The sequence below is a fragment of the Xyrauchen texanus genome, chromosome 6 (genome assembly GCF_025860055.1).
Source record: "Xyrauchen texanus isolate HMW12.3.18 chromosome 6, RBS_HiC_50CHRs, whole genome shotgun sequence".
Taxonomy (NCBI): Eukaryota; Metazoa; Chordata; class Actinopteri; order Cypriniformes; family Catostomidae; genus Xyrauchen; species Xyrauchen texanus.
In genome coordinates this window covers 16409906-16477453 of record NC_068281.1, presented here as the reverse complement: position 1 = coordinate 16477453, position 67548 = coordinate 16409906, and the positions used below count along the sequence as shown (strand labels likewise).

General features: G+C 34.1%; 1 protein-coding gene and 1 long non-coding RNA gene across 2 annotated transcripts; both read left to right on the top strand.

The window, feature by feature from the left end:
* The first annotated feature begins 10952 nt into the window (after positions 1 to 10952).
* Positions 10953 to 29885, top strand: LOC127645399 (M1-specific T cell receptor alpha chain-like). Its single transcript, XM_052129004.1, has 5 exons — positions 10953 to 11005; positions 28555 to 28734; positions 28823 to 28873; positions 29087 to 29194; positions 29314 to 29885. The coding sequence occupies exons 1-4, from the start codon at positions 10966 to 10968 to the stop codon at positions 29191 to 29193; spliced, it is 378 nt and encodes a 125-aa protein (XP_051984964.1). The 5' UTR covers positions 10953 to 10965; the 3' UTR covers position 29194; positions 29314 to 29885.
* Positions 29886 to 45493: 15608 nt separating this feature from the next.
* Positions 45494 to 48629, top strand: LOC127645355 (uncharacterized). The gene is made up of 3 exons (XR_007970773.1): positions 45494 to 45645; positions 45982 to 46138; positions 48386 to 48629. It is a non-coding gene; the product is annotated as an uncharacterized LOC127645355 (long non-coding RNA).
* Positions 48630 to 67548: the final 18919 nt, after the last annotated feature.

Here is a 67548-nt window from a genome sequence, read left to right as displayed (position 1 = left end):
AATTCTGTTAATTGATCTTAATTGAATCAATTAACATTATCTAGCAGTTACTGACTCTTGAGATAATAGTTGTGTATGACTCTATCATTTAGCAGTTTTGTATTTGTGCTAAGAGATTTAAATCTTTGTCAGATTATTATGGAATCATAGGCAGTGACAGGTAAGGCTTTTTGATGTATGTCCAAAGGCTGTGTGAATGCTGGGTTTAAGATTTTCTTTGGCAGTGGCACAAAGCTTGTCATACAATCAAGTAAGTTATTTTGTATTTTTGTATTTTCTGAAACTTTTGCTTTATATTGCAATAAATAACAACCGTTCAACATTCAAAAGTGACAACAAATATTTAATCAAAGAAAAAGTGATGTAGTTCATGGGAAGAATAAGGATACAAACGGCATTAACTTGTGATGATTTTAACATTCATACATTTGAAAAGCAAAACTTTGTGATGAATATCATGTTTCTGAGGGAAGGATGAATTTTCATGCTGACCATTTTTGGTCACATTGTGCAGGTCAATCTATAGAAATGACTAAAACAGAATTTTTTCTTCAATATGATTGCACTTTACTTATAGAAAAACTGATGTTCACAAGTTTTCTTAATGTAGACTAGTGTAAAGACATTTAAAGATATTTGAAATGTACAAAAGGAAACTTTCAAGTATACACATGTAATTGTGTCAACAAAGTTCCTTGGAACACAATCAATTAATTAGAGAATTATTTGCAAATTTCAAATATGTTTTTTTCTGAAGGAATTAAACTTGTACAAACAATTCAAAAGTCAGACAAGCACTTTAATAATGATGTCACATTACATTTATTGACTTATTTTTTCAGTAGCATAAAGTAATTCTATAACATGATATGAGTTATCAGCATATGTGCTGTCAATAATAGTCTATGGACTTGTTCAAATAGGAAATTAGTTTTTGGTGCGCGCTCAGTGGCTGTGTGAATAATGGCAATAAGATGTTCTTTAGCAAAGGGACAAAACTCATCATACAAGCAAGTAAGTTCATGTTTTTTGGTGGTTTTCCAAATGCAGATATTCATATTCATAGCTACAATGTTACAAAACAAAAAAGTACAAAAACATTTCATTAGAGTAAACTGCTATTTTTAGTTTGATGCCTATTAAAGATGAAACACTAGTTGTAGAATCTTAAATGATCAGTATTTTCTTAATATTCAAAATTAATATGTGATAAATACTGTTGCATGACAGGTGTAAATAGTTTTGTAATGTGCAAAAATGACAGAGTCTTTTGTAATTAAGCAGTTTTAACAAAGTCAGAGCTTGCATTTAACATTCAAACTCTATTTTAAAAGCCGTATTAAGTAAATATCTGACAAATGTCCATACACAATGGCTAAGTTACTGTAGTGAGTATATATGCTGTGTGAATCAAGGATTTGGCAAGTTCACATTTGGCTCTGGGACAAAACTAACAGTTAATTCAAGTGAGTTTTCAAATCATTAATTTACTTCAAGTATAATACCAACAAAGGGCCTTAATCAAGAACAGATTTGTTTGTAAATCGTTAATATAATCATTCTTAGTTTAATTTGCCTTTTGAATTCAATGGGACAGTTTATGCAAGAATGGATTCATGAACGATTTACACACACATTTGTTCTGCTCGTGTCTCAAGAAATCATAATTTCTTGTTAAAAAACTAATTAATTTGTAATATAATGTATTTCAATATGAAATATCGAATCACAACACTCCAAACCAGGTTAGATGGTATTTGCTATGGACTCAACACATGTGTGAGGAATGCTCAGAAGATAATCTTTGGGAAAGGGACAGTACTCACCATAGAAAGAAGTAAGCTTGCATTGCCAAACAAATCAAACTTCTTTAAAGTAATTAGATAAATATAGGATATTTTAATAGTTAAATAATATGCAGTCATATCTCGATTGTAAACTATTTAACAACCTCTTTAATAAACATTGCCATTATGTAATTCAACAGTCACTAATGGTTGTCCATCCTAAATGTACATATTCTAAAGGAAAATCTTCAGGTGTATTGTTGGTGTGTTTAAGTGTAAGTTTTGGGTGTTGTATCAGTTTGGGTAAACGCTTATCACTGGTAGCATTTAAATAGGAAGTTTTTAGTTCATGACAAATGACTGTGTGAATGTTGGACAAAAGTTTATCTTTGGGAAGGGGACCAAACTTATCATACAAACCAGTAAGTTATATTGTCTATCTTTTAAAACCGAATCATTATTGATTTATTGATTGATTAATTGTTTTTTTTAAAGACTGTGGACAAGAAACTGTTACATGGTCAAACCAGTAATTTCACAGAACCTTTCAGATCAGAAATTCTGTAAAGTGACGTAATATATCTTTATTTAATTGCCGTTTTACCAGAAATAATAAATCTGTGTGGCTAAGTCTATGCATGTGCGACGGTCAGATATAAAATGATCTTTGCGTTTTGGACAGAGCTTACAATAGAAATGAATATATTTCATTATATTTTGCTTTATCCTTTAAAGGTAGTATTGTGTTTAAATCTTACAAATGTACATCATTCGTCGCTAATATGTTTTTGTCCACACAACATTCATTGTGTGACATCAGGAGGCTTGAAAGTCATTTTTGGTCTTGGCACTAGAGTGACAGTAGAGACAAGTGAGTAATTGAAAACTTAATTAATTTGCAATACAGTATTTAAAACCAATGACGTACTTAAAGAATTACACCAAGGCAAGACCAGTCCCTCAACATAAAATACCATCCGTTAATGTTAACATGATTTTATTGTGATAAAATTGCTTACAAACATTATCTGTGTAAAGTTATAACAAATACCGGGATTACAGGGAAACTATTTTGGTTGGAAAATCAACATTATAGTGCAAATTTTGTTAATTGATCTTAATTGAATCAATTAACATTATCTAGCAGTTACTGACTCTTGAGATAATAGTTGTGTATGACTCTATCATTTAGGGGTTTTGTATTTGTGCTAAGAGATTTAAATCTTTGTCAGATTATTATGGAATATAGGCAGTGACAGGAAAGGCTTTTTGATGTATGTCCAAAGGCTGTGTGAATGCTGGGTATAAGATTTTCTTTGGCAGTGGCACAAAGCTTGTCATACAATCAAGTAAGTTATTTTGTATTTTTGTTTTTTCTGAAACTTTTGCTTTATATTGCAATAAATTAACAACCGTTCAACATTCAAAAGTGACAACAAATATTTAATCAAAGAAAAAGTGATGTAGTTCATGGGAAGAATAAGGATACAAACGGCATAAACTTGTGATGATTTTAACATTCATACATTTGAAAAGCAAAACTTTGTGATGAATATCATGTTTCTGAGGGAAGGATGAATTTTCATGCTGACCATTTTTGGTCACATTGTGCAGGTCAATCTATAGAAATGACTAAAACAGAATTTTTCTTCAATATGATTGCACTTTACTTATAGAAAAACAGATGTTCACAAGTTTTCTTAACGTAGACTAGTGTAAATACATTTAAAGATATTTGAAATGTACAAAAGGAAACTTTCAAGTATACACATGTAATTGTGTCAACAAAGTTCCTTGAAACACAATCAATTAATTAGAGAATTATTTGCAAATTTCAAATATGTTTTTTTGCGAAGGAATTAAACTTGTACAAACAATTCAAAAGTCAGACAAGCACTTTAATAATGATGTCACATTACATTTATTGACTTATGTTTTCAGTACCATAAAGTAATTCTATAACATGATATGAGTTATCAGCATATGTGCTGTCAATAATAGTCTATGGACTAGTTCAAATAGGAAATTAGTTTTTGGTGCGCGCTCAGTGGCTGTGTGAATAATGCCAATAAGATGTTCTTTAGCAAAGGGACAAAACTCATCATACAAGCAAGTAAGTTCATGTTTTATTTGTGGTTTTCCCAAATGCAGATATTCATATTCATAGCTACAAAGTTACAAAACAAAAAAGTACAAAAACATTTCATTAGAGTAAACTGATATTTTTAGTTTGATGCCTATTAAAGATGAAACACTGGTTGTAGAAGTCTCAAATGATCAGTATTTTCTTAATATTCAAAATTAATATGTGATAAATACTGTTGCATGACAGGTGTAAATAGTTTTGTAATGTGCAAAAATGACAGAGTCTTTTGTAATTAAGCAGTTTTAACAAAGTCAGAGCTTGCATTTAACATTCAAACTCTATTTTAAAAGCTGTATTAAGTAAATATCTGACAAATGTCCATACACAATGGCTAAGTTACTGTAGTGAGTATATATGCTGTGTGAATCAAGGATTTGGCAAGTTCACATTTGGCTCTGGGACAAAACTAACAGTTAATTCAAGTGAGTTTTCAAATCATTAATTTACTTCAAGTATAATACCAACAAAGGGCCTTAATCAAGAACAGATTTGTTTGTAAATCGTTAATATAATCATTCTTAGTTTAATTTGCCTTTTGAATTCAATGGGACAGTTTATGCAAGAATGGATTCATGAACGATTTACACACACATTTGTTCTGCTCGTGCTCAAGAAATCATAATTTCTTGTTAAAAAACTAATTAATTTGTAATATAATGTATTTCAATATGAAATATCGAATCACAACACTCCAAACCAGGTTAGATGGTATTTGCTATGGACTCAACACATGTGTGAGGAATGCTCAGAAGATAATCTTTGGGAAAGGGACAGTACTCACCATAGAAAGAAGTAAGCTTGCATTGCCAAACAAATCAAACTTCTTTAAAGTAATTAGATAAATATAGGATATTTTAATAGTTAAATAATATGCAGTCGTATCTCGATTGTAAACTATTTAACAACCTCTTTAATAAACATTGCCATTATGTAATTCAACAGTCACTAATGGTTGTCCATCCTAAATGTACATATTCTAAAGGAAAATCTTCAGGTGTATTGTTGGTGTGTTTAAGTGTAAGTTTTGGGTGTTGTATCTGTTTGGGTAAACGCTTATCACTGGTAGCATTTAAATAGGAAGTTTTTAGTTCATGACAAATGACTGTGTGAATGTTGGACAAAAGTTTATCTTTGGGAAGGGGACCAAACTTATCATACAAACCAGTAAGTTATATTGTCTATCTTTTAAAACCGAATCATTATTGATTTATTGATTGATTCATTGTTTTTTATAAAGACTGTGGACAAGAAACTGTTACATGGTCAAACCAGTAATTTCACAGAACCTTTCAGATCAGAAATTCTGTAAAGTGACGTAATATATCTTTATTTAATTGCTGTTTTACCAGAAAGAATAAATCTGTGTGGCTAAGTCTATGCATGTGCGACGGTCAGATATAAAATGATATTTGCGTTTTGAACAGAACTTACAATAGAAATGAATATATTTCATTATATTTGGCTTTATCCTTTAAAGGTAGTATTGTGTTTAAATCTTACAAATGTCTTCATACATCATCCGTCGCTAATATGTTTTTGTCCACACAACATTCATTGTGTGACATCAGGAGGCAGGAAAGTCATTTTTGGTCTTGGCACTAGAGTGACAGTAGAGACAAGTGAGTAATTGAAAACGTGAATTAATTTGCAATAGAGTTTAAAACCAATGACGTACTTAAAGAATAGAGAGGTAAAATGAGTCCTCTCTATCTCTCTGTACATTAAAAGCATAGAAATGCTGAAAAAATACTTTATGACAAATTAATTCAGACAAAAACATTACACAATGTGACTACAAAACAGTTTAAAGCTGGGTTTTTAGTTTTTAAGATGTCAAAATTAGTCAATTAGACAATGAGGTTTTTGTGATGGAGTCAGCACTTGTGTGAATACTGCAAACAAGATAATCTTCGGGACTGGGACAAGACTTATAATAGAAACAAGTAAGCTTACAAATCAATGTTACTGGTAACACATGTTCGTATGTTGAACTGAAATATATTTTCCAAATGTATTGCATTTAAAGCTTCAACTCAAATCACAACTAAAGATAGTTTATATAATTCTATCCAATCGTCACCAAAACTTCATCAACGGTACTACACTTTTAAGAAGTCTTGTCAACAAAAACTATATAAATATGTACATCATAACTAAATAACAAGTTGAGAGTAGCTTGTAGAAATAGACCTAACTGAACAGTCCAAACTAGTCTGTTTTAGACATGTCTGTTAGATTGATCATCATGGTATTTATTATATGTAGTATTTGTAAATGTTTATATTGATTTAGCTCCTATAACATTGTCAACATTTACAAATACTATGGAGATGATCATTTGAAAGATTTCACTTGCTATAAAATGTTCAGGCTGTGGAGAATGCGTAATGTCAGTAGTTTTTGGCACACTGTCGAAGGGTGTGTGGATGTGAATAAGATTATCTTCGGCAAAGGAACCAAACTTGTCGTGCAGATAAGTAAGTGATACATTTCTGAGAAAGTTGACATCAACAAAAACTCATCTCTTAAAGGATTGTTCATATTTACATTCAAAAAAGATAAAACCTATACTCCTTAAATGGCTTTCCACATAATAATTGTATTATTATTATTCATGTAGACATTTTGGAATAATTATAAAAACTAATTGTGCAGCATGTGTTTCCATAAGAATGTTCATCAGACTGTTTAATGGTGGGTTTACAGGCAACTTTATCTTTTATTAAATGATTGCAGTTGACCTCCCAGTTCTGGGCTGTGTTTCCCAAAAGCATCGTAAGTAGATCATAGAAATCATTGGCGGCAAAGGTCTCTACGATCAGCTTAAGTTTGCGATGCTTTTGGGAAATGCAGTCCTGGTCTTTGAAGTCTTTAGGGAGTTGGAAATCGGATGGAGGGTGGTTTGCACCAGAAAAGTTGTATCTCAGTGCTAATAGATATTTAGTTATAATGTGATCTTTTCCTCGTTCATTAAATTAGAATGGCCCGGAATGGTCAGGATAAGATGTTACATATAATTCTTTGATCAAATGTCCATTTGCACAGGTTGCATTTTTGCAAGGATACCATTTTGGCTGTAGTTTCTGTAGACTGTACACGTTTAAATGGTAGTTTAAAAGTTTCACAGTCATGGTAGCATTAAATTCTTCTTCAGATAAATCACTAATGAACTTGCTTGATTACTTTTCTTCCTTGTAAAACTCTGAGGGTTTCATTCATAACATGGAAAATGTGATATTGTAACTTGTCTTTGAGTGTCTCGCACTATCAAAACAAATCAACTAAAAATGTAATAAATATGAAAGACCCAAAACATTACATTACAGGTACCAATTTGTTTTTTAGTTTTTTTTTTTACTAAAATTGTACAAACTTGAAAGCGATTAAAACAAAATAGCATATTCTTTTTGCAGCTTAAAACAACAAATCTCCAACATTAGTTCAATAAATTATGTATAAAATGGAATTAAATATGAAATGACCCCTTTAAGACGAGACTTTACTGGCCAAATGTGTCCTTTGGATAAATGTACCATGCTATACTGCTGTGTGAATACTGGATACAAGATCATATTTGGAACGGGCACTCGTCTCATTGTTACTTCAAGTAAGCCATTTTCCTTCATCAGATATAAAAACAAACAAACAAATAAAAAGCGTATTTCTTTGACAACAAAAAAAAATACGAGTGGAGTAATTATATAAAACACTAAAATACGCTATCAATATTTGCCTAATGAAAATGCTTCACAAATAAACAACCATTAATATAAACAGACAGTATAATAGTGGGCCTATTAGAAAAGTTAAACTTTTTCTTTTTTAATGAACATACTTGACCTTAGTTCTGGTCTTTGGAGTTGGCAGGTTGGTTACAGGGTGATTTGTACTAGTGATTTTTACTTTTATCTGAAAAGTGTATTTCAGTGCTAATAAATAAATAGTTATAATGTGGCCTTTTCCTCATTCAGACATTACAGTATTTCTCCAAAAATGATCATCAAACTACATTTAAGATCTGTTTTGTAAAGTAATTGGCTGGAATTGTAATCAGGGTAAATGTACTATGGTACACTAATGTGTGAATGAAGGGTATGGAAATATCATATTTGGAAAAGGAACAAGACTGACAGTTAATTCAAGTAAGTTTCACTGCTTTTTAAGATAATACAGCGAGAGAGAGAAAAAAATAAACAATAAAAGAAGTGAAAACTGTGAGTAAATTGACAAGTTTGGCAATTCTGATTGTTTTGTAAAATCAATCAAAATTTTGTGTAGCTGGTCGATATTCAAAACTGTTTAAAACGATTTTTGATATTGCAAAACATTTTGTTTTCTTTAAAATAATAATTTTTGATATGGCCATAATAATAATTGAAATATCACTATCACAGTATTGCCACTTCAACAACTGCCATTCTGAATGTCCTACATCAGAGAAATACAACACACCAAAAGCACACCATCCCTTTAAAATCTAGTTATTAATAGATCAGTGTATATTATTATATTGGAACCAACTTCAGGTTAAAGTATTGTAAAAAAAATACAATAAAAGTCCTTATTGATGGGCTTCAAAGTGAGGGAATATAGACAACATGTTTATGTGGTTTGATCAAGCACTGTGTGACTCAAGGGATTCAAAAAATTATTTTTGGAAAAGGCACTCAACTCACTGTGATATCAAGTAAGTGTAGATCAGACTTGTTTTCTTTAGTTTATCATTTAAAATCAATGTTAAGTTTACTTATGTTAACTCTTTAAAACTTTACCTGAGTACTTTCAAAGTCCTCTGCAATTCGATTAAACAAGAGCATGAAAGACAACATTCTAAAGAGGATCAATTCAACTAGAACAAAATTTTTTATATGAAACTAAATTGATAAAAAATGTGATAAAAGCAGTTTAAAAATGTTATTATGGTTGTAGACAGTCAATGTGATTTAATGTACTCAAATCAAATGACTTCGGGGCTAAATATTGTCTCTGTATTAATAGAAGTTATACCTCAAAATACTTTTTGTGATAATAATATAAAATTAAATCAAAACAATTCATTTAGTGTAGATTTTAAAGCGATCATTCAGTCCAGTGTTTTAATATGCTTCAATCTTCTTTATGCTAATCTGTACTATCAGGATGTTGCTACTTTTTTGTACAAAGTAATTGGCTGTGTGAATGTTCAAAATAGGATTCTCTTTGGCAAAGGAACAAAACTAATTGTACAGTCAAGTAAGTTTTATTTTTAATTGTTTTAAAGGTTTATTTAAGAATAATGTAATGTAAGATTATTTATAAAAGAATACCACTGGTGAACACAACTGAAGATTACCATTTTGCTCATGCAATAAACATGCTGAAAACGTAATAACAAAGAATAAAACTTTACATAAGCTATAGTATTTATTTGAGTTCAATTGTAGAAAAATAATAATGTCTCAGATTTATAATTGAATATATATTGAACCCCCATAAAAGAGGTCCATGTTGGCTAGAGTAGTCCTAAGGATAAAGGTATTGTGCTGTACTGCTGTGTGAATCCTGGGATCAACAAGATCATATTTGGGACAGGCACCAGACTAACCGTTACACCAAGTGAGTTAATTGCTTTTTCGCCAAAGTAGTGAAACGTAACGGAAACACAACAATTAGCAAAACAATGACAAATTGGTTGAAGGGGGTTTTAGGGAAGTTATTTGGTAATATTTTCTTCAACTAAGAACATAGTTGAACAGATGAGTATAATGTTAGAGATTCACATGAGTTTAAATTAGTATAATATTACATGTGTGATTCACTTTGCTCTCAAAATAAGCTGTGGCAAGGTCAGATGTCAAATAATAATCCGAGGTAGGACAGTATGAACATCTGTTTGCCAGTATTTGGAGAAAATATGTAAAAAGGGATACTTTTAGGATGTATCCTGTAACATACATTTTTTTTACAAAACAGAAAGTTCCAACTTGCTGATTCTGATTGGACGAGCCACGTTCAAAGCGGTTGTAAAATGACTTTAAACTCACTGACCGTATATTCTATATGAATATGCTCATTTACAACATTGTTTGCAACTGCAAATTCCTATAGTTAGGATAATGTTAGGAAACTATATTACCTGTAACAAGCATTGTATATTCCAATAATTATTCATGATATATTGAACATTTTATTACACATTAGTTTGTTTTATCATATTGCTGTTGCCGCCATTTAATAACAGCAATAATCCACTCAAGACTCGAGATTTTACCACAGGGATGTTTAAAATGCTTCTTTCCCATTGTAACATCACTATAACACACTGCCTCTCATGGCTTATTGCTTTATTTATTTATTCTTATTCTTAGCCTCACGATCCTCTAGTTACTCGCTTATGACTGGTTTAAATGTGTAATATTTTTTAATGCTGTTTCAAAAGGCCCAAAGGCTTACAATCCACTGGTAGGATGTTGTTAGTTTTTCGCACACAGTCGATGGCTGTGTGAATGATCAGATTAAGATTTTCTTTGGCAAGGGGACCAAACTTACAGTACAAGCAAGTAAGTTTTAGAAATTCAGACACTTCATTTCAATTGTATTAACTATTTTTGTTATGAATAGATAATGATTTAATAGATTCAATGGTTTCATTTCCAAGATGCTTGACAAGACTAGAAATTGATTTTAATAAGCCGAATATTGTATATGTGTACATCATTTTCGTGGACAAAAAATATCGTAATTTTGAAAAGGTTGACAAGAACTTAAAAAATTATGTAGAAGTTTTTGTGTGAGGTTTTCAATACATGTAATGGCTTCACCTCATTAACAACAACAACAACAACAATAGATACTCATTGTCACACATACAATCTTTTGAATAATAGAATAATGCCATATAGACAGATAACTTAGAATTTAATACATACATGTAGACTTATTAATATTTAAAGTTGACAATAGTCTTTATCCCAATTTTACAAAGAGAGGAAAACAGAGCCAGGGAGTTTATGTGTTGAGGTCAACAACTGTGTGTCTCAAACTGGATACAAAATGATATTTGGAAAAGGCTCTCAGCTAACTGTGCTTTCAAGTAAGTGCAGCTCAGTTTTTGTATTTTATACTTCTAATACAATTTTAATTTTAATCACTGCATGCCTTTATGAATTATACGCCTTTACATGAATTATATTAATAGAACTATTAAACAGTCAATAACTTTTAGTTAGTTTTAGAAACAAAACATTTGTATATATTGTTTTTATTCCAAGCCCTTAGTACTCTAATATGAAGAGATTAACACATCACCTTCTTTCAAATTTTTACACTGCATCTTTTTTAAGAGGCCTTATGACAAAATTAGGAGTGATGCTTTCATCAGGATACTGTTAGTTTTTGGTATTTGATCAATGGCTGTGTGAATGCTGGACGTAAACTTTTCTTTGGCATGGGGACAAAACTTCTTGTAAAAATCAGTAAGTTATGTTTTAATCTTACTTGTAAATGAATTCTGATATAAAACAATAACTTAATTGACTATGATTGTATTGCGATTGGACTCTAAAGATAGAAGTACTTTTATCACAATGAAAAGATTAAGTGCAATATTTGAAGTTTTACCATATAAACTGCAATCAAACAATACTTCATTATGTTTTTAGGGAAACAAAGCAAACTAATATAACATTTCTTGAGTAAAAAGTGTATATGTCATACTTGAGGCAGACACCAAACTTATAACTAAATTATTTCATTCTTGTCATTATTACCATTAGTTTTACTAATATACACATTTGTAAAACCTAGCGGAAGATGACCGCTCAAAACATGTCAGGGACATTCAAGAAACAAACATTTCTACAGTATATACCGGAAGTGCTTTGGAGGAACTGGCATTTCTTTCACAAATTGTACGTGTGCTATCAGCACATTCATTTTTATTTTTTATCATTGTAAATCCCTGCAATATGTAAGAAAATCATTATTGTCATCGTTGATTTTACATGTAACATGGTGGAGGGTCTCTTGTGTGCTCCTACTAAGTTATTATACCACTACAAACCACTGTGTGAATGACAATTCTGGTAAAATCATATTTGGCAAGGGGACACAATTGTATGTACGATCAAGTGAGTACAACCTTTTTTAATAAATATATAACAACAGTTATCATAGTTCTAAATTAAACAGATTTGGAGTAAATAGATTGATTTTATGGAGTCACCAATCAGCAGACAATTTTGAAACTAAAAATCCACTTTGTCCACAGACAAATGGTCATTCATTAATTCAATTAATTATAAACTGTAAAGAAAAAGACTGTAGCCTCTGTTAAATTACAAAAATGTTAAACTCCCTCATTCCTGTTGAGGAAAGAGTAAAAAACGTATTTCTACATTGAGGTCTGAACTGACTCAAAATAGTGACAAACTTGTATTTGGACATGGGACACAGTTCACTGTGTTATCATGTAAGTTCTGGATTTATTTATTTTACATTATATTACTTTACTTCCAATATTAAGATGTCAAAATTAGTCAATTAGACAATGAGGTTTTTGTGATGGAGTCAGCACTTGTGTGAATACTGCAAACAAGATAATCTTCGGGACTGGGACAAGACTTATAATAGAAACAAGTAAGCTTATAAATCAATGTTACTGGTAACACATGTTCGTATGTTGCACTGAAATATATTTTACAAATGTATTGCATTTAAAGCTTCAACTGAAAATCCAGCTAAATTTGATTTTATACTAATAAAATTGGTTTTATAGAACTTTATCCAACCTTCATCAAAACATCATCAATGGCACTACTTTAAGTTATTTCACCATGGTCAACTAAACATAAAATAATCATTAAAAAAAAAATACATTTATCGATATGTAAATCATAACTAAATGTGTAGGTTAGAGATGGACATTAGATAGATTTAACTAGCAATTAAATATTCAGCTTGTGGAGATGATATGATGCCAAATGTGAAATTGCGTAATGTCAGTAGTTTTTGGCACACTGTCGAAGGGTGTGTGAATGTGAATAAGATTATCTTCGGCAAAGGAACCAAACTCGTCGTGCAGATAAGTAAGTGATACATTTCTGAGAATGTTGACATCAACAAAAAGTCATCTCTTAAAGGATTGTTCATATTGACATTCAAAAAAGATAAAACCTATACTCCTTAAATGGCTTTCCACATAATAATTGTATTATTATTATTCATGTAGACATTTTGGAATAATTATAAAAACTAATTGTGCAGCATGTGTTTCCATAAGAATGTTCATCAGACTGTTTAATGGTGGGTTTACAGGCAACTTTATCTTTTATTAAATGATTGCAGTTGACCTCCCAGTTCTGGGCTGTGTTTCCCAAAAGCATCGTAAGTAGATCATAGAAATCATTGGCGGCAAAGGTCTCTACGATCAGTTTAAGTTTGCGATGCTTTTGGGAAATGCAGTCCTGGTCTTTGAAGTCTTTAGGGAGTTGGAGATCGGATGGAGGGTGGTTTGCACCAGAAAAGTTGTATGTCAGTGCTAATAGATATTTAGTTATAATGTGATCTTTTCCTCGTTCATTAAATTAGATTGGCCCGGAATGGTCAGGACAAGATGTTACATATAATTCTTTGATCAAATGTCCATTTGCACCAGTTGCATTTTTGCAAGGATACCATTTTGGCTACAGTTTCTGTAGACTGTACACGTTTAAATGGTAGTTTAAAAGTTTCACAGTCATGGTAGCATTAAATTCTTCTTCAGATAAATCACTAATGAACATGCTTGATTACTTTTCTTCCTTGTAAAACTCTGAGGGTTTCATTCATAACATGGAAAATGTGATATTGTAACTTGTCTTTGAGTGTCTCGCACTATCAAAACAAATCAACTAAAAATGTAATAAATATGAAAGACCCAAAACATTACATTACAGGTACCAATTTGTTTTTTAGTTTTTTTTTTTACCAAAATTGTACAAACTTGAAAGCGATTAAAACAAAATAGCGTATTCTTTTTGCAGCTTAAAACAACAAATCTCCAACATTAGTTCAATAAATTATGTATAAAATGGAATTAAATATGAAATGACCCCTTTAAGTCGAGACTTTACTGGCCAAATGTGTCCTGTGGATAAATGTACCATGCTATACTGCTGTGTGAATACTGGATACAAGATCATATTTGGAACAGGCACTCGTCTCATTGTTACTTCAAGTAAGCCATTTTCCTTCATCAGATATAAAAACAAACAAATAAAAAGCGTATTTCTTTGACAACGAAAAAGATACGAGGGGAGTAATTATATAAAACACTAAAATACGTTATCAATATTTGCCTAATGAAAATGCTTCACAAATAAACAACCATTAATATAAACAGACAGTATAATAGTGGGTCTATTAGAAAAGTTAAACTTTTTCTTTTTTAATGAACATTTGACCTTAGTTCTGGTCTTTGGAGTTGGCAGGTTGGTTACAGGGTGATTTGTACTAGTGATTTTTACTTTTATCTGAAAAGTGTATTTCAGTGCTAATAAATAAATAGTTATAATGTGGCCTTTTCCTCATTCAGACATTACAGTATTTCTCCAAAAATGATCATCAAACTACATTTAAGATCTGTTTTGTAAAGTAATTGGCTGGAATTGTAATTAGGGTAAATGTACCACGGTATACTAATGTGTGAATGAAGGGTATGAAAAGATGATATTTGGAAAAGGAACAAGACTGACAGTTAATTCAAGTAAGTTTCACTGCTTTTTAAGATAATACAGCGAGAGAGAGAAAAAAAGAAATAATAAAAGAAGTGAAAACTGTGAGTAAATTGACAAGTTTGGCAATTCTGATTGTTTTGTAAAATCAATCAAAATTTTGTGTAGCTGGTCGATATTCAAAACTGTTTAAAACGATTTTTGATATTGCAAAACATTTTGTTTTCTTTAAAATAATAATTTTTGATATGGCCATAATAATAATTGAAATATCACTATCACAGTATTGCCACTTCAACAACTGCCTTTCTGAATGTCCTACATCAGAGAAATACAACACACCAAAAGCACACCATCCCTTTAAAATCTAGTTATTAATAGATCAATGTATATTATTATATTGGAACCAACTTCAGGTTAAAGTATTGTAAAAAAAAATACAATAAAAGTCCTTATTGATGGGCTTCAAAGTGAGGGGAATATAGACAACATGTTTATGTGGTTTGATCAAGCACTGTGTGACTCAAGGGATTCAAAAAATTATTTTTGGAAAAGGCACTCAACTCACTGTGATATCAAGTAAGTGTAGATCAGACTTGTTTTCTTTAGTTTATCATTTAAAATCAATGTTAAGTTTACTTATGTTAACTCTTTAAAACTTTACCTGAGTACTTTCAAAGTCCTCTGCAATTCGATTAAACAAGAGCATGAAAGACAACATTCTAAAGAGGATCAATTCAACTAGAACAACATTTTTTTATATGAAACTAAATTGATAAAAAATGTGATATAAGCAGTTTAAAAATTTTATTATGGTTGTAGACAGTCAATGTGGCCTTTAATGTACTCAAATCAAATGACTTCGGAGCTAAACATTGTCTCTGTATTAATAGAAGTTATATCTCAAAATACTTTTTGTGATAATAATATAAAATTAAATCAAAACAATTCATTTACTGTAGATTTTAAAGCGATCATTCAGTCCAGTGTTTTAATATGCTTCAATCTTCTTTATGCTAATCTGTACTATCAGGATGTTGCTACTTTTTTGTACAAAGTAATTGGCTGTGTGAATGTTCAAAGTAGGATTCTCTTTGGCAAAGGAACAAAACTAATTGTACAGTCAAGTAAGTTTTATTTTTAATTGTTTTAAAGGTTTATTTAAGAATAATGTAATGTAAGATTATTTATAAAAGAATACCACTGGTGAACACAACTGAAGATTACCATTTTGCTCATGCAATAAACATGCTGAAAACGTAATAACAAAGAATAAAACTTTACATAATAGTATTTGTATTTGTTCAATTGTAGAAAAAGAATAATGTCTCAGATTTATAATTGAATATATATTGAACCCCCATAAAAGAGGTCCATGTTGGCTAGAGTAGTCCTAAGGATAAAGGTATTGTGCCGTACTGCTGTGTGAATCCTGGGATCAACAAGATCATATTTGGGACAGGCACCAGACTAACCGTTACACCAAGTGAGTTAATTGCTTTTTCGCCAAAGTAGTGAAACGTAACGGAAACACAACAATTAGCAAAACAATGACAAATTGGTTGAAGGGGGTTTTAGGGAAGTTATTTGGTGTTTAACAAAAGTAATATTTTCTTCAACTAAGAACATAGTTGAACAGATGAGTATAATATTAGAGATTCACATGAGTTTAAATTAGTATAATATTACATGTGTGATTCACTTTGCTCTCAAAATAAGCTGTGGCAAGGTCAGATGTCAAATAATAATCCGAGGTAGGACAGTATGGACATCAGTTTGCCAGTATTTGGAGAAGATATGTAAAAAGGGATACTTTTAGGATGTATCCTGTAACATAAAATGTTTTTACAAAACAGAAAGTTCCAACTTGCTGATTCTGATTGGACGAGCCACATTCAAAGCGGTTGTAAAATAACTTTAAACTCACTGACCGTATATTCTATATGAATATGCTCATTTACAACGTTGTTTGCAACTGCAAATTCCTATAGTTAGGATAATGTTAGGAAACTATATTACCTGTAACAAGCATTGTATATTCCAATAATTATTCATGATATATTGAACATTTTATTACACATTAGTTTGTTTTATCATATTGCTGTTGCCGCCATTTAATAACAGCAATAATCCACTCAAGACTCGAGATTTTACCACAGGGATGTTTAAAATGCTTCTTTCCCATTGTAACATCACTATAACACACTGCCTCTCATGGCTTATTGCTTTATTTATTTATTCTTACTCTTAGCCTCACGATCCTCTAGTTACTCGCTTATGACTGGTTTAAATGTGTAATATTTTTTAATGCTGTTTCAAAAGGCCCAAAGGCTTACAATCCACTGGTAGGATGTTGTTAGTTTTTCGCACACAGTCGATGGCTGTGTGAATGATCAGATTAAGATTTTCTTTGGCAAGGGGACCAAACTTACAGTACAAGCAAGTAAGTTTTAGAAATTCAGACACTTCATTTCAATTGTATTAACTATTTTTGTTATGAATAGATAATGATTTAATAGATTCAATGGTTTCATTTCCAAGATGCTTGACAAGACTAGAAATTGATTTTAATAAGCCGAATATTGTATTATTTGTACATAATTTTCGTGGACAAAAAATATCATAAATTTGAAAAGGTTGACAAGAACTTAAAAAATTATGTAGAAGTTTTTGTGTGAGGTTTTCAATACATGTAATGGCTTCACCTCATTAACAACAACAACAACAACAACAACAACAACAACAACAATTGCTACTCATTGTCACACATACAATCTTTTGAATAATAGAATAATGCCATATAGACAGATAACTTAGAATTTAATACATACATGTAGACTTATTAATATTTAAAGTTGACAATAGTCTTTATCCCAATTTTACAAAGAGAGGAAAACAGAGCCAGGGAGTTTATGTGTTGAGGTCAACAACTGTGTGTCTCAAAATGGAAACAAAATGATATTTGGAAAAGGCTCTCAGCTAACTGTGCTTTCAAGTAAGTGCAGCTCAGTTTTTGTATTTTATACTTCTAATACAATTTTAATTTTAATCACTGCATGCCTTTATGAATTATACGCCTTTACATGAATTATATTAATAGAACTATTAAACAGTCAATAACTTTAGTTAGTTTTAGAAACAAAACATTTGTGTATATATTGTTTTTTATTCCAAGCCCTTAGTACTCTAATATGAAGAGATTAACACATCACCTTCTTTCAAATTGTTACACTGCATCTTTTTTAAGAGGCCTTATGACAAAATTAGGAGTGATGCTTTCATCAGGATACTGTTAGTTTTTGGTATTTGATCAATGGCTGTGTGAATGCTGGACGTAAACTTTTCTTTGGCATGGGGACAAAACTTCTTGTAAAAATCAGTAAGTTATGTTTTAATCTTACTTGTAAATGAATTCTGATATAAAACAATAACTTAATTGACTATGATTGTATTGCGATTGTATAAGTACTTTTATCACAATGAAAAGATTAAGTGCAATATTTGAAGTTTTACCATATAAACTGCAATCAAACAATACTTCATTATGTTTTTAGGGAAACAAAGCAAACTAATATAACATTTCTTGAGTAAAAAGTGTATATGTCATACTTGAGGCAGACACCAAACTTATAACTAAATTATTTCATTCTTGTCATTATTACCATTAGTTTTACTAATATACACATTTGTAAAACCTAGTAGAAGATGACCGCTCAAAACATGTCAGGGACATTCAAGAAACAAACATTTCTACAGTATATACCGGAAGTGCTTTGGAGGAACTGGCATTTCTTTCACAAATTGTACGTGTGCTATCAGCACATTCATTTTTATTTTTTATCATTGTAAATCCCTGCAATATGTAAGAAAATCATTATTGTCATCGTTGATTTTACATGTAACATGGTGGAGGGTCTCTTGTGTGCTCCTACTAAGTTATTATACCACTACAAACCACTGTGTGAAGGACAATTTTGGTAAAATCATATTTGGGAAGGGGACACAATTGTATGTGCGATCAAGTGAGTACAACCTTTTTTAATAAATATATAACAACAGTTATCATAGTTCTAAATTAAACAGATTTGGAGTAAATAGATTGATTTTATGGAGTCACCAATCAGCAGACAATTTTGAAACTAAAAATCCACTTTGTCCACAGACAAATGGTCATTCATTAATTCAATTAATTATAAACTGTAAAGAAAAAGACTGTAGCCTCTGTTAAATTACAAAAATGTTAAACTCCCTCATTCCTGTTGAGGAAAGAGTAAAAAACGTATTTCTACATTGAGGTCTGAACTGACTCAAAATAGTGCCAAACTTATATTTGGACATGGGACACAGTTCACTGTGTTATCATGTAAGTTCTGGATTTATTTATTTTACATTATATTACTTTACTTCCAATATTAAGATGTCAAAATTAGTCAATTAGACAATGAGGTTTTTGTGATGGAGTCAGCACTTGTGTGAATACTGCAAACAAGTTCATCTTCGGGACTGGGACAAGACTTATAATAGAAACAAGTAAGCTTATAAATCAATGTTACTGGTAACACATGTTCGTATGTTGCACTGAAATGTATTTTCCAAATGTATTGCATTTAAAGCTTCAACTGAAAATCCAGCTAAATTTGATTTTATACCAATACAATTGGTTTTATAGAACTTTATCCAACCTTCATCAAAACATCATCAATGGCACTACTTTAAGTTATTTCACCATGGTCAACTAAACATAAAATAATCATAAAAAAAAATACTTTTATCGATATGTAAATCATAACTAAATGTGTAGTTTAGAGATGGACATTAGATAGATTTAACTAGCAATTAAATATTCAGCTCGTGGAGATGATATGATGCCAAATGTGAAATTGCGTAATGTCAGTAGTTTTTGGCACACTGTCGAAGGGTGTGTGGATGTGAATAAGATTATCTTCGGCAAAGGAACCAAACTTGTCGTGCAGATAAGTAAGTGATACATTTCTGAGAATGTTGACATCAACAAAAAGTCATCTCTTAAAGGATTGTTCATATTTACATTCAAAAAATATAAAATCCATAATCCTTAAATGGCTTTCCACAAAATTATTTTATTATTATTATTCATGTAGACATTTTGGAATTATTATAAAATGAATCGTGTAGCATTTGTTTCCATAAGAATCACTGAACAAATTTTTATGAACTTGACATGTTTGTCAACATTATAACTTTTTTATGTTTACAAAAACATATCTACAAATTAATGAGTTATTATTGCTATCTAAATGAATTGCTAAATAAACCACATTCATGAAGCCCACAATAGCCTGTTTTTGGCATGTGGTCAATAGATGCTGGCGATAAGATTGACTTTGGCTTGGCGACCAAACTGACCGTTCAGACCAGCAAGTAGTATGATGGTGTAAATCTGTTCGTAAATACAAAAATAATCTTTATAACATGAAAAAAATTATATTGTAGTATGTTTTTGAGTCGCTCACACTATTTAAACAAATCTAATTAAATAGAAAGCGACCCTCAAAAAATGGAACAATACAGGTACTGTAACCAATTTTTTTTACCCAAAATTGACCAGCTAAGACTTATAGCTGATTATACTGATTAAAAAATATACTTTGCATATTGCTTTTGCAGCTGAAAAAAAGCAAACAAACAAAAACATTCCCACTAATTAATGAAATTATGTATAAAAATGGAATTTATTTGGAAACTATGCCTAAAAGAGAAGACTTTACTGGCCAAATGTGTACTGAGGATAAACGTGCAATGGTATACTGCTGTGTGAATACTGGAAACAACAAGATCATATTTGGAACGGGCACCAGTCTCATTGTTACTTCAAGTAAGCCATTTTCCTTCATTAGATAACATTGTTTAACATAATTGAAAAGTATGGTCCTTGACATATTTCTTTTGAAGCAAAAAAAAGAGATGAAGTGAAAGATTAGTTCATGATATAAACACTAAAATATGTCATCAAGATTTTCATGATGAAAATGCTTCACAAATGGACAGAATCAATAATTCAATCAGACTGTTTAATGGTGGGTTTACAGGCAACTTTATCTTTTATTAAATGATTGCAGTTGACCTCCCAGTTCTGGGCTGTGTTTCCCAAAAGCATCGTAAGTAGATCATAGAAATCATTGGCGGAAATGGTCTCTACGATCAGCTTAAGTTTGTGATGCTTTTGGGAACTGCAGTCCTGGTCTTTGAAGTCTTTAGGGAGTTGGAGATCGGATGGAGGGTGGTTTGCACCAGAAAAGTTGTATCTCAGTGCTAATAGATATTTAGTTATAATGTGATCTTTTCCTCGTTCATTAAATTAGATTGGCCCGGAATGGTCAGGACAAGATGTTACATATAATTCTTTGATCAAATGTCCATTTGCACAGGTTGTTCAGAAAAATCACTAATGAACATGTTTGATTACTTTTCTTCCTTGTATAAAAGTATTAATATTCAGTATTACACCATTTTAATACAGTTCAAAATGTTTGGCTGGAGTTGTATTCAGGGTAAATGTACTGTGGTATACCAATGTGTGAATGATGGATATGGAAAGATCATATTTGGACAAGGTACAATGACTGACAGTTAATTCAAGTAAGTTTCACTACTTCTTAAACTAAGGAAGAGAAAAAGAAAGGAGAGAACATCAAGTGAATTCTGAATGATTCAACAAATTAATAAGAAATCATGCAATCTGGTAGCTATTCAAAATGGTTTCAACCAAAGTTTTATAATGCTTAACCCAGGGACGGATTATGACTTGCAAAGGCCCCAGGGCCAATTATCTCCAAGGACCCCCCTTGGGTGGGTGGTGTGTTTTTGTTTTCATGCCCATATGTTGTTGAGCATGGACATTTTCATTGTTGATGGGTTTTCGAAGGGATCGCCAAACTGGATTGCTCAATCTTAAAGCCCAGGGCCCCCAGGCAGTCAAAGGCCCCTGGTAGTCAAGGGCCCCTGGGCACTGGCTCCATTGGCCCTATCGGCTAAACCTTTTGTTTACTTTAAAATTCGAATTTTTGATAGGGCCTGAAAAGTCATGTTAATTAACACCACACTGTCACAACTAATAAATTAATTGCTTTGGATAAATGCAATACACTTAAAAGCACACCATCCCATTTAAATCTGATTATTGAAAGATCACTGTATATTATGACATTGAAACCAATTATAAATTAAAGTATTGGACAACATACTAGCCCTCGATTTTTGTGCTTCAAAGTGAGGAGAACATAGGTAATGTGTTTGCGTGGTCAGATCAAGCACTGTGTGACTCAAGGCAATAGCAAGATAATATTTGGAAAAGGCACTCAACTCACTGTGATATCTAGTAAGTGGAGATCAGACTCATTTCTTGAGTTTATCATTTAAAAACATGTTACGTTTACTTATGTTAAATCTTTAAAACTTGACATGTCATGTTTATTCCATTCCCATGTTTTGTTAAGCACTTTCAAAGTCAGCTGTAATTTGGTAGCAATCTAACAAGAGCATTAAAGACTCAACATTCGTTAGAGGAAAAATATAACTAGAATTACATGTTTTGATCTGGAACTAAACTGATATGAATTGATAAAAAAAGCTTGATAATAGCAGTAAAAATTGACAACAATTATACACCTGAAAATGTATAGGTAGACAATATTATAGGTATAGAAGACAAGAGCGATTATAAATACAAAAGAAAAGGTTTCAGTAACAAGACCTTCATCAGGCCTCCAAAAAGAGTTTAGTCAAGTTATGGCTTTTTCAACATTTTACAGTTCATCACATTTAATTTTATGCATTTAGTTTGCATATAAATGCTAGTCAGGTTTTGCAGATTAAACAATGTATTAATCATTTCAGTATCACTATTGATTTGGCTATAGATGTTTACAGTTTTATTTTTAGATACTATCATCAAACTACATTCAAGATCTGTTTTGTAAAGTAATCGGCTGGAATTGTAATCAGGGTAAATGTACCATGGTATACTAATGTGTGAATGAAGGGTATGGAAATATCATATTTGGAAAAGGAACAAAACTGACAGTTAATTCAAGTAAGTTTCACTGCTTTTTAAGCTAATACAGAGAGCTCGAATAATTAAAAACATTGAGAAGTGTAAGTTATTTGCCAATTTTGGCAAATCTGAATGTTTCAAAAATTCAATCAAAATACATGGTAGCTGGTAGCTATTTAAAATGTTTTCGACCTAAGTGTCATATTGCTAAACCTTTTGTTTACCTTAAAATAATAATTGATTTGATAGGATCTAACAGTCTTCATCAATGGGTTTCTTTGGAGCAATACACAAATAGCACATTATCCTTAATCTGATTAATGATAGACATTGCATTTGATGATCTTGTAGCCAATTCTAAATTAAAGTGTTGGACAAAATAATAGCATTTATTGTTCGACTTCATGAGGAGAACATAGGTAATGTGTTTACGTGGTCAGATCAAACACTGTGTGACTCAAGGGAGTAACAAAATTATTTTTGGGAAAGGCACTCAACTCACTGTGATATCAAGTAAGTGTAGATCAGATTTGTGTTCTTGAATTAAATCAATGTAAAGGTTACCTATGCTAAATCTTTAAAACTTTACGAAATTCACAAGACATGTCATGTTTATCCCCTGTTCCTAAGACTTGTTAAGCACTTTCAAAGTCACTTATAACATGGCAGCATTATTGATCTAACAAGAGCTAGAATGAAATATAAATTGAACTGGAATGAAATATTTTGATCTGGAACTAAACTGATATAAATGTGATATTAGTAGATAACAAATTTAACAATTATTATATTTGCACACATTCAATGTCACTTTTACAGTTTAAAAATAAGTTAGTTTGACAAAGAACTGGGATTTTATGTGGCTCCCCTTTTTATGCTAATTTCGAATAATTGACAAGATAGTTATTTGTGTATATACATCCATCAAACCTCAAAAATATTTGTTGGTGATAATAACATAAAAAAAATACATTTATTGTATAGAAACTAATTATTTACGGTGTATTTTAAAGCAATTATTAAGTCCAGAGTTTTATGACGCTTCCAGCTTCTCTATAATCTGCACAGAATCAGGATGTTGCTACTTTTTAGTACACAAAGAATGGCTGTGTGAATAATCAGTTTAGGATTTTCTTTGGCAAAGGAACAAAACTCACTGTACAATCAAGTAAGTATTTTGTAATATCTGATAATCACATTTAATTGTATGCATCAAAGGGGTTTTTAAGAATAATGTAATTGAACATTATTTATAAAATACTGATGAGCACAACTGAAGATAAGCTATATATGTTTTTGTTTCATTTTAGAAAATTAATCATCAATCAGATTTGAATTTAATTAAAAAATTAACGACTCTAAAAGAGGTCCATGTTGGCTAGAGTAGTCCTAAGGATAAAGGTATTGTGCCGTACTGCTGTGTGAATCCTGGGATCAACAAGATCATATTTGGGACAGGCACCAGACTAACCGTTACATCAAGTGAGTTAATTGCTTTTTCGCCAAAGCAGTAAAGTCTAATGGAAACACAATAACAAGCATCTTGCTGCCGAATCTGATAGAATTACTTTTATCACAATGAAAGCATGAAATGCAATACTTGCAGTTGAACATATAAACTGCATTCAAACCATACTTTTGGGGAAACTATAATGAAACTAAAGTAATTATATAAAAAGTTCTTGAGTAAAAAGTCTATATGTCATATTTGGGGCAGGCACCATACTTATAATTAATTTCATATATTAAGTTATTTTGTTATTTTTTGTATTACCACTAGTTTTTAGTAATGTATACATTTGTAAAACCCAGTGAAATTTAACCACTCCAAAGATGTCATGGACATTCAATAAATAAAAGTTTATTTTTTGATTCATTGTAAATCCCTGTAATATAGAAAAAAATCCTTATCATTATTATTGAATTAGCACCATTGACTTTCCATGTAACATGTTGGAGGGTCTCTGTTCTGCTCCAGTTATTATACCACTACAAACCACTGTGTGAATAACAATATTGGCAAAATTATATTTGGGAAGGGGACACAATTAATTGTACAATCAAGTAAGTAAAACCTTTTAAAGAATATAAAATAACAATTATAATTTTTTTACACTACACAAATTTGGAGTTAATAGATTGAATTACTGTAACTGCATCACTAAATCAGCAAACTCTATTGAAACTAAAAATTCACTTTGTCCACAAACAAATGCTCATTAATTAATTAAATTAGTTAAAGAAAAACAAATGGTGGTCTCTGTCAAATTACAAAATTCAACATATTTCTGTGTTGAGGTCTGTAAATGTGTGACTCGAAATAATGCCAAACGTACATTTGGACGTGACGCTCCGTTCACTGTTTTATCGTAAATTCTCGATTGTTTTAATTTACGTTTACTTTTATTGAAATTAACGAAGATTTGGTTTGTTGTTCATGTGAGTATCTATTATACTACCAGTCACTGTGTGACTGGCAACATTGGCAAAATTATATTTGCCAAGGGAACTCGCTTGTTTGTACAGTCAAGTAAGTAAAAGTCAAAACTTAGATTTGAAAACTATTAATCTGGACATTAGATAAATAACAGAAATAATCTTCTAAGATTTAGAAGAACTGCAAGAGTGTCCACCTTTGTCACACTATACAGTATATAGTCCAAATAACTATTAATGTAATAATTGTAATATGTTTCTATCATATTAACATCAGAATTTTATACCAAAATGACACAGAAACTTTAATGCTGTTATTATTAAAAATAAAAATGCAGCGATATATATGAGAAATTACAATTCTATTACCAAAACTGATGGTACATGCTGACTAAACTTTAATATAGAGATTACAGTGAAGATTGAACGAAATAAGTCCTTAATATCTTATGAGTTTATTAGTTTCGCTCTTACAGTATAGATCAAATAGATCATTCAGAATTACCTATATTTTACACAGTATATCCAGAAGACAAAGGAACCACCTATATGGTTTTTGTATTGATGTCTTAATCTGTGTGACTGATAACATTAAAATCATCTTCGGAGAAGGAACAAAGTTAACAGTGGAATCAAGTAAGACAAAACATTTTAATCAAAACTTTTTATTCAACAAACATTTTGATCAAAGAACTCTGATCATGGTTTGTAAAAAGTATATTTTGATTTTGGTATGTGGACATTTTAAAGAACAGATACACTGAAATTAACTAACTTTCCACAGCAGTTCACTTTCACAAAGTTAAAATCGACAGCTCTTATTAGTTATAAAGCAATTTTCTCTCCGTTGACTTCCATTTAGCAGTCGAATGACATTCAATACATATATTGATTTGACTAATGATGCATGAAAATAAGGCTCAATGGAGGGTTTGATGTATTCTAACAAACATTTATATTGAAATTGCTTTGATATAATCAGGACTAAACAATGAGCATGAGCAAGTTTACTACCTACATTGGATTATTGTACATCCGCTAATTATTGTGTGACTAACAATGCTTACAAAATCACATTTGGGAAAGGGACACACTTATCTGTGCAGTCAAGTAAGTAGCAAAATACGAATGCAATTAGTTCAAATCATACAGATTCCTAAATATGTAGACAGATTTAGTAACATGTATTCATTTTAACTGTTTCTATAACATGACAAAAGATTCAGTAATAAGAACTACTAAACTAAGATTTAAGTAGCAGGGATTATCATTTTGAAAAACAGAAAAACTTGAATTTGTAAGGGTATTTGTCTATAGCCCTAACTCAAAATATGATTTGAATGTGCAATATTAACACAATCTGAATACCTAATCTTATTCCACTCAGTTTGATCCATTATGCCATTAAATAACAACAGTCAATCAAACAGCAATACAGTAAAAAATAAAGTTTGAATTAGGTACATTTAATCTTTTGTTGAGAAATCTGACTATCTTCAACTGATGAATAATCTATGCTAATAGTCGTCAAATAAAACTTGAATTTATAACCATTCTATTCATTATTATATTCATTTAACTAATTTACCAATCAGCTAGCGACTTCTTCACATAACTCCCAGCAACATGTACAGGATAAAAGTTTGGATTTGGAATAAAATTGAACATAGAATCTAGCAAGTTTTTCCTGAATTTGTGATCATTGTGGTATAAATCCAACCAAAATAATACAAATTAATTTATCTCCTTTAGTAAACTAAAAGAAAGAAAAATGTAAATAAAAGCATTGCAGCAGCTATGTGGAAAATATTATTAAATCTTATAGAAATATATTTATTAAACTACTGCTTGACACATGACATATTGTCCCCTTATGTCAAATGATATATTAACAAAATTCCTTTTGATAATCTAGAGAGAAAAAGTGTTTAGAGATTACTTTCAAATGAAAAAATCCCTTTGTAATATAATAAATATATGGTTTTCTCCGGAAAATAGTGAAACACGTAAATATTCAAATCTCTGTAAGAGTAAATGAGTTTTTGAGATGAAGCATCAGCCTGTGTGCCTCGGAAAATCACTTGAAGTAGGGTAAGAATTAGTCATATTATTATTTATTTGTGTAATGTTCATTAAGTAAAAGTTTTTGGTGTAATTGATTTATGAGGCAGTTACTCTATAAGATCAAAATACAAGTTGAAATATTTGAACATAAAATTATTTATTAAAATTAAATATTAAATTCATTTTTTTGAAAAATGTTCAAAATGCCTTTGAAACGCTGAAGTAATATTCGTACACATTTCATCGTGAATTCAAGTAGTTGTCCATCAGTGTACCTTCTAATTTAAGTTACCATAAAAGCTAATTATATAAAGTTAAACCTGCAGCCACAAGTACAATGCAGAACCACAGTTAAAGAAATATTAGTTAAAGGATTATATCAATATAAATTCAGCTCAATTTACAGAATTTGTGGCATAATGCGATTATAAAAAATTATTTCAACTCATTTTTTCTTTTTCTTTAAAAATAAGCAAAAATCCAGCTTGAGGTGAAGCACTTACAAAGAAAGTGAATGGTGCCAACTTTAGGAGGGTTTAAAGGCAGAAATGTGAAGCTTATAATTTTAAAGTTATTAAATCTTGAAATTTGTGTATTGTTTGAGCAGTCAAGTTTTGTGTCATTTTTGGGGATTACAAGGTTTACTCAGTTAAATCGTCATAGCAACGAAGTTGTAAAATTGGATAACTTCACACAGAAAATGCTAGTAAGCTATTTTAATCACATTAAAATCTCATTAACTCGCATATTGTTTACATCTCGTGGCTATATTTTTTAAACAGTGAGTATTTTGACGTTTACGAATTTTCCACTTTCACTTCCATTCAAGTGTCCCACTGTAACACAGATTTTATTTTTTTTTAAGAAAAAGAGGGACTGCTCAAAAAATGAATTTTTTTGGTAATCAGCATTATGCCACAAATGGTGTCGACAGAGCTTTACTTATATTGAACCCAGAATATTAATTTAAACTATATTAAATAAATGTTTTAAAAGCATTTCATTTCTTCTATGGCGATCATGTAAAAACTCTTATCTTAACTGATTTATAACCACCTTTTTTGTGGATGAGCCGTTTTTATTTAAAGAAATTGTTTCCAGTTTGAGTCACATAAGAATAAAATTACAGAATGTGCTGCCAATTATTACTGATATGGGTGTATAAGAAAAATAAAAATGCAGTGTCTGTTCAATGAAATGACTTTAGATGTATTACCAGAATGTCATATAAACATTCAAAATGTGAATGTCTTGTATCTATAAATCAAACAGTAAATCAAAATTAAATCTGTTGTTTGAATTATGTTATTTCTACCTGTAACATCAAAATACACTATAGGGCACTTCCTGTGAGTGAAACTAATGTATTTGGGATTTTGTTTTTCTTCTATTTTACAGAAAAGGAAGTGAAACCGTCCATTTACAAGGTTGGAGACTCATGCCTGGCAACTGACTTCACAAATCATGATGCAGTAAATTTAACTGAGCCATTCAGTTCTAAAAAGATAACAGCAGTGCGATATGAGGGTCAAAATTACTACAGCAGCTTCTCCATTGATGGGGAATGCCATGAACAAGGTAAGAATGAAAAAATATTCCCACAACAATTTGTCCCAAAAATATTTGGTTGCATTAGCTACATATGCTTTTTTTTCTATACTTTCAGGAAGCTGTTCATCTTCATCTTCATCTGATCAAAGTGTTGAAATAGAAAAAGGTACGTGCTTTTTTGTATATTTACAGTCTGCTGTGCATGTTGCTATCCACTACTGCAAATGTCTTGATCTAACTGCAACAGCAAGCTCAGCCAAACAATAACTACAATCAGATAGACATGTCGAAAAGCATTCATTCTGGTGTCCTGCTGGCAGTGATGCTGACGCAATAATGGAGATCTTATAGATGTACTAATCTTACACCTTTTCTGCAGATGAAAAGATCAACTTTTTGTCAGTGGGCATCTTTTGGCTGAGAATTCTCTTTCTGAAGACTGTTGTGTTCAACGTCCTGGTGACTTTCAAAGCATGGATGAGCTAACGTGAGTGAAGAAGTGAAATGCCTCTCGTGACAATGGCTTGAAATGTCATGAACAATCTTTGCAAAATATTTGCTAACGCTGTTTGAGGAATTACAGTTGATCAATCATTTGTATTTCAGATCTCAGAAAGAACAACAGCCATTTTTCAACAGTTGGCTGTGTCAGTGGCTTCATCGAAGCCAAAAGAGAAAGTTGCATCACACTTGACCAAACTTTGAGAACCATCACAACTTTACTTGTGTTAAATGATGATCAAGGGATTATGTAACATCCCTCAGGATTTAATATATATATATATATATATATATATATATATATATATATATATATATATATATACATTTGAATGTCACATTCTTATATAGGCTTTTATAAAATTGTATGTTCTAGTTTAGGTTACAATAGGAGAAATACATATTATTTGATCTGCTTAGAATTTAGTATTTGTTCCTGTTCATTTCCCTTTTTTTTAGTGCTTTTGCACAATATTATCTATAAAGCAATATCCATTATTTTGTAATTCCTGTGCTTAAATGACCTCTGATGCATTGTAACTGTATAGCTTTAATTGTTGCTCCATATTCTCACAAGCAAATTGACTTGTGCTTTTTTATTCCTGCAATGGCAGGCATTTTTTAATTTTATTTTTGTATCCTTGTTGTGCAAAAATTATACAAATAAAATATATAAATGACCATCTTTGAGGTTTTGTGGTGTATCATGAACCATTTTCATTGATTATTATGTACTCATTCATTTCAAGAAGAGAACTGTCCAGGTGGGGAAAGTTTTGCATGAGTCGCATGCAACATTCACACACTATATATTGTGTTGATTTGGAGTCCCACAGAAACCCTACACCTACCCCTAACCTAACCCTAACCCTAACTCTAACACTAAGCTTAGTGACAGAAAATGAAACACTCCTAGGACTTTCTCAGCTGGACTGTTACCTTCTAGACAGCCTATATAGAGTACTCCTGTGCCATTAAAAATAAAATGGCTTACAGAGAGGATATTGACATAAGGCATAACTTAGTTGTTAATTATAAAAATTAGCACTGTTTTTATCAGGAAAATGCAAAACAATCACTTTATTTGTGATCTCTGACATTGGCAGACATTTACCTACATGATACTGTTTTTTTTAAAAATAAGGAAACCTTCCAAATCTTGTTGAAATTTACATTTTTAACACAAAACATATGCATAGATTGCTGTGATACTGATCATGATTGATTATGTGTTTAAGATTAAATAAAAAAAATAATACAAATAATAATAAATACCAAAAAAAAAATATATATAGTGTGTGTGTGATCATCACAACATGACATATTGAGACAAAGACAACAACAACAACAACAACAACAACAAGAACAAAAAATGGAGAACCAAACCCTTTGGATTATGGTATTAACTAAGTATTTATACACTGCCATTTCATACCATTTCTATGAATACCATCTCAATGTCAATGCCCTAAAAAGCCATCATAAGCTCCATGGCATCTGGCAGGCATTTTTGGAGTTAGGTTGAACACTGTTCATTACCCCAATGCTAATGTCATCTACAGAACAGTGGCATTGCAACACATTTTCATACTCTGCAAGGTACAAAGTAGCACAATTAAAACACATCAAGAATTAATATGCCCAAGTCAAAAACCCAATAAGTAAAGCTCATTACACAAAGATCTTCCTTAGTTTTATCATTCATAATGGAACTGCCCATTTAAGCTGAAAAGACCTACAAATGTTATTATTTCTGTTCTCTAAAAACAAAACAAAAAACAAAGTACCTTATTGTCCATTGTCATGAAGCACACATTGATAGACACATCCTGTTTCAACACAAAAATAGGACTGACCCTTTGCAAGACACACAACAGTTTGTGATAGATCTTTTGATAGTGCCATTAATATAGCACTGCATTATATCTCATAGTATCTGGACAGTTCTCATATTCATGTACAGATTTTGTTTGACTTTTGAGTTATTCTTTCAGTGCAATTCTAATTTACTTCTGGATACATTGTGACAGATCTGTTACTCTGCAGCTAAATACAGCTTAACAGGGCGAGTGACCCCATCTTAGTAGTGTTGCTCCACAGAGCCATGTGCTCTCTTGCACACTCGGCTCACATTATACTAATGACTGTGCATCTCACACTGAACATGTCAGACTTTTTTCAGTTTGCAGACCTGAATGCTAGTTGACCTAATTTCAAATGGCAATGAACCCACATACAGAGAGGATGTGAACTGCTAGGTGAACACATGAAAGCATGCCTCTAGAAATTGTCAATAGAGCAGAGTCTTTTTAAGTACCATTGGTTTTAAAGAATTAACACTGAACAGGATCAAACTTAATCATCAGAAAGGCCCCACAATGCTTTCAGTCTCTGAAATTTGGATTTCTCAAGTGCTCTTGGTTCACTTTTATGCCACAACAGAATCATTCTGCCACTTTCTTTGTTTGGTATCACCCTAGTTCATGGCAGTAACAATGAAAGCTAAAAGAAAAGTTTTTTTTAAAAGAAAGTTGACCTCTCAGATCAACATGCATCTACTTTATGCGAAGAAGAGTGGTAAAAGTGGTCTCCAGGAGATTTGTTGAGAGAGCACTAAAGACCAGGACTTATTGACCTTCATAGATTCTTCCCTCTATAACTGTTACAAACAAGCACACTTTTCTCACCTTGTGTTTTGCAATCACTTATTTCATCGCATGAAACTTGCTTTGTACATTTGACATTTCATGACATGACATTTCATGTGACCAATAATGCAGAAAGGGCCCATCAAGCTATCTGTTGAAAGATGCACATGAGAAAATATTTTTTTTCACACCGTTGTCTTAGTAAAGTTTGTACATGGCAGGTAAATTTACTGTAATTTGATTGATTAATTTGAAGATGCAAAAAAAAAAAAAAACCTTGTCTAGGTTTATATATACTGTTCTGTATATATGACGCATGTATACCTGTAGGTGAATTTTCAATGTACAAAACATTTTTCACAAAATGTAGCTGTGGGGTAGAGTGTGTCAGATGCTACGGGTTAGCCATGTTGTGTCAGTGTAACCACATCAAAATATTCTGAATATTACGTATTTTCCTGGCTGTTTAATTTGTGAATAATGTGCTAGAATGTAAGACTTGGGAATAGGATTGATTTTTCTAATTTGTGTTTGTATTTTTATTATGTAAATCGTTCACATATTTCCCAATGATTCAACTTATGCTTTAAAGTGACTTACCCCTAATGTGGAGCAAGCTCTGTTTCTGTACCAGTTTTTTGTCATATTTTTATGAACCTATGTAACAGACACTTTTTTTCAAATTTCAATTGATAACAGACATCCGGAAATACTGTTTACTTTAAGTGAAAAGTGTAACAGCCCACTCTCACTTACTTGAAATTTGAGTATTTAGGATTGAGATGGCATAATGTTGCTTCTAATGTTAAAAATTGCATCTGAATACAAAATGACCTGTTTGAGCATTGAATTAAAGGCAAACAACCTATTGCAGAATTACTCTAGCGGTACAAAAATAAGATGGCCAAAACTGAACACTAAACATGGAATCTAAATTGTGCTCCTGTGGCCTTATTTTTAATCTTGCCTGACATTTTGCCAGGGGCAAAATATTTGGTTGACTAAGAACTTTTAGTTTTCCACTGACTTCATCTAATGTAAAGACTGAATAAATCTTATGAAGAGATTTTCAGAAAGGGGGAATTTTTCTCAGTTTCAGCTGAGAACTACCATTCATTTCACTATACATCATTTCACCCTTTTACTAAATATGGTAACAGGGTTTAGGTGTGGCCAGTACTTTCACCTGCCACCAGTGGTGCTCTGTTAGGGGCCTCCCCTCCTCATGTGCTGGAAATAATTACTGGTGACTGCAAAAGACCTGTGACCAAGATGTATGTGAGGAGGATTCACTGCCACACAAAGTATGATGAGGTCCAAATTTTATGCAAAAAAATAAATGTAAAAAGCACAGAAATAAACAAAAAGGATGTTTCTTATCTGTACAAAAAGAATAACAGTATGTATTGTGATATATTGCTGTGGTCTCTGGCATTGAAGTGATATTCCCCTTCAGGCCTGCCTAACATAGTTTCAAATGGTGGTGTTTAGGTTTGTTTATATTTGTGTCCATTTCTTTCTCCTTCCACAGTTATTAGTCTGTTGTTTATACTTTCCATTATTGATCAGTCAATCGTTAAAGAAAATAAACCTTAATCTTAAATCTTCTGTCGCCATTCAAAGTATTTCATTTTTCACCATTGCTGATTACCTTTTACGTCAGTACGAGGTAACAATTGACCATCATTTGTCTGTAATCATGACTGAATCATTTAATGTATTCAACTGATTCATTGTAAGTAATGGAAGTAAACAACAATGATTTGTTTGCTTTAAAGATTTGTTCAAAAACACTGATTTCTTTTAAAAAAATCTGATAGTTTCACGCAGAGACTGGACAAAATGATGGAACGATGACAAATATTACTTAAAATCCAGATTCACATGCATCATTTTAGAAACCAGTTCACATCTACAGTGTGTTGTCTGTTTTGAGGTGGGTAAAAATGACAGTTTAAAACATGACTTGCAAGGACCAGCCAAACCAAAGTCTATTTTATGTATCGGTATTTATGTATGGCCACCTGGCAAGGTTTTCAAGGTTTTATTATGGCTTTTGCTTTTTATCACTAGGCAATATGTATTCCCTGGGAATTGAACCTAGGGCCACCACCACCTGCGGACACAAACTTTGCCTGTGCCAATTGCTACAGGGACTGCCTCTCTCGTGTGGGACTGTGTAGACACACATGGCACTATCTTAACGCCAAGAGTTCCTGAATTCTAGGGTGTATTTCCATGGTCTCGTGAGACCAGAGGAAACCAACAGAGCATGGCATTCCATTCAGAAATCTGACATATGGCCATATATGAGAGAAATATATATATATGTACACTCACTTGCAAGTTTATTTTATTACCAACATTTCGGCAACAAGCCTTTATCAAGGTACTTTGAATAAAGGCTTGTTGCCGAAATGCTTGTAATAGAAGAAACTTGTAAGAGATTGTGCAGTTATATTTTTTCTTTTGAAAGTTTTGTCCTACCTCGCACCTCCAAATTTAATGTGTGAATTTACTCTAGTGTCTCTCTAAAATATGGCCATATATGACAGTTCGTTTATTTCAACACTCAGTAATATTTGAAACAATATTTGTTACATTCTGTATGTTTTTATATTTTGATACTTGTTCCATATATGTACAAGTATTTTACTTTTTGTATAAGTGAAAACCATATATGAACATATAAAATAAAATATGAACATATAAACATAATTACATTTCATACTGTTTGTGTTTTAATTATATTGCCATATATAAGATTTCTATCAGGAAGACTCACAGACTTGAGTGAAATTTAAGATGACATTTATTTGATGAATATAAAACAAAAAATTAATGTCTCTCATTGGCGTAGGCCCCGTCTGGCGGTCCGAAGAAGTTGTACTTGGAACCGTCATATCCTGCCTGAGATAAGAGGCAGGGGCGAGGATCATACCCCAGTGCAGGACGGGACTCAACTGGTGGTGGTGGGGTGGTGGATGTTGCCGTGTTAGCACACTGAAACAGCAATGTGATATTGTGAGCAGAATTATAATGCAACGGCTTACATGTGATTGGGTAGGAATTACCCAGCTAATGGTGCGATGATGTACAGCTGATATGTCTTCCTGCTAGAACTATGTTGCGCTTACATTTCTGTATGGGCATGTTAACACCATGTTCTACCAGTTGAGCTACAGAAACAGTTTCCCTGAGTGCTAGCATGATATTAATTTACTGTATGCCATCAAAGATCTGATGTCTGACTGGGGCATACTGATGCGTCACACACAAACCTGCAGTTCCATATATATGTGTTTTCTCACACATATGATAAATACATGTTGGTAGGAGTATATGAGTCAGTTTGTCTTATTGGGTACATTTTTTATATGCAGTGCAGAAAATAATTTACAAACAGTAATTACATCTGAATAAAGTTTAACTGGATTATCTGTAGTGATTAACTCAAGGTAAATAATTTACACTGAACGTTGACTAGATTATTCTGCACTCTCTATCTTTTGACCTATTTTTTTGACAGGTCAATATGCGTTGAAACTGATGGGTTGAATGAGTTTAGGGTGTTGTCTATTCAAAAACACAATACATTTTTTAAAGTTACATTTAATTTTGAAGGATTTCTTGAGGTAGAATGTTGCACATATGATAAGTCATTTGTATGGCTTTGAGGTTAGCATATTTGACAAAGAGAAAAGCACAATAATTTTAACAAGACATAGAATAGAATGGCAGCTTTGTGTTAGATAAATTAATATCAGAGAAAACCTTCATCTTCTCTGTAGAATTTACATCTATTGGATGCAGAAAAACCCCTTTTATAGAAAAGTAAAATGACAATATATATATATATATATATATATATATATATGTGTGTGTGTTTAAAAATAAACAGATGTGGAATATTTATCTTCACAAAATTCTAAGATCAATGTTCTAAGAGATACATTAGATTATTATTGATGTGTTGACAAATCTCTTGACAAATGAGGACAGGTACAAGATTCAGATAATAGTGCATAAAATAATTCCTTCAGGCTATTTTGTAAATGTTCTTTCATTCTCAATATTTTGAGAGATTTTGACTACGTATTATGTGCAAAGACCATTTCTACACATTGTGTCTTTGCAACACATAAATAATAATTTAATAATGCATATACATTCCGTCTCTAAAAGACAGTTTTAAATATATTGTGATTTTTGTTGATGTAGTGAAATGCCAATAACCAGTAAATTAGTTGTGTAAAACCAAGCTTCTTTTTTTTTTTAAAGCAACATCTGTAAATAACTGCAAAAACCAAGTACACGCCCAAATTTCTAAACTTGTCCACATCATCCGGGAAGTGTGTTGTGTTTTCCATGGTTTATAACCAGAGCTGTGTAAAGCGGAAAACCAAGCTCTCGAGATACACCAGCTGTCAGAACTATGCCTACACACCCCACACAGACATAAACTCACCGCTCAAACCCCACATCCACAGCACCTGTTTTCCACACAAACAAAATCACTCACACTTCCTGTTGATGTTTTTCTGTGTCAATATTATTTGATTGTATAATAATAGTAATAATAATAACAAAAATGTATATAAAATATGTTTATGGCATGCTACAAAACCTGTAACATAATCTCATACACATTCTACAGTATGTTTGCTGTACAGCATTTTTTTTTTTAAAGTTATTTGTGCCTCTGCCTTTTAAAAATCAAATTTTCTCTCTTTGCATAGAACACATTTTTTTTTAGTAATGTAACAAGTTAATGTAAAGTATCAAGTAAACAGACTATCTTCAGAAATATGACAGTAACTGCTGAAGACATGGTCCCCTGAGTAACAGACCAGCAGTGTGATTCAAGTTACATAATTCGGCTGTATTCAAGGAGAGAATGACTGAATTCTTCTTTTTTTCTCTCTTTTCAGGGCCTACACCCAATTAGCACACAGACATGAGCGCTACAGACTTAAATACAGACCACAGTCTGTCTACATGAGGTCAAGATGACCTCATTGCACCTATTGCAAAAAAATATTTGAATTGTGATATATGACATTACAGGGCAGGACAAACGTAGTTCTTATACAACAGTTTATGACAACATGTATGATCACATGATTACCCATATGAGGAATGCACTTAATGCATGTAATGTAGGCAATGAGTAGTGTTGTTAGTTTGTCCTGTGTTTAAGATTAGAAGGCAATGATACTGTTAGATAGCCGCATTTGGTAACCTTCAAATGTCTATGCTGCTTTTTTTGTAGACTTCGGTTAGTTAGTTGAGACATCCAAAAAAATTGTAAAATGTAAATCTGGGAAATGGATTCTACAATTGTCTATAATGAAACATTCAACTTTATGAAATAGAAAACATTATAAAAATTTCAAGCAATTGAAAAAGAAAGCTAAATTAATAGCACAAAAATAACAGAATCAATATAACAACTTAGTTGCTGGCAATTTTTATAATGTTTTCGATTTAATAAAGTTTAATGTTTCACTGTAAATGATTGTAGAATCAAGTTCCCAGATTTACATATATATACTACACACACACACACATACATATATATATATATATATATATAGATATATAATTTATAAATTTATATATATTTATTACATTTTTGATTTTTCCCACATTCCCTTGCACATTTCTTGCACATAACTTCTACCTCCTGATGCTGCTTGCACTGTTATGGCCAACGGCCATATACATATATTTACACATTCACATACTTATACCTCATTCTGTACAATGCACATTCAGATTATGCTTCTTCATTTGCACCTTGCACTGTATTATAGACAATTGCATTGAGCTGGTCTCTGTTCTCTAAATCATAACTTTGCACTCAAAAACCCATATTGTATATACTTACACACACACACACACACACACACACACACATATATATATATATATATATATATATATATATATATATATATATATATATATATATACATATTGCTATTTGCACTTCTGGTTAGATGCTAACTGCATTTCATTGGCTCTGTACTTGTATTTTGCACAATGACAATAAAGTTGAATCTAATCTAATCTAAAAAATATGCCCTTTTGCGCTCCACACATACATACATACATACATACATATATATATATATATATATATATAAATCACACAGAAAAGTCTCACATACTTTTGTTTCCAAAAGTTACACAAACACAGAATGGAAATTTGCATTTTGATGCTATCCACCCCTTACTGTTATAAAACATCAGTACAAAGAATTGGGTACAGTTTTGAATGTGCATACTTGCTCTTTCCATTGATAACCACATTCACACTGTTTTCTTCTTAATACATCTTAAAAATCCCCAAATCTGTTGCATTGTGATATTTATAAATGTCATAGCTTCTTCAACTTAAGCTTTAAAGTGTGCAATAAAATGTATTTAGAATTACATGCAATTATTTTAATGCTGTTCTATTTGTGTGGTTCACATGTCATAAAAATTTTATTTTTGCATGCACTTTTTCATATTGATGATGCTGTAATAATGCACGAGCACAGACTAAATATTGAGTGAAATAAAATTTATAAAAACTGTTTAACAGCATAGTTATTGTTCTTATAGAATGTCACCTTAAAAGTCTAAAAGCTATCTATAATCTGGCATCATTTTGAAAGTAGGTAAGTGGGATGATTTGTATCAAGGGTTTTATGTCAGTATTATTTTCCACAGGAAGTGGGTGCTGTGCAGAAATAAGAAATGGCGCCTTACTTCCTGCTTGCGTCACAGACGTCTGTGGTTGTTTTTCTCTTTTTGAGGCAAGCAAGACAGGATGTGTGTATGTTTGCGCATGTGTCTTTGTGTGTGTGGGTGGGTGATAGAAATGAGGACAGGAAGACTGATGCATGCACATTTTGCACCTTGCAGAGACGGAGAGAGAAATGTAGCACATGCATGACTTTGGTCTACTATTATGAACCTTATAACCTGTCACCCGTTTCCCTGCAATCATTTTGTTGAAAACTTGTAGTAATGCTTGTCTGTATCTATATATTTTCACTTTTTATCAGTTTTTACACTGTAGCATTTTTATCATCATTAATTGCTTTTGTCCAATTCCCTGTCCTAAAATATATTTCATATATATTATATACAGTATTTTCATTTTGACACGCAGTCTGTTGTTCATTTGCTTAGTTTTAATTCACAGAAATGTCTAGTGCTTTTAATATATCTCAGTTCATTAAAATAGCATGGAGTGTTATAAGTCATGGACTGTAAGAAAATAATATGAACATCTCATGTAAGACACTTCATATGTGATATCGTTCATGAGTTATGAATTCTAAATGTCAGTTATTGACATTTTCCAGTGCTTACCTTTCATACTTTACCTGAAAATGTGTTCTATGAGAAATAGTTGCTCATTTTAGTTCAATAAGTACCAGCAAAATATGCTCACTTGAAGAAACATGAAGCGGAAAGAGCCTCAAATTTGTAAATTAATTCTTCGTAATTTTATATTCCATTCCGAATGGCCTTTTGCACAAATGTAATGGTCTGTATGCAATAGACATCTTGTAAATATCTTGCATATGTTACATCTTGTATTTTATTTTAAATAATCAGTTCATTATGCACAGCAACATGTCATGATGTGCTGTCTGTGCATGCACATACATGTGCAAAACACATTAGTTAAAGAAGGCATGACATATAGGGATTGTATGTACAGATCAACAGATTAATAAACTTTCATCATGCATAAATAGTTTGGATTAATTGGGTAAATATGTTGAAATCCAAATCTGAAGACAGTGTCAGAAAGCCTCCAGCAGAGGGCTTAGGTCCAGATCATTTTCCCAAGCAAAGTGTAGGTACCTACTGCCATCTATCGACAGTGTTCTGTTCTGCAATTCTTTGCTCACATTTGCACTTAGTACCTCACCACGTGCACTAGATGGCGCCATTGCATCGTTGACCACATACTCGTTTATGAGCTATTCTTCGTGTAATTTTTTACTTATCATGTGGCAATACTGCCTCTGTTCATTCTCACTGAACATATAATTTAATGTAGGCTTAACCATTTTTTTTATTAACTTAAGTAAAGTTATAACTAAAACAATAAGATTACCTTTACATGTAAGAAGTTTTCATAATTAAGAAGTGATTTAATGGTTGTGTTGTATAACACAGATGTATATAATGTAAAAACGTTTCTCTTGTTTCAATCAGTCTCTGTGTAACGATAATGGATGTTTCTCAATCTGTGGGCGTTTATCAACTATACAAAGAAAGTAGGGAATCTCAATGTGTTAATGAGTGGGCATTTCCAAACCAGGATGGGCGTTTCTAAACTATCAATGTAGTAGGCAAATCATGTAAAGTGTTTGAAAAACGCCCATCTCGGTTTGAAAACGCCCAATCATTGGAAAATGCCTATTTTTGTTCTGCAGAGACACAATTCTCCTCGAATGTTAGGGGAAGCCGGCAGCAGTTAAACTCCCCTCGTTAGTAAACTGACCAATCAGAATGGATATTCAAATTAGAGTTCGTCCCTTTGTATTAATAATCAATAATTTTCAGAGGTAACCGCTCAAGTAGCCTAAATTAGCTTTCAGTATCATCGACCAAGTGCTGCATTATGTCGCTTGTGGTAAACGAAACAGTTAAAGAAGAGAAACTTTCATATTTAGACCAGAGGAAGCCAAAGATGAAGAAGTGGAGGATGGAACTCCTGGACAGGTGAGTAGATATAGAAACAAGTAGACAGAATGGGGCCCTACATGTGTGTATTGAACATACTATTGTCTGTAGGTGGCACTGTATGTTTGAAATTGTATATTACAATTTTTTTTAGTTGGTAATCGGAAAGATTTTAATGCGTCCTTAATTGTCAAGACAAAACAGCAGGTAGAGATCATCGGTGTACTGGAGAATAATTCCCCCCCCCCACCGCAACCAAATTTGTTTTTACATATAAAGGTATTGCAGTTGTTTATCGGTTTGCTCAATATTGTATACATGTCATCCTTCCTGGAAAATGTCTGCATTGTTTGATTTTATTGTTCAAAATCACTTGTGGTTATTTCAGATGAAAGTAATCATATAAACTTTTTAGAAGAATATATACCTCACAATGGTCCTCACAATGCAAGTGAATGGTGACCAGAATTCAGTAGACTAGAGGTCAACCGATATGTTTTTTCAGGGCCAAGACGATAACGATTACTAGGAATCAAGGAAAGAGATAACCGATATTTGGGGCCGATATACATTTGGAGTAAAAAACATTTTTTATATAAAAATGTACACAAATTCCAACACAAAAATGACATTTTTTTTTATTTTTTATGAATTACTGCAAAACTGAACATGTCAATATTATCTTTTGAAAAATACTGGAAAACAACTTATCAACATTATTTAATAAAATAAAGGGGAGGGAGCTCTTAGCAGCATTTCTTTAGAACCGAAACTTTAAATATATACAAATAATGAACTAAACATCTCATAACAGAACGTTATGTATTAACTAGGGCTGTCAATCATTTAAAAATTTTAATCAAATTAATTACATGGTGTCCCGATTAATTAATCACGATTAATTGCATATAAAAATAACTGCTGAAAAAGCCCCTCATATAACAATAATTCAATATATAATGATGAAATAATTATACATGGTTATCTTTAAATATCAAAAAATTATAGATATATAGATAGATATATAAAATAAAAAAATATTCAGATAATTAAAATTACATTCTTGTGGCACAAGTTAATCATTGATAAGACCATTCAAAAAGCGGCTTTAGAATACAATGCATTGTTTACTACCATATTATTGATCATAAGTCAATCATTGGCATACAGTTCATCAATCCATTTCACAAGTCAATTTGTCAATCAGTTGGAGATTTATTATGAGGGCTTGTTTAAGGACACGTCAATGTACACCTGTGTCAGAATTTTTAATTTTTTTTAGAAACAAGCCAGAGTGGCAATGAGAGTGGCAATGATTGCGGAGTGCAAAAGGGCTTTCATGAAGCGTGTTCAGTGCTAGAGAAAAATATTCAAAGATATAGCGCTGAAAGATCAGTGCTGTCTATGCTCTTGAGTGCTTGAGTAGTACACAGCTTTTTTGGGGTTTTTTTTCAGCACAGCTAACCTAAAGTGTAAAAATGGTGACATGGGGCAACTGTTATCATGATTTCTCATGGTCCTGATGAAACAAATCTGGCACTAATTAGTGACCGGCGTCATAGAGTAATGTGGTGATTATTGCAATTTCAGTATTCTTACCATTGAAAGCAGATCGTCCTCTCTCTTGCTGCTTTCGTCTTTCCCACCTCTCCCCCACAAAAATGGAGTACAGTGTTGATTGGCCGTTTACTCTTGACACTTAACCAATCTGGTAGTACTGTGGGCGGGGACCTTGAGCCAGATTATAAGCAGTAACCTTTCATAGAGAGGTGGTGCATCAGAGCCAACGGAGCACATTTTAAAATGTATTGGACATCGGACAGATCAGACAAAATAACGATTCCGATCATTTGAAAAAAGTATGAATATTGGATTGACCCTTACACAGAATGTCCAAAAATTACATTAAGGAGGCAAAAAAGTCATCCATATGACTCCAGTGGTTAAATGGTGGGGTTTATCAGACTTACCTTGAAAAATCCATCCTTATGACATTTATATAAAATACATTTAATGAAAGAACTGTAAGAATTCCATACAATTGATTAGACTGTATCAACATCAGCACAATATTGAGATTTGCATTGTACAGATCATACATCACATGATATTGATGATTCTGACTTTTATGACGTTAAACTGACTCTACAATGTAAATGTATTTAATCAGTGTTTTTATTTTTGTGTTTTATTTTAATTTGAGAAATTCCCCTGCACCTGAACCTACTTAACAGCAGGTAGTGCTGTTGTCCTTATTTTTCAGAGTAAATAATCAGCTTACATATCAGTGAAGCTTATTGTTGGATGGCTTGGTAGACAGTACTGAAAAGTACTTTGGGAACCATAAACAGTTTTACTGTGTTATGTCACATTGTTATGTTTGTTGCCTGTGCATTGCATTTGAGCTTGCCTGGACAAAAATAACTAGTAACTACATTTTCCTTCATGCCGGAATAAACCAGTCCTCACTCTCACTTCTACAGCTGGTACAGAATGCCGCAGCCAGTTTTTTGACTGGGACAAAAAAGAGGGAGCATATTATGCCTGTGTTAGCATCACTTCATTGGTTGCCTGTTCAATTCAGAGTTGATTTTAGTATTCATATTTAAAGCACTGCATGGACTTGCTCCTGCTTATATTTCGGATCTTCTTCATCCCTACTCTTCTCAGAGAATGCTAAGATCCTCCTCTCAGCTGCTATTGACTGTTCCAAAGTCACGCATAAAAACCAAAGGTGATAGGGCCTTTTCAGTTTGGGCTCCAAAGCTTTGGAACACCCTACCTCTTTTTATTAGATCATCCACCACTCTATCTATATTTAAATCATCTCTTAAAACATACTTTTTTCTCAGGCTTATTCGTAACTTGTTTTCACCATTAGTACAATTATTATTTTATATTAAATATTATAATTTTTTTCTCTCCTGTCTGGTGACGCATTGTATTATGTTGACATTTTCTTTTTTCGTATTTCATTTAATGAGTTTTATTGTAGGGGGATGTGTTATTTTATGACTGTTGTACAGCACCTTGGTTCGCACTCATGGTGCTTTTAAGGTGGTATATAAATAAACTTGACCTTGAATTGAAAATGGAATAAATACAAAACTATCAAACAGTGATAATCCTGATTGACTGTGTTTTTTCCTCAGTCAATCAATGTAGACGTGCCTGCGTGCACTTATTTTCTATCGAGTTGGCAGTGACGCTCATGGATAGCTTTATGTATGTATATCTATGGGGACATTTATCTCCTTGTCATGGCAAAGGTTCTCGATGAATTCAGATTACGTCAGAGTTTGTCGGAAAATCATTCCAGTCTGCTCAAACATTCCAAGACTCAACAAAGGCCGATTTAACATGTTTAATTAGTGAAAATGGATGTCAACAAATGCCAACAGGGTGAAAACATTGATCCAATATTAAAATATTGCCATTATTGTAGAGAGGTTTCAAATAGGTTATGAATGAATGCCCTCCCCATATACATTAGTAAACGCAATGTCAAGTGGACTGAAGTCGTAAGGGAACTGCAATGCTCCCATTAGCTTAGCAGGGGTTTGACTCTCATTAGCGATGTCTCCTAGCAACCCAACAGATAAACAAAGCTGCAGCGCTAGCATTTGTGCTTCAGGTGTACGATTATCAAAAGAGAATATAACATTTTATACACCTGTTTCTGTAGGCCTTTGTTAAACAAGCTTTAATATCATGTAATGTTGAAACAAACTCATTTATCGATGTTACTTAATAAAGTGAATTGGCCTTTAGTCTTCACCTTGCACTTTAATTTCATCAGTTTTTTTCCATACAATTAAAGTGAGTAATGACTGAGCCAAACATTCTGCTTATCATCTAAAATGTTCCACTGAAGAAACAAACTCATGTAGGTTTGGAACTATGTGAGGGTGAGTAAATGACAGCATTTTCATTTTTGGGGAAACTAGCCCTGTTATTCCTGCATGTAATGGGTGAGAGAAAAAAATCCTTTGAGTATTCACAGACTGCCATAAAGGCAAATACAGTAAATTATTGTTTTCTTGAGTGTAAGGATCAGCGACTGGTGCCTCATTCATTAGTTCAATGCTGCTTCCATGCTGAAGTCCTCACTTAGGTTAAAAAATTCTTCCACCGAGCATTGTGTCCAGCTCCACTCTTGACACCAAAGCAATGTATCTCAGCAACACACTTGCAGATTCTGAAACTAAAGAGACTCAAGACAGCAGTTAACATGATTAACAGCATTTTACATTTGACCTGTTATTTATATATATTTGTTTTAATTTCAGAGGCACAATCCTTTTAAATTGTTACTTTTAAAAGGTTTTTGTACAGTGTACATGTGTTTCCTGTTACTGTGGGCCTCAGAGCACAGTAATACATAGCAGAGTCTGTAACTGCTGTAGAGAAGATTTCCAAATCAATACGTTTCTGTGTTTTATGGAGTTGGATTGACAGACGTGGGTGAGGTGGATTGGCTTTTGTCACATATTTAGAAGCTTCATCAATCATGTGTAGAAACTCCAATCTTGATCCAGGTTTTTGTTGGTACCAGTGCAAACTGTCTACTGTGCCATTATATGCACATGACATTGTTATGTTTTCATTTTCCATTAGAACCATAGTGCTGTTATCTGGAGTGATGGCATTCTCAGTAGACTCATCTGTAAATACATTACATTTAGCATATATTAAATATCGATACAAAAAAAAATCAAGTCTGATTTAGTGTTCACGTGAGTTCTAAAAAGTGAATTTCTTACCAAAAAAGTGGATAAACGTGAATAGACCGAGCAACAGCATTGTTTTGTGACTGTTTCTCCAGAGTATTGTTTTCTCTGCTATCTTTTGAGATGTTGTCCAATTCTTTTGTTTTGCAATGAATTTCCTCTCAGCTAGCCCCGCCTATTTATTCTCACATATTACTTTCACAGCTGCTTCTAGCAATATGTTCTCAATGTTGTTCCTTTGCAAACTTTGATACAGAGCTTTGCATTCTAGTGGTCAGAATACAGATGTAATTGTGCTAAAACTTGCAGGATGTAGGCTGGAAATCGTTCTTGGCATTGGAGTATGGCATAGCAGCTTTTTGGTAAAGTATGCGTCTGCTGAGAATACTGCCTACATGATTTTCAGTATAAGTAAGCTTGAAGAAAACATGATGTGTGTTTTGTGTTTAAATTATGGTCAGGAATAAAGACAAAGACGATGTTGTGTTCTCGTCAGTTTCCTTCTATGATTTGTCTACATGTATGTTCACTGTAACATCTGTAGTGGTTGTAACTTGATTTGTTTTTCTTTTGCTGCCAGTAAGTTATTACTAAATGTATGCAGGATCTTTCCAGTGGGTTTGTGTGAAGTTTTGATGTTTAATTGTACACCATGATCTGCTGTTTTAAATGTTTTTTCTCAATACGTTTTTGTACAGCGCAGTTGTATTTCCTGTCACTGTGGGCTGCAGGGCACAGTAATACAAAGCAGAATCTTCCACTTGTGTAGAAGAGATGCTAAGATCCATGCGTTTAAGTCCTCGATCAGCAACAGCGGACAGGCGAAGAGTGGGCTCTGACTGAGGGTTGCTCTCGGTGAGAAAAATGAGGAACTTTGGTTTGGATCTGGGATATAGACGGTACCACTGCACATTTTGCACACTAACAGTGTAGTTGCAGGAAAGTGTAACATCTTGTCCTACCACCACATGCTTATCTGTGAAGAATGGTTTTATCAAATCTGCATCTGCTTTCTCTGTTAAACAAATGAATAATTGGTGAGGGTTTAATTCAGATGTCAAGAAGATAAAATGGACATAAATATCCTTTTCAGAATAATTTCTTTGAATCTCTCACCTTTTAGAAGAGACAATATAATCCATACCAGGAGCAACATCTGTGCTAATAAAAGACAATGATTTTTAAGGATAAAGACTTGCAGTTGTTCCCTTCTAGATTGTAACTGACCCAATTTGTAACTGTGCTCTGTTTTGAAACAATACCAGACTGGAATGATTCACAGAGCTCCACCTCCTGGCAGAAATCATGTTAAATAATGTTTGTACAGTAAAAATGCAACATTTACATATACATTATTTCAGGGGTGCATATGAAATAACAGTGGTAAATGCTTACTGTAGATTATATTTTGTTCATTAATTATACTGCCAGGTGATTGAAACAGATTGCATGCTTTGTGACTACTTTCCTGTATTACAGATTAATTTAAGAGTGTTGAGGGTTTTATGCGACGAAATGAGTGTATATTGCAAATATTTATACAGTGAATAATTCCCAATCAGAGACCGCTCTGTCCAAAGAGATCTGGTTGTTTACACCATTTAGAATTACTGAGCATGTCATCAGCAGAAAAATCAAATGTCTTTGAGTCATGATACCCTGACAAGCTCATTTGCATTAGTCTGTCATCGCTATGAAAAAAAAACTGCTCTTGAAATCTTGTTTATTCTTGCAATTTTAAAACTTTTAAAAGTCTCCAATCTGATATAAGGGCCTATCAGAATTATTCCATGGTTTGTTGCAAGGAAAAGAGTTGAAATAGTTGTAATGGATGTATTATGGTGTCTAATCATATTGCATATATACTTTTCTCTTGTATTACTGGCCTAAATGACCAGTCGTATACAAGGAAATGGTGCATGCTTTAGATCAGCATTCACATGCAGCAAAAATGGGAGATATCAGAAAGACAACCCTAAATAGAAAATTAAAGAGGGTCGAGATGGTGACATCGGGAATACGTTTCTATGTTTTAAAGATATGACTGTGCAATACATAACGGACAAGTGTAGGTGGTTTGTGTACACTATATTTGAGTTTCCTGTCACTGTGGGCAACAATGCACAGCAGTACAGAGCAGAGCTGTTACTGTTACTGCAGCAGATGATATCTCCAGATCCACACATTTGTCATCATGGAGTCTGATGGACATGTGCAGTTGTGGTGGGACAGATTTGGTAATTAACTGGACTCAACAATCAGCACCAAAAACTCTGGTCTTGATCCATTCATCAGCCAGTACCAGTGAAGACTCCTAAGCTGATCCTTCTTATGTAGGCTAAAGGACAGTCTGGTGTTACTGATTTTTTTTTTTTGACTGGTCTGATGGGATTCCCATTAGCTTTACCTACAATGAAGAATCGAAAATGGTAATTAATAAAATTTAGAACAAATCAACTGGAAATGTGCATGTTTTAATATCTTAAATAGGGTGCAAAATATTTCAGTAACAATACTTACACTAGCTCAGGACAAATATTAAAATAGAAGAGATGAGTTTCAGTTTTCTGTGATTTAACTTCAGACTTCTGTCAGTATCTGTTTTAAGGGAAGTCAGTGTTTTCTCTGAGACAGATTTTTTCTTCTGCTGGATTCTGCAAAACATTGAGCTCCTCCCACTTACATATGGTTGCGGTACATCCTTGCTCACAATAACCTACAAACAAGGGCAAAGAAATGAATAGTTTCCATATTCTCCCAGTTTGAATGTACATGTGTTTTATATTTTATTTATTTTTGTGGTATAGTTTGCACTAACTGAACTGTAGATGGTGTGATGACTATAAGCTTAATTGATCATTAAGAATATTTCAATACAGTGTAAAAATAATTTAATACAGTTGAATAGTATTTTGTAAGTTAAAGTGAGCTATCTGAGGAAAATATACAACAAGAACACCAGTTTTCAAAATCTTTGAACTGAATGTTTTACAATTACCAACTGGTGACCTACTTTTCAGTGTTTCATCATTGTCTCCGCATTACAACTCAAAATTGCTGTTGTGTCAGTCTGACTTAATTTTATGTCTCTTTATTAAACAGACTTTCAAGAAGGAATGCATATTGCTATGCAAACTGGTCTAACGGCATCATTAACTGGTTTTATTACACGGCTCTCTGGAATACTCTATTCTGCTTGGTCAATGGCACTGTCCAGTTGTCAGATTATTCTGAAACAACCGCACATCCAGGAATTAAGAGGTATCAGACTGCTCATCCAGGTTCTGCGAGTCATCTCTTGTTTCTTGGATCACTGTGCGATCTCTACAAGTGAGCTAATAAAATAATTTCAACTGAAATCAATGTTTCATGTCAATTTATTTGGCAAGTAGTCTTCTAATAGGCTGAATATTGAGGAGTCAGACGGTCATATTCTCAAAATAAACACCAACAGATCCGACTGAATCCGGAGGCTGATTCTAGCTGTTCAGCTATTTCTTCTCAAATTACATTATTTCAGTACAACTCAATATTTTATGTCTGTGTATTTTGTTTTTATTTTATTTTAATTGGTATTTGGTTACTAACCATGTTAGTAGCTTCGTGTTGGGGTTTTGAGAGGTCAAAATGTGCGTTTAAAGTGTTTTGTATTGTATTACATGCATTCACATGATGAGACTTAAGCATGAGAGTGAATCTGCACTGCTTTTACAGATGACTACTATAAAACATGGGAAATATATATATATATATATTTTTTTAATCCGAATAATCGAAGATGAATCTATTATCAAAATAATCAGTTGCAGCCCTAGTGAGAAGCGGTGCTGAAGCAGGTGTGAGGATGCTTCCTGTAGTGTTGTTGATGGGAGAAGGGGTTCCCATAATGAAGTTCTGCTCAGGCCTGATTGTTTCAGATTGAACAGAGCTGGTGAGAAATGAACAAGACTGGTCTCAATTAGGGCTAGGCGATATGGCCAAACATTTTATCACAATAAAACTTTTTCATATAATTCAACATCAATATTTATCTTGATATACATTTCACATTTGCACTTTTCACTTTTTTGTATTATTTTGAAGTTGGCAGAAGAAATGAGAAAATTTTTAAATCCTACATAAGTCATAATAGGCTCTCCAAAACTATGAGGGATCTTCTATTAAAATATTTTATAGAGTTTATCAATCACGTGCAGTTGGATTACAATGTTAAAAGATGATTTGTTTGTTTTGAAACAAAATGACATCAGTCCAGTATTTCTTGAATATTTTATATTAATTTTTTTAAAAAAGTTTTTTATATTCAGATACCCAAGTATGGAGCAATAGAAGCCTTTGTGAATTAGCATTGATATTGTATGGGGGTTCAGGGGTATGCCTATGTAGAAAATGTAAAAGTCTGAATGGACATTTTTATATTTTCATTAAAGTGCGAGACTAGGCTACCAACTAGTAATTGTAACTGTCTTTCCTTGTCAACCATGCCAGAGATGATGACATTTTGATTTTCTCAAAACTAAAACAGAAATCTATTTGTATATTAAAGGCTTGTAACATGCTGATGAATAAAGCTACTTTTAGAAGGCAAATATGTTATGGTCTAATAGCGCTCTGGAACCATGTTAACTTATGTAGCCCCTCATGTCTACTCACATGCGGGGAAAAGATGCAACGCGTGCAGAGCGGGACCGGCATAAATGAAGCATGTTCAGTACTAAAGAAAAATATTCCAGAATACAGCATTGAAAGATTAGAGCAGGTGTACACAGCACTAATCTTTCAATGCTGTATTCTGGAATACAGCATTGAAGATTAGTGCTGTGTACACCTGCTCTAATCTTGAAAGATTAGAGCAGGTGTACACAGCACTGTTGTTTTGTCATGTTGCTCATAAGAGACAGGGAGAGGGTGCAACCATCGTCATGAAGTCTTGTGGTCCAGATGGAATCAATCTAGGGTACGGATTTATAGGCTTGACAATGGTGCAGAGCAACACGCACCTGAAGATGTAAAACATAGGCTAAATATAAAAAATTACTCAAAAGCTTATCGATATTGTTGATTTTCTTTATCGCAGGAAATATCGAGAATGTTTTATTGCCCAGCCCTAGTCTCTATAACTTGCCACAAAGAGCACAGACAGCATTACTTACAGCCACTCTCTAGGAGATCTTACTCCGCAACTGACTTTTAAATCCCTTTCTCCTCGATGAGTGAATGGGGAGCAGGTGTGTGTGTGTGTGTGTGTGTGTGTGTGTGTGTGTGTGTGTGTATGTGTGTGTGTGTGATCAGTCCAAGCAGTGTTGTTGATTATGGTTGCCAGAAGTGCCAGTCGGTCAGGGCTGGACTGGTAATGGGGCATACCGGGCATTTGGGCCGACACACTTTGGGGCCAATCAGGGGCTGAATGGCCATCAGAAGAACCGAGCGGGCCGGTGTGTCGGCTGTGAAATGTGCCAAATGAGCCGCTGCATTATGCATAACGGACCACAAAACTGCTGCGCAATATGCAGAAAAGGACAGCGAATGCCGCTTGTTCTCTCTTCAAAGTTTTCATGCCATGACTGCGGAGTCGGAAATCTTTATGGCATAGCCAAGCGCACTTTCTAGAATGTCTCATTCTAGTGCTGAATGCTGAGGAGGAGCCTAGCCTACAGCCTCAGAAGGAAAGGTCTTTGAAGGACACAGCCTAACTATTCTGCAAGCTTCCGATTAAGAAGCACCTGCTGATTGAGACGTAGGCCTCACGCCACACCGGTTAATCGATAAACTGTGAATTAATCAAGTGGTCAAACAGGCATGACAAAGGTGGTTGTAACTTGATTTTTTTTCATCATATGCCTTTTTGTCTTTTGCTGCCAGTAAGTTATTACTACTTAATGTATGCAGGATCTTTCCAGTGGGTTTGTGTGAGGTTTTGATGTTTAATTGTACATGATGATCTGCTGTTTTAAATGTTTTTTCTCAATACGTTTTTGTACAGTGCAGTTGTATTTCTTGTCACTGTGGGCACCAGGGCACAGTAGTACAGAGCAGAATCTTCTTGTGTATAAAAGATACTAAGATCCATGCATTTGATACAGCAACAGCGGACAGGAAAGGAGTGAGCTCTGATTGAGGGATGACTGAGGACTGAGGAACTCTGGTTTCGATCTAGGATATTGATGTACCATTGTAAGTTTTGAACACTGACACTGTAGTTGCAGGAAAGGATAAAAAATGTTCCTGCCACCACATGCTTCACTGAGAAAAATAGTTTAATCATGTCTGTGTTTGAATTCTCGGTAAAATCAAATAATTTATTTTGGACTAATTAAGATGATGTCAACAGGATATAAAGAACAATCTTTTGTCATGAATCACTCACCTTTAAGAAGAAAAAATATAGGAGCAACATCTACAATAAAGTCAGTGACTTAAAAATCTTTGAGTTCCCTCTTAGAATCATACGAACTCGATTTATAGCTGTTTTAAAAAATTTCTCAGTTACATGAACCGTAACCCTGGTTCCCTGGGTTGGAACGAGACTGGTGCATAATTGCATTGGGACATGCCCCGAGTGTCATGTGGTCTAAAGCCATTGTAAAATCACAGGCTCCATAAAATCGCTCACTTTGGTGTCACAAGTCATATTTTCTGCATGAAGGCACAAGCCTATGCAGCTGCTTGGGAGTATGGCCAGCTTATGCTGAGTCTCATTCCCACTCAGGGAACCAAGATTTCGTTTCACGTAATAGAGATGTTCCCTTTCGTAAGAACTCAAGCTGCATAAACACATTGGGAATGATATACATTGATGCCATGTGAACAGTAGCTACCAACTGTCTACACATGTGTGGCAAGCATATGGCATTGCACAAGCGAGTTAAAGCATCTGGATAAAACAGAGAAAATTATGAATTTACTCCTGTTCCATCAGAGAGAACCTTGGAAGCAGGAGTCACACCCTCATCCAGATATAAAATCTAAAAATGTATGCAGAGAGAACCAACCTGCCACCTTACAAAATCCCATGAGGATGTCATGCTCCTCGTAGAATGGGCTCAAATACCCGAAGGCGAAGGTAAACCGCGCGCTTGGCAAGCACTTGAAATTGCATCAGTAAACCTTTAAAACAGCCTTTGTTTGGATACTGAAACACCCCTGTTGCTTCTACCAAAGCACACAAACAACTGTTCTGACTGGCTAGTATGGTCAACATAAATTGCAGCACAAAATTGCAGCTGGGCAAAGCATTTGCAATCTTTCATGCTCTTCTGGCTCAAATGAGGGAGGATATTAAGCCAAAAATTTATAGTCTGCGAGCAAAATAATGTAGAAATTACCTTGGTCAAATAGCCCAAATTAGGTCTTGACACCAGTCTTAAACACCTTGGCTTAAATCAATTAATCAACAGGGCATGCAAATCCCCAACCCTTTTAAATGATGCCAATGCTACTAGCAGGGGCCTTTTTAAAAGTCAGAAACCTATAGCGACTGTTGCCAAGGGCTCAAATGGAGCACACAGGAGCGCTTCTAGAACAACAGATAAATCCCATAAGAGAACACAGACAGGACAAAAGGATTTAAGCCTGCATACCCTGCGCATACAAAAAGACAAGAGAATGTCTACCAACAGAGTCTCCATTGATAAGTGCATACTCCGCCACTAGAGTGGCAACATTTAAGTGTTGCTGGGACAACCCCAGCCCCAAAATGCTTTGTTTTTTTAAAATCCAACACTGTACCGACAGGGCAGTGAACTGTATTTTCACCTCATGTTGGACACCAAAAGCAAAAATATGCCACTTGAACATGTAAAGCTTCTTAGTTGATGGAACACTAGCATTCAGAATGTATCAACCACAGCGGGGGATAGCTCCCATAACATAAGTCCGGCCAGTGGTACCAAAAGCTGCCCCGAGCCAGAGACAATATGTCTGTTCTGACTGGAATCTCCAAAGGCATTTTACAGAGAGAGACCAAAGTCAAAAACCATACTTGAGATGGCCAAAACGGCGGCACTTAAACATCAATTGAAATTCAAGCGAAATTCAACATCTCAAAATCCAGAATTGGATGCAAGCCATCCTTTTTTTATTTTATTTAGTTTTATTTAATTAATTTATTTTTTCGCGACAAGTAAATAACAGCTGTAAAAGCCGCATTTTCTCGTACAAGAGGGAATCTCTTTTCTATACTTTTTCTAAGATGGAATGAATTTTCAGAATAAAAATAGGGCTTCCCGACCAGAAGAATCTGTCGGAACAACCTCATTGAACACCGGCAGAGCCAACCTGAATTAAATGACATAACCATGCTTTATCGTTCGAAGTACCCAGTTCGAAATGCCATATAGCTGCTGCCAAGCCGACAAATGGGCAGACAGAGGGATTAATGCTTGTCTTTTGCCAGCAGTGTGACATGTAACCACTAGATGGCGCTTGGCTTACTTTTGGGAACTGTCCCAGAAACAGCATCACAGTAGAGGTTATCCTTCACTCAATACTTTGGCTGGTTGAAAGGAATTTGATAATATTTTTGCCTTTGTTGTAGTTTCCCTGGTATTTGAATGAGGAAAAGTGTATGAACATTGGGGGAATGTTTTTTTAGAAAACTGGTTCTTTATGGGGGAGCAACGTGTGGTGCTTATGTTCACTGTGTATTTTGTGTACAATTGTGCTTGATGAACATCAAATTCTGTTTTGCATGTCTCGAGACCCTTGGTCATGGAGACAGAGGCTGAATCCAATGTCCGTTCACACTCCAATCTTCTCAGACACAAAGCCGTAAAACCCAAACTGCCCCCACGCACGGAGCTCCAATCTGGAGGCTGTGGAACTGGAAAAAGTGGGGAGAAATGCCTCGTGGTGAGAAATTACGAGCCTGAACTTTGCCGCTGTCCCCATTGGACCCTTGTAATATTTGAAAAAACACAAAATTCTTCTGAAAATATGCTGTATAAAACGATGTGAGTCGCTTCTTAAATTACATCCTGTGTTGCCACTCAAAAGGAATAATAATAATGATCCTTGCTTTGACTTGAGTGATTGGCACAACACGGGCCAGACAAAATCAAGGTGATTGAAACTAATTGCATGCTTAATGAATATCTCCAAAAATAGTAAATAATTTATGTAAGAATGTGACCTTGCATTTTTTGAGAGTTATGTGTCAAGAGATGGGTGTACACTGTAAACATTTCTAAATATAGTTCAACACTTTTATTCTTGGAGTTCTAAAACTTTTAAAATGCACAGGCTCTTTTAGAATGATTCCATGGTCTTTTGCATGGAATAGAGGAGAAAAATTTTGGTTTATATAATCAGAATCAGAATGAGTTTTATTGCCATGTGTGTTCACGTACACAAGACATTTGTTTTGGTGATAGGAGAAACAAGCAAGTGCACAGAACATTACAGTGAGACAGAATATAAAACAAGGTAAGAGTATAAATCGACAGAAAAATAGGACATATAACATAGAATGGCATATGTGCAAGTGGTAATATTTGAGCAAGGTAGGGGTATGTAAATTTAATTAATTAAATATGAGTGAATTTCCATATGTACATGAGATATGTATTTACTTTCTTGCACTATGGGGAGTCCTGAATGCAATTTAATTGTTCAAGTGGTTAATGGCCTCAGGGTAAAAACGGTTCTTGTGCCTGGTTGTCCTGATTCTGAGTGCTCTGTTGTGCCAGCCAGAGGTCAACAGTTCAAAAAGGGAGGGTCAAGGGATCAAGAGTGATTCTTCCTGCACGTTTCCTCACTCTGGAGACCTACAGGTCTTTGAGGGTGGATAGGGGGCACCAATAATCCTCCCAGCAGTCTTGACTGTCTGTTGTAGTTTCCTTCTGTCTGATTTGGTGGCTGATGTTATAGATGTACACATGACAGACTCAATGATGGCGGAGTAGAACTTTTTTTATTGTTGCTCTGTGTCTGGAATGTGATCGGCCAGCTGTTGGAATGCTGCATTCATGCTTGTGGCGGGATGTACACGCTCACCAGAATAAATGAGGAAATCTCCTGTGGCGAGTAGAAAGGCTTACAGTTTATTAAGCATGCTTCTAAATTAGGGCAGCACATCTTAAATGCTGTTACATCTGTACACCAACTTTCGTTGATGTAAATGCATGTTCCACCGCCTCTCATTTTACCAGATAATTCTGCAGTGCGATCCACTCTGAACATCTGGAAGCCCGGTAGATGTAGCACTGTCCGGGATGGCTTCATTCAGCCAGGTTTCTGTGAAACACAGAGCAGCAGAGTTAGAAAAGTCCTTATTTGTTTGAGTGAGCAGAAGCAGTTCGTCCCTTTTATTTGCAAGGGAGCAGAAATTCGCCAGATGAATACTTGGCAGTGGAGTCCTAAAACCGCTACTGACATAGCTTCACAAGCGCACTGCGTCGCTTCCCTCGCTTGTGTCTCTTGGAGCACTTGTAGAACACTACTGCGCACAAAGATGTCTAATAAAACGTTTGAATAATCAAACGCTTCAAACACAACACAAAATTATTAGGTATGCTCTGCCAAATATTCAGCAGTTCATCCCTGGTGAAACTCATCGGGAAAGATTGACAAAAAAGATGGCAAACAAAAGTAACAAAAACACCAGAGAGCTCAAGACCAAAGCAGCCATCCATGGCACCATCTTGTTAAATATATACAGTGGGTATGGAAAGAGGGAAAAGACATGGGTAACATAGGAAAGAAGCTCCTCCTTCATAGAAATATAACTATACAATACATGACAGACAAGTTTTTGTACAGTATATTTGGGTTTCCTGTCACTGTGGGCTGCAGGGCACAGTAGTACAGAGCAGAGTCTTCCACTTGTGTTGAAGAGATTCTCAGATCCATTCGTTTCATTCCTTTATCTGCCACAGCAGACAGACGAAGTTTGGACTCTGAGTGACCATTGCCCTCAGTGTGTAAAATTAGGAATTCGGGTTTGGATCTGGGATACTGACGGTACCACTGCAAACTTTGAACATAGCCACTGTAATTGCAGGAAAGTGTAACATCTTCTCTTGCCAAAAAATGCTGCTCTGTGAAGAATGGTGTTAACACATCTGCATTCGCATTCTCTGCCGAAAAAAAAAAGCATAAAATCATTAATGGGCTATTTAGAGTTTATAATCAGGTGGCTTACTGACACGTAAACAGTCAAAAATCAGTATTTTCCGATTTGTAAAATAATTCCTATAAATCACACACCTTTAATAAGAGAAAATACCATTAGGACCAGGAGCAACATCTACACCAACAACAAGAGACAAAAAATACTTCTAGTCAAGTCTTACAGCCTCCTAGAGTATAACTGACTCAGTTTGTTAGTGTGTGCTCTCATTTTGAAACCATTCAGCTGAGAGCTCCACCCTCTGGCAGAATGCATCTTATATTAGTGCTCTTGTGTGTAATATAGTGCAGGGTTCTTCAACCATTTTTGGATCATGTACCCCTTGTTGGGTAGAGAGATGGAGATGTCAAACCAGTTTAAGATGGACTTCCATCCATCCATCCATCCATCCATCCATCGTCAACCGCTTATCCTGTGTACAGGGTCGCGGGGGGCTGGAGCCTATCCCAGCTAACATTGGGCGAAAGGCGGGGGACACCCTGGACAGGTTGCCAGTCCATTTAAGATGGACTTTTCCAACACAATTCAAACAGTTATGGATTTTGTGTCACCTTTCAGAATGTAGTTTTATACCTGGTATTTGTGTAAAAAAATTTTTTTTACAGAATGACTTACAGTATCAAATTGAGTTGCGTTTTATGTCTATAAAACGTGTGGAGGCTATCATATTATAGTACATACTTCATGATATTTATATTGCAAAGCTATTTAAATACATGAGCCAGTTTGCAGTAATTAATAATGTTATCTGGGAGACCGGGCAACTGGGCATTGTAGTATTCCAGTCATGAAATGACTAGAGCTTGGATCTGGAGCTGTGCATCATAGATCAGAGAGGAATGGTCTGATTTTCCTGATGTTATAAAGCGTAAACTTGCAAGTCTGGGGCAGTTGATGAGATGTTGGCAGTGAAGCTAAGCTCTCAATAATCCACCACTACTCCCAATAATGTACTAACCTCCCTATGGCTATATATTGTAATATACAAAAAAAATATGTTTTAAAATTATTACTGTAGGTCTGGGAACACTGGATCGATTCCAAGCTTTATTTGAAGGAAATAACATTTATTTCTTGTATGCTTATTTTTATAATGTATTGCTTGTCTTAGTTAATTGTAGCCTATGTTAGTGTAGTTTTTTATTGATTGTGACTACCTTCTTTTAAAGTGACATTTTTATCTAGTTGGGACCTTCTTGCTGAATAAAGTCTATGAAATATGCAGCAAAATAGAAAGCTCCTCCCATTTTGTAATATACAATACATGCAAGACAGGTGTAGATGGTTTTTGTACAGTATGTTTGGGTTTCCTCTCACTGTGGGCTCCAGGGCACAGTAGTACATAGCCGAGTCTGTTACTGCAGCAGAGGAGATCTCCAGATCCACACCATTATCATTATGAAGTCTGATGGACATATGCGATTGCGGTGGAGTAGCCCGTATTAAAGTTTTAGAAGACCTAACAATCAGCACCAGAAACTCTGGTCTTGATCCATGCATCTGTCGGTACCAATGAAGACTGTAAGCTGATCCATCATCATATGTACATGACAGTGTGGTGTTGCTTCCTTCAGTTAAAACTACAGATTTTTTGACTGGTCTGATGGGATCCCCATTAGCTTTACCTGGAAAAGATAGAAGAATCAAGCATTGTAATTGATTACATTTAGGACAAAACAACTGGAATGTGCATGTTTTTGATTAAAATACAGTAATAGTCTTGAATAAAGTGCAAAATATGTACAGTATGAGTAACAGTACTTACAGTAGCTCAGGAGAACTATTATAATAGAAGAGGTGAGTATCATTTTCTGTGATTTAACTTTAGACTTCTGTCAGTATCTGAATTAAGAGAAGTCAGTGTTTTCTCTGTGACAGATTTTCTGTGAGCAAATCATTGAGCTCCTCCCACATATATAACCAGTATGTCCTTACTCACAATAACCTACAAAGAAACCTTTTTTTTTTTTTTTCAAAAGTTTATGCATTCTCCCAGTTTTAATGTGCATGTGTTTTTAATTATTTTAATTTTTTGTAATGTAAAATTCACTGACTATATTAACAAGCTGAATGTGTTTCAGCTGTAAAATGTAAGCAAGAATATTTCAATAAAGTACAGTTGTACACAATCATATGATTTCACACAAAAATAAAGCTTTACATGTGAGTTTAGGCTACTTATGGACTGTCAGGTGCAACACATCAGAATAGGTTCAAGTGTGTAAAGGTGGACATTTATTGGGCCCTTATTATCTGAAATATAATGCTTTTTATATTTCATTTTTATTTGTGATTTTGATTATCTGTGTCTGCTGCTTGCATATATAGCCCCATTGAGCTTTTGTGCAGTGCCATGGTGTTTCCTGTCACTGTGGGCACCAGGGCACAGTAGTACAGGGCAGAGTCTTCCACTTGTGTTGAAGAGATTCTCAGATCCATTCGTTTCATTCCTTTATCTGCCACAGCAGACAGACGAAGTTTGGACTCTGAGTGACCATTGCTCTCAGTGTGTAAAATTAGGAATTCGGGTTTGGATCTGGGATACTGACGGTACCACTGCAAACTTTGAACATAGCCACTGTAATTGCAGGAAAGTGTAACATCTTCTCTTGCCAAAAAATGCTGCTCTGTGAAGAATGGTGTTAACACATCTGCATTCGCATTCTCTGCCGAAAAAAAAAGCATAAAATCATTAATGGGCTATTTAGAGTTTATAATCAGGTGGCTTACTGACACATAAACAGTCAAAAATCTGTATTTTCTGATTTGTAAAATAATTCCTATAAATCACACACCTTTAATAAGAGAAAATACCATTAGGACCAGGAGCAACATCTACACCAACAACAAGAGACAAAAAATACTTCTAGTCAAGACTTACAGCCTCCTAGAGTATAACTGACTCAGTTTGTTAGTGTGTGCTCTCATTTTGAAACCATTCAGCTGAGAGCTCCACCCTCTGGCAGAATGCATCTTATATTAGTGCTCTTGTGTGTATAATATAGTGCAGGGGTCTTCAACCATTTTTGGATCATGTACCCCTTGTTGGGTAGAGAGACGGAGAGGTCAAACCAGTTTAAGATGGACTTTTCCAACACAATTCAAACAGTTCTGGATTTTTTTTTGTGTCACCTTTCAGAATGTAGTTTTATACCTGGTATTTGTGTAAACTTTTTTTTTTTTTTTTTTTTTAATTACAATATAAAATGGAGTGTTGCGTTTTATGTCTATAAAACATGTGTGGAGGCTAGCATATTATAGTATGTACATACTTTATGATGTTTATATTGCAAAGCTATTTAAATAATCTTTAAATTATGTACAGCAGCTTTTCAGAAATGAAGTGACATTTTAAATTTTCCTTGTTAATCACTGTTCTCCCTCCTTAATAATAAAACAGACATAATAAAATAAACTGTGGCTGTCATATGCTCAACCGCATTGTGTGAACAACGCAAAGCAGACTCGTTTTCTCACTCGACCCTCTATTGCAGCGTTGCTGAACCTGATATGTGCCGCGCTTTGAGCGGCTCGTAATGAGCATGCGCGTGTGAATGGTTTGTGTGCGCTTCTGCTGGCTTGCTCAGGTTCGTCACACTTTAATAGTGTTTAGAGTTCCAATCAGTTCATAATTAAAAACAACAGGATGCGCGAATGTGAACAAGGATTAAAAAGAAAGAGAAAGTTTTGGCCTGCACGTGCACGTAACTTGATTGAAATACAAATATATGTACGATAGTGCCTAAATGATTTGCAAGCACAGTGTAAGATTTGTAAAAGCTTAAATGAAGGTACAAGCATGATAGAAATGTTTGCATACACAGAGTAAGATTTGTAAAAGTGTAAATCCCATTGCAAGGGTAAAAATAAATTGCATGCACACAGAATGTATTGTAAAGGTGTAAATCAAATTGCAAGCGTAAGAAACAAATATTACCAATACTTTAATGCTTTGCTTAAGTGTAATTCATGTGTTGTGAAATTTACACAAAGTAAATTTGGTGTGCATTCTTCTACTTTGGCACTGTTTTTGCAACTAAATATGGCCTAAAACTTTTCAAACTTGCAATCAGCAATGTGCAATCAAAGAAAGAGTGTAATGAACATCAAAACGGATTGACCGCATCGAATCAGTCTGTATGTGTAAAATAAACTACTGAAAACTCGTAATCGTGCAAGTGTGAGTGCAACAAATGGAAGACGAAATAGTGTAGGCTATATTGTATTATTTCTGGAAAATATGTATGCCACAACACAAGTAATTTCCACGTTTGCAGTAGTTTATTTTACACAGAGACTGATTCTACACGGTCAGTCCATTTTGCTGTTCATTACACTCTTTTAACATAAAAAAAATGATTTGTCTGTCTTCTATGCTAGCATCTATGCTAAATGACTAAATGACTACTTTTATTTTACATTGTCAAATATGGCCACCTCCTAGAGCATTGAATATCTTTTTTAAATTGTTAAATAATAAGTGAACTTAAGTGTGAATTGGTTAAGTGCTTGTGGAAAAAAAAAGTTAGGCAGATTGTGTGGAGGTTGAAAATTCATTCCACCACAGAGGAACGGAGAAAGTGAAAGATCATGGAACAGACTTTGTGCCTCGTTGTGACGAGACCACCATGCAACCCTCGTTCATTGACTGCTGAGAGCGAGTTAGGACATAGACCTGGAGCATTGAATTGAAGAGGGTGCTGCTCCATTGGCTGTCCTGAAGGCCAGAGTCAAAGCCTTCAATTTGATGTGGCCAGCTACTGGTAGCCAGTGAAATCAAGAGTGGGGTGACATGAGCCCCTTTTGGCTGATTTAAGACCAGATGAAAGATGGTGCTGCAGCTTTCTGGACCATTTGTAGTAATTAATCATGTTATCTGGGAGACCGGGCAACATGGCATTGCAGTATTCCAGTCATGAAATGACTAGAGCTTGTATCTGGAGCTGTGTTTCATAGATCAGAGAGGAATGGTCTGATTTTCCTGATGTTGTAAAGTGTGAACTTGCAAGCCTGGGGCAGTTGATGAGATGTTGGCAGTGAAGCTAAGCTCCCAAAAATCCACCACTACTCCCAATAATATACTAACCTCCCTATGGCTGTATATTGTAATATACAAAAAAATTATGTTTTAAAATTATTACTGTAGGTCTGGGAACACTGGATCTATTCCAAGCTTTATTTGAAGGAAATAACATTTATTTCTTGTATGCTTATTTTTATAATGTATTGCTTGTCTTAGTTAATTGTAGCCTATGTTAGTGTAGTTTTTTATTGATTGTGACTACCTTCTTTTAAAGTAACATTTTTCTCTTGGTGGGACCTTCTTGCTGAATAAAGTCTATGAAATATGCAGCAAAATAGAAAGCTACTCCCATTTTGTAATATACAATACATGCAAGACAGGTGTAGATGGTTTTTGTACAGTATGTTTGGGTTTCCTCTCACTGTGGGCTGCAGGGCACAGTAGTACAGAGCCGAGTCTGTTACTGCAGCAGAGGAGATCTCCAGATCCACACGATTATCATTATGAAGTTTGATGGACATATGCGGTTGCGGTGGAGTAGCCTGTATTAAAGATTTAGTAGACCTAACAATCAGCACCAGAAACTCTGGTCTTGATCCATGCATCTGCCGGTACCAGTGAAGACTATAAGGTGATCCATCAAATCTGCAGGACAGTGTGGTGTTGCTTCCTTCAGTAAAAACTACAGATGTTTCATCTGGTCTGATTGGATTCTCATTGGCTTTACCTGCAAAAACATGGAAGATTCAAGCATTGAAATCAAATAAATTAAGATCAAAGCAAACTGAATTTTTTATATTTTTGATTTATGTACTTTTAGTGTTAATGTGTGGAATAAGGTGCATTATGTTCATGAGGAATAGTACTTACAGTAGCTGAAGATAAACATTAAAGCGGCAGAGATAAGTAGCATTGTTTCTGAGTTCAGATGATCAGTTTCTGTATTAAGGTAAGTCAGTGTTGTCTGATTGTTTTCTGCTAGAGTATGTAAAACATTGAGCTCCTCCTACACATGCTAGTTCATTTCCTTGTTCATCATAACCTAGAAATGTAGCTAAAGAGTAGCTTGTACATTATTCCTGGTCAAAGGTGTTGATAAAATGGTCGGAGATGCACTCATATCACTAATGAACTCACTTAACCGAGTCTAGGATCCATGTTAAGCTCTAAACAAAATGTTTTAATTTAGTATCATTTTACTATTACAGTATCATTTAAAGGGCTATTTCATTCAAATATTCCGTCATCATTTACTCTCCTTAATTGATGTGTCAAACCCATATTACTTTCTTTCTTCCGTGGAACACAAGGAGAAATTTTGAAGAATGTAGACAGTGTTCTTGTTTTCCATACAATGAAGTGAATGATGAGTGAGGCTGTCAGTTCTGCCTAACATCTCGTATGACTTTCTCTCCTCCATGGAACACATTTGAATATATGGAAAACAAGAGTCATATGGGGTTGAAATGAGTAAATTATGATAGAATTTTCATTTGAGTGAACTATCCCTTTAAGGGTTTTATTAATAAAGACTATGGCAAGAGGGAAATATACAGTATATAAGAATATGTAGCTAATCACAATGTTTCTTTAGGTTTGGTTGATAAACTCTACAGCATTAACCTTAATCTCATCTGTTTGGGGAAACATTTAACTTAGCTTAACTATTTAATTTTACAGTGTACAGTGGACATTTCATCTCTGAACTGCAGTGAAATGTGTAATGAACCATGCCTCATCATTTAGCAAAATGCAAGATTTTGTACAGAGGAAAGACGTTTCCTATCACTGTGGGCCGCAGTGCACAGTAGTACTGAGCAGAGTCTGTCACTTTAGCAGGGGAGATCTCCAGATCCATGAGCTTTCTGTCTTTATCAACTTTAGCAGATAGCCATTGTGCTGATGGATCAGATTTAACTGCATTTCCAGATTCAGTGATGGAGAGAAGGAGTTCTGGTTTGGATCTCTGATATTGACGATACCACAGTAGGTTATATACAGAACCACTGTAGTTGCAAGAGAGAATTGCACTGTTCCCCACTTGAGCATATTTTTCAGAACCATGAGAAGTTATTACATCTCCAAGAGAGTTTACTGTCAAACAGAAAATATAAACATGTAAAAAAGTTAATGAACTTAAAAATACAGTTCAGTGAAGCATTAAAATGTCATTCTCACCTGAAAGTGCTGAAAAGAACAGAAGTGTATAGACCCACATACTGGTTTATGACAGAATGCTTACTGTTGATGGAAGGAATGTGCTCTTCCTTGAGTGAAAGCCTTTTTGTAAAAATTTACAAGACCTAGAGCTCCACCTTCTGACTATGTTCTAGGATTACATATACGTTTTATTCTACAGCAAAGACACTGATTAACTAACTATCTCTAGTAGTAGATATATTCTAAATAATACCTCTGAAATAAAAAATAAATAAATAAAAATTGTTTCCAAAAAGTGACCCTTTTTTGTTTAATAGCATTATACAAAATTATACTATTGTTTAATAGTCTTTATTAACCTTAGTGGTTCCAAAGCACTTTACACTGTGACTCATTCAAACACACACCCACACACACACGCACACACACATGGCAGAGCAGCCATGCAAGGCGCTAGCCTGCCATTGGGAGCAACTTGGGGTTCTTGCCCAAGGACACTTCGGCATGTGGAGTCATGTGGGCTGGGAATCTAACCGTTATCCTGAAATTTGTGGCCAACCCGCTCTACCACCTGAGCCACAGCCGACCTGAATGTATGCTATTGTGGGCACAAAGGCACAGTATTACAGAGCAGAATCTTCTACTTCTGCTGAAAAGATGCTCAGATTCACATGTTTGGTTCCTTTCTCAGACACAGTTGAAAGCCAAATTGGCCATTGAGCTCATTGGCAAATATGATGAGCTCTGGTCGAGATCCTGGATATTGCCAATACCACTGCAAGGTGTTCACAATACCAGTGTAATAACAGAAGAGTGTAACATTGTCTCCTACTATAATATGCTTCTCTAAGGTCAGTGGTGTTATTGTGTTTGCATCAAGGATGCAAAACAAGGATTCGTTTTTTGATGGATGGAGGATCTTTTTTGGACTTCAAAATCTAAGGTACCATTCACTCCCATTATAAAGTTTGGAAGAGCCAGGATATTTTTGAATATAACTCCGATTGTGTTTGGCTGAAAGAAGAAAGTCATATACACCTAGGATTGCTTGAGGTTGAGTAAATTATGGTATAATTTTCATTTTTGGGTGAACTAACCCTTTAAACCCCTGACCCAAACCTAACCATAAAGTCTAACCCCTTACACAAACCCTACACCTAACCATGATTTTTAATTGGAAAATAACTTTTGTGTAGCATATAAGAAAGAAAATAGCGGTGTTCAGAACTAGACGAGGGAAGCGCATTGAAGGTTACTGAAATGAGTGATTTGTACTGTATTCTTTGAGTAACAAAATGTGTTTACTGATGTTTCCTGGCTTGAAATAAAATGTTGGATGGGATGCCAGCTAAAATCTGATGCCTGTATTTTATCGATTTGAAAATCAGTTTGTTGATTGGTCAGTCTGTATTGGAATATAAATTGTACCATTTCGTATAATTGACTAGTTTTAAGCTGGGATACGAGAGAGAGAATTTTTGCATTGAATATATTACACACATCACCTTTAATGTTTGTTGAAAGTTGATGTAATTTTGTACAGTGTAGCAGTATTTCCTTTTAATGTGGGCATCAGGCCACAGTAGTACAGAGTAGAATCTCCCACTTCTGCTGAAAAGATGCTCGGATTAATTTTTTGAGTCTTATATCAGTTACGGATGAAAGCCGTTGTGTGGGCTCTGACTGGCCACTGAGCTTAGTGTTAAAGATGAGGAATTCTGGTCGAGGTCCTGGATATTGTTGATACCAGAGCAAGACAGAACCAGTGTAATCACAGGAGAGGGTAACATTGTCTACAGCTATAATGAGTTTCTCTGAGGACAGTGGTTTTATTGTAAATGCATCAGCATTCTCTGTGTTAAAGGAGGATGAATATATAGAATCCATATGTGGTCACCACTCTAACGATTAATAAACATGGGATCAAATGACAAACATTTATGAATAACTGACCTTTGAGTAGAGACAAAATCTCTGGTAAGACAAAAAAGACCACAAAAGTCACTACTCTCACATTTCTAAGATGTCAGTGACTAGTAGGAGCTAGGAAATGAATAGACTGAATCATATACAGTAGCTCAAATCAAATCACTTTATTGTCACACGACCAAATACACAAGTGCAACAGTGTGTGAAAGTCTTGTGTGCAGTTCCGAGCAACACAGCAGTCATGACAGTGACGAGACATATACCAATTTACAATAAACAACATATTTACACAACATAATTTACATATCAAATGTATACATACACAACACAATAATAATATACAATGTACAGTAAACATGCTTGTACAGTAAACAATGTACAGCTCCCCCCCAGATTTGGAGTTAAGGAATAGTGTGTTTTGATTGTCAAGGTGAGATATACTAAATTGTTACTAAAGTATGTCAACAAAATCTCAAACAGTTTAGAATGTGGTTGGAATAATCTAAAAAAAAAAAAACATGCTTGACAAGGTGACAAATTATAGACCAAGTAAATTGGAATTTACACAAGTCTAGAATACTTACTGTTTGAAATAAATAAAAACACCGCTGTTTTCTTTCACATACACATCACACAACGCCCCCAGTTCTTGCCGCCTCCTTTCCTTTGAACTGCTTTACACTGGTGCCGAAACGCGGAAGGGAGGAGGCGAGAACCGGCTTGTCGATATAAACAATATTTTAATGATTAACTTAAACAAAAGACAAACACAAACACACACACACACACACACACACACACACACACACACACACACACACACACACACACACACACACACACACACACACACACACACACACACACACACACACACACACACACACACACACACACACACACACACGACGGACATGTCCATAAACTATCTCTCTCTCTCGCACCACCGTCCGCAATCGGCCTTTATCCCTCTTGGAGGCTTAATTAGCCTGATAAGGGACAGGGTGTGTATAATTAGCCTGATAAGGGACAGGGTGTGTATAATCACGACCCGGCCCCACCCTCCGCCCTGTCACAGTAATCAAGTACTCATTCAGCTTAAAATTTTCGACTAGTAAAAACACTAGTTGAAAATTGCAATTTGCCTGCAATGCACAACAATGAAACCTCTTCTCACACATAAATCTTGCGGTTAAAACTCAATTAATTAGTGCTGTTGATGTATGACGTAGTTAAAGGAATAGTTCACCAAAAAAGAAAATTCTATCATTATTTATTTTATTTAGTAATAATTATTTAGTATTAAGGAAGTGTATCACTTCAGAAGACTTGGAATTAATGTTTCTATGTGTGAATGCAAATGTTGTTTTTTTTGTGTAATTTTTGAATCTGGATGTTGTTGTTTATGTATAGTGCAAATTTTTTCATAAGAAAAACAGGTTCAAAGGTTAAACTTAAATGAAAAATTTCAAGAAATCAATAACTAATTTGAATTATGTCTTTGAGTACTCTACTACAAAATTACTCGATGCCCATCGCTATTCTTTAGAGATGTACAGTATTCATCTGTGACAAATAATCAGTAGGCTGACACTCAGGGCAGTAAATGGTCTGCACTTATATAGTGGTAAATGGTTTGCACTTATATAGCGCCTTTTTAACCGTAACGGTATTCAAAGCGTTTTACACTGTGATACATTCTCCCATTCACACACACATTCATACTAGCCTGCCATTGGGAGCAACTTGGGGTTCAGTGTCTTGCCCAAGGACACTTCGGCATGCGGAGTCGTGTGGGCCGGGATTCGAACCACCTGCGATTAGTGGCCGACCCGCTCTACCAACTGAGCCACAGCCGCCCGGCAGTAGAATGTCTAGTGACAGGAGCTATTTTCATATGATTAGAATATAATTGAAGCATACTTATGTGAATATAAGCCAAAATATATATATGGCACTTTAATGTGATATATTGGCTTTTGAGACATTATGATGTAAGCATTTGATATAGTCTTTATTTGTGTA

Excerpts from the sequence above, each read along its gene's own strand:
- LOC127645399 (XM_052129004.1), top strand. The coding sequence starts at position 10,966 with ATGATATTTGGAAAAGGCTCTCAGCTAACTGTGCTTTCAA. Across the intron at positions 28,735-28,822 it reads TGGGGAATGCCATGAACAAG|GAAGCTGTTCATCTTCATCT; the intron begins GTAAGAATGAAA and ends CTATACTTTCAG. Across the intron at positions 28,874-29,086 it reads AAGTGTTGAAATAGAAAAAG|ATGAAAAGATCAACTTTTTG; the intron begins GTACGTGCTTTT and ends CCTTTTCTGCAG.